This window comes from Coregonus lavaretus (assembly GCF_964263955.1).
Source record: "Coregonus lavaretus genome assembly, chromosome: 16".
NCBI lineage: Eukaryota > Metazoa > Chordata > Actinopteri > Salmoniformes > Salmonidae > Coregonus > Coregonus lavaretus.
Window position 1 is genome coordinate 15,015,752 of NC_140003.1, and position 69,639 is coordinate 15,085,390.

At 42.6% G+C, this 69,639-nt stretch overlaps 7 protein-coding genes and 1 pseudogene across 11 annotated transcripts; 6 read left to right on the plus strand and 2 right to left on the minus strand.

The window, feature by feature from the left end:
* Window positions 1-866: 866 nt before the first annotated feature.
* On the plus strand, window positions 867-6,415 carry LOC311143409 (BBSome complex member BBS5-like; the record flags this gene model as incomplete). Its single annotated transcript, XM_084179235.1, has 4 exons — window positions 867-935; window positions 5,636-5,770; window positions 5,922-6,005; window positions 6,233-6,415. 4 exons carry the CDS (start codon window positions 867-869, stop codon window positions 6,413-6,415), a joined length of 471 nt encoding a protein of 156 aa, XP_084035361.1.
* A 1,175-nt stretch (window positions 6,416-7,590) lies between these two features.
* LOC311143276 (kelch-like protein 41a) lies at window positions 7,591-10,080 on the plus strand (the record flags this gene model as incomplete). Its single annotated transcript, XM_084179104.1, has 6 exons — window positions 7,591-8,688; window positions 8,865-9,022; window positions 9,118-9,225; window positions 9,376-9,561; window positions 9,642-9,788; window positions 9,969-10,080. 6 exons carry the CDS (start codon window positions 7,591-7,593, stop codon window positions 10,078-10,080), a joined length of 1,809 nt encoding a protein of 602 aa, XP_084035230.1.
* A 1,691-nt stretch (window positions 10,081-11,771) lies between these two features.
* On the minus strand, window positions 11,772-16,919 carry LOC311143975 (FAST kinase domain-containing protein 1, mitochondrial-like). 2 transcript variants are annotated; one of them, XM_084179884.1, is made up of 15 exons: window positions 16,839-16,919; window positions 15,603-16,090; window positions 15,441-15,509; window positions 15,198-15,323; window positions 14,718-15,116; window positions 14,464-14,574; window positions 14,254-14,385; window positions 13,655-14,141; window positions 13,433-13,547; window positions 13,220-13,348; window positions 12,970-13,101; window positions 12,766-12,879; window positions 12,468-12,612; window positions 12,213-12,327; window positions 11,772-12,124 (listed from the first exon to the last, which is right to left on the minus strand). In XM_084179884.1, exons 2-15 carry the CDS (start codon window positions 15,947-15,949, stop codon window positions 12,032-12,034), a joined length of 2,514 nt encoding a protein of 837 aa, XP_084036010.1. In that variant the 5' UTR covers window positions 15,950-16,090; window positions 16,839-16,919; the 3' UTR covers window positions 11,772-12,031. The 2 variants fall into 2 exon arrangements, with proteins under 2 accessions (XP_084036010.1, XP_084036011.1); XM_084179885.1 differs by lacking the exon at window positions 15,441-15,509 and having other exon boundaries at window positions 15,586-16,090.
* A 3,867-nt stretch (window positions 16,920-20,786) lies between these two features.
* On the plus strand, window positions 20,787-25,865 carry LOC311143745 (peptidyl-prolyl cis-trans isomerase G-like). 2 transcript variants are annotated; one of them, XM_084179620.1, is made up of 13 exons: window positions 20,787-20,898; window positions 21,316-21,392; window positions 21,492-21,566; window positions 21,669-21,776; window positions 21,871-21,915; window positions 21,996-22,083; window positions 22,235-22,264; window positions 22,409-22,548; window positions 22,690-22,879; window positions 22,980-23,156; window positions 23,258-23,339; window positions 23,434-23,579; window positions 23,821-25,865. In XM_084179620.1, exons 2-13 carry the CDS (start codon window positions 21,332-21,334, stop codon window positions 24,845-24,847), a joined length of 2,169 nt encoding a protein of 722 aa, XP_084035746.1. In that variant the 5' UTR covers window positions 20,787-20,898; window positions 21,316-21,331; the 3' UTR covers window positions 24,848-25,865. The 2 variants fall into 2 exon arrangements, with proteins under 2 accessions (XP_084035746.1, XP_084035747.1); XM_084179621.1 differs by having other exon boundaries at window positions 20,789-20,902.
* Window positions 25,866-27,479: 1,614 nt separating this feature from the next.
* Window positions 27,480-30,387, minus strand: LOC311143480 (cilia- and flagella- associated protein 210-like; the record flags this gene model as incomplete). The annotated part of the gene is made up of 9 exons (XM_084179307.1): window positions 27,480-27,833; window positions 27,985-28,149; window positions 28,304-28,493; window positions 28,652-28,791; window positions 28,886-29,042; window positions 29,216-29,421; window positions 29,557-29,730; window positions 29,902-30,110; window positions 30,333-30,387. 9 exons carry the CDS (start codon window positions 30,385-30,387, stop codon window positions 27,480-27,482), a joined length of 1,650 nt encoding a protein of 549 aa, XP_084035433.1.
* Window positions 30,388-39,038: 8,651 nt separating this feature from the next.
* LOC311143577 (D-3-phosphoglycerate dehydrogenase-like) lies at window positions 39,039-46,324 on the plus strand. Its single transcript, XM_084179429.1, has 12 exons — window positions 39,039-39,305; window positions 39,987-40,138; window positions 40,260-40,325; window positions 41,777-41,831; window positions 42,007-42,105; window positions 42,201-42,333; window positions 42,419-42,567; window positions 42,675-42,827; window positions 43,225-43,363; window positions 45,166-45,293; window positions 45,429-45,645; window positions 45,936-46,324. The coding sequence occupies exons 1-12, from the start codon at window positions 39,168-39,170 to the stop codon at window positions 46,088-46,090; spliced, it is 1,584 nt and encodes a 527-aa protein (XP_084035555.1). The 5' UTR covers window positions 39,039-39,167; the 3' UTR covers window positions 46,091-46,324.
* A 587-nt stretch (window positions 46,325-46,911) lies between these two features.
* On the plus strand, window positions 46,912-49,931 carry LOC311143410 (kelch-like protein 23; annotated as a pseudogene). The gene is made up of 5 exons: window positions 46,912-46,936; window positions 47,555-48,750; window positions 49,066-49,219; window positions 49,307-49,609; window positions 49,924-49,931. The product of its transcript is annotated as a kelch-like protein 23 (transcript).
* Window positions 49,932-50,413: 482 nt separating this feature from the next.
* Window positions 50,414-54,682, plus strand: LOC311143277 (lupus La protein homolog B-like). Of its 2 annotated transcripts, none has more exons than XM_084179105.1 (12): window positions 50,414-50,507; window positions 51,867-51,930; window positions 52,057-52,160; window positions 52,286-52,460; window positions 52,543-52,650; window positions 52,740-52,843; window positions 52,937-53,008; window positions 53,091-53,133; window positions 53,368-53,505; window positions 53,599-53,785; window positions 53,871-53,990; window positions 54,133-54,682. In XM_084179105.1, exons 2-12 carry the CDS (start codon window positions 51,874-51,876, stop codon window positions 54,225-54,227), a joined length of 1,203 nt encoding a protein of 400 aa, XP_084035231.1. In that variant the 5' UTR covers window positions 50,414-50,507; window positions 51,867-51,873; the 3' UTR covers window positions 54,228-54,682. The 2 variants fall into 2 exon arrangements, with proteins under 2 accessions (XP_084035231.1, XP_084035232.1); XM_084179106.1 differs by having other exon boundaries at window positions 50,414-50,493.
* Window positions 54,683-69,639: the final 14,957 nt, after the last annotated feature.

Consider the following 69,639-nt stretch of genomic DNA (forward strand, 5'->3'; position numbering starts at 1 on the left):
GGCCGAGGGAGATTGACAGTTCTTTTGTGTTTCTTCCATTTGCGAATAATCGCACCAACTGTTGTCACCTTCTCACCAAGCTGCTTGCCGATGGTCTTGTAGCCCATTCCAGCCTTGTGTAGGTCTACAATCTTGTCCCTGACATCCTTGGAGAGCTCTTTGGTCTTGGCCATGGTGGAGAGTTTAGAATCTGATTGATTGATTGCTTCTGTGGACAGGTGTCTTTTATACAGGTAACAAGCTGACATTAGGAGCACTCCCTTTAAGAGTGTGCTCCTACTCTCAGCTCGTTACCTGTATAAAAGACACCTGGGAGCCAGAAATCTTTCTGATTGAGAGGGGGTCAAATACTTATTTCCCTCATTAAAATGCAAATCAATTCATAACATTTTTGACATGCGTTTGTCTGGATTTTTTTGTTGTTATTCTGTCTCTCACTGTTCAAATAAACCTACCATTAAAATGATAGACTGATCATTTCTTTGTCAGTGGGCAAACTTACAAAATCAGCAGGGGATCAAATACTTTTTTCCCTCACTGTATGCCATTGAATCTCAACAAGGAAACAGTTGTATTTTATTAAAAAGTATGGCTTTCAGCAAACAAAGAAAGGCACACTACAACAGAGGACAAACATAGGTACACGGTAATGGTTTAAGAATTTACATTTTTAAGTATCGACTGCATAGAGAGTAGTCTGCGCTCAACTCAATGGATAAATCATTGTTGAGTGGAGGTACTTGTCTAGGGCTACACCAGAGCCATACACTCTTTCTATGCCATTGGGTTTGGCCTTTTCCTTCTCCTCTCAAGAAGCCCTAGCTGAGAATTCTCAACTCCACGATACTCAATGGAGTTGGGTGGCGATGAGTTTTGGGGGAGTGTACCTCCGACTACACTACATCGAGTTGGTATCAGTCGATCCTAGGCCTGAGGTAAGAAAACTATGGATTGCAGCAGCCAAAGAAAAGAACGCCATTACAGAGGACAAACATATGTACAAGGAACGCATTAAATAACTTTTAAAGGATCAACTGATAGACACCGCCAAAACTCATCCCCCCTCTCAACTCCATTGAGTATCGTGGAGTTGAGAATTCTCAGCCACCCAAACCCCAATACGAACAAGTGAACACTAGCAACAAAGGCCTGAGAGATCACAGGGACTATCCAGCTACATTCCCACAAGAAAAAAATACTATAGGATACTATGGTATAAATACTATACTATTCACTGTAGTGTTTTTGTGGACTTAACTGTAAATACTACAGCAAATACTACAGTAAACTATAGTATGAATACTGTAGTAAAATAACTAGTATATACTATAGTAATTAATGTAGTGTTTTTGCGGACTGTAGTATACTGTAGTATTTACTGTAATGTTTTTGCGGACATTACGGTAGTATTTAGTGTTTTTGTTTTATTATCTTTGACATAGTAGTGGAGGCTTTATTATCTTTGACATAGTAGTGGAGGCTTTCTCCTTGAGGAAACCTATTGGAGAAATACTAAAAGAGCAAATGTTCCATAACCTGTAGGTAGGACTGGGGTCTGATCAGATAGTTCAGAGCTTCTGCTCTTTTCTATACCTTGTAGGGAACACAATACACAGTCTATGCTTGGCATGTAGGTTTCTCACTTATGTGTGGCACAAATTGGGATATGGGGGAGGGGTATATGCTAATAAAATACTGTAGTATTTACTATATTATACTACAAAATTATATAATAAGTACCACACATGATTGAGGGATACTACAGTGTATAGTATAGTATAGTATTATACAGTAAACTACAGACTTCTATAGTAAGTACTGTAGTATTTTTCTATGTGGGTTGACATCAATGTATTAATTGAGGGCGCAGAGTAAAGAGCCAGACTAGGTGGGACTTGAACCAGCGAACGTGTGGTTATGTGCACTAATATACAGTACTTACTCCTTACTTTCAGGGAGGCTCCTGGTAACAAACCTGAGGATCATCTGGCATTATTTGGCTCTGCCAAGAGTCAATTTGTATGAGTACACCTAGACCTAGCTAGCTACATATATCTATTTATCTTTCCTTGACATGGCTAGAGAAGCATCCACTCTGCAAAGGGACAACATTATTATTCTCATCTCAATGAATACGGCCCTCTTTTGGATTATGATGGTACCACAGTGGGCCACAAAGATAATCATTAGTAATAGCGAGTATCGTTTCCCCAAAATTGTTTAAATCAAACAACACTGAGTGACATTGATGTTCTTTATGTTTCATAGCAGTTGGATACAATTCTATCATTAACATCACAACAAGGACAGCTAACTCTGTACGTACAGTTGAAGTCGGAAGTTTACATACACTGAGGTTGGAGTCATTAAAACTTGTTTTTCAACCACTCCACAAATGTCTTGTTAACAAACTATAGTTTTGGCAAGTCGGTTAGGACATCTACTTTGTGCATGACACAAGTCATTTTTTCAACAATTGTTTACAGACAGATTATTTCACTTATAATTCACTGTATCACAATTCCAGTGGGTCAGAAGTTTACATACAGCTTGGAAAATTCCAGGAAATTATGTCATGGCTTTTACAAGCTACTGATAGGTTAGTTGACATAATTTGAGTCAATTGGAGGTGTACCTATAGATATATTTCAAGGCCTACCTTCAAACTCAGTGCCTCTTTGCTTGACATCATGGGAAAATCAAAAGAAATCAGCCAAGACCTCAGAAAAAAAATGGTAGACCTCCAGAAGTCTGGTTCATCCTTGGGAGCAATTTCCAAACGCCTGAAGGTACAACGTTCATCTGTACAAACAATAGTACGCAAGTATAAACACCATGGGACCACGCAGCTGTCATACCGCTCAGGAAGGAGACACGTTCTGTCTCCTAGAGATGAATGTACTTTGGTGCGAAAAGTGCAAATCAATCCCAGAACAACAGCAAAGGACCTTGTGAAGATGCTGGAGGAAACAGGTACAAAAGTATCTATATCCACAGTAAAAAGTCCTATATCGACATAACCTGAAAGGCCGCTCAGCAAGGAAGAAGCCACTGCTCCAAAACCGCCATAAAAAAGCCAGACTACGGTTTGCAACTTCACATGGGGACAAAGATCGTACTTTTTGGAGAAATGTCCTCTGGTCTGATGAAACAAAAATAGAACTGTTTGGCCATAATGACCATCGTTATGTTTGGAGGAAAAAGGGGGGCGCTTGCAAGCCGAAGAACACCATCCCAACCGTGAAGCACGGGGGTGGCAGCATCATGCTGTGGGGGTGCTTTGCTGCAGGAGGGACTGGTGCACTTCACAAAATAGATGGCATCATGAGGAAGGAAAATTATGTGGCTATATTGAAGCAACATCTCAAGACATCAGTCAGGAAGTTAAAGCTTGGTCGCAAATGGGTCTTCCAAATGGACAATGACCCCAAGCATACTTCCAAAGTTGTGACAAAATGGCTTAAGGACAACAAAGTCAAGGTATTGGAGTGGCCATCACAAAGCCCTGACCTCAATCCTATAGAAAATATGTGGGCAGAACTGGAAAAGTGTGTGCGAGCAAGGAGGCCTACAAACCTGACTCAGTTACACCAGCTCTGTCAGGAGGAATGGGCCAAAATTCACCCAACTTAATGTGGGAAGCTTGTGGAAGGCTACCCGAAACGTTTGACCCAAGTTAAACAATTTGAAGGCAATGCTACCAAATACTAATTGGGTGTATGTAAACTTCTGACCCACTGGGAATGTGATGAAAGAAATAAAAGCTGAAATAAATTATTCTCTCTACTATTATTCTGACATTTCACATTCTTAAAATAAAGTGGTGATCCTAACTGACCTACGACAGATAATTTTTACTAGGATTAAATGTCAGGAATTGTGAAAAACTGAGTTTAAATGTATTTGGCTAAGGTGTATGTTAACTCCGACTTCAACTGTATGTAGGTCTGTCTGTCTATCAATTTACTTTATGGGTAGACATGCCTAGATGTCACCACCACTACTACTTCTTTTTCAGAAATTGAGGCCAGACTGAAGCACTGTATATCTCGACAAAGTCTAACAATACAACATTTGAGTCGATTTTCACCAATGTGGTTCCGGGGAGTCAAAGACTATTTACATCTGTCATTGCTGTTCACAGGTATTTATACCTAGAAAACAAGAAATTACACTTGTGGAAGTTGACATTTTCCCAGGGGGTCAAAATCAAAAGTAACAGTCAGTATCTGGTGTGGCCACTAGCTGCATTAAGTACTGCAGTGCATCTCCTCCTCATGGACTGCACCAGATTTGCCAGTACTTGCTGTGAGATGTTACCCCACTCTTCCACCAAGGCACCTGCAAGTTCCCGGACATTTCTGGGGGGAGTGGCCCTAGCCCTCACCCTCCGATCCAACAGGTCCCAGACGTGCTCAATGGGATTGAGATCCGGGCTCTTCGCTGGCAGAACACTGACATTCCGGTCTTGCAGGAAATCACGCACAGAATGAGCAGTATGGCTGGTGACATTGTCATGCTGGAGGGTCATGTCAGGATGAGCCTGCAGGAAGGGTACCACATGAGGGAGGACATGAGGGAGGATGATGTCTTCCCTGTAACACACAGCGTTGAGATTGCCTGCAATGACAACAAGCTCAGTCCGATGATGCTGTGACACACCGCCCCAGACCAAGACGGACCCTCCACCTCCAAATCGATCCCGTTCCAGAGTACAGGCCTCGGTGTAACGCTCATTCCTTTGACGATAAATGCGAATCCGACAATCACCCCTGGTGAGACAAAACCGCGACTCATCAGTGAAGAGCACTTTTTGCCAGTCCTGTCTGGTCAAGCGACGGTGGGTTTGTGCCCATAGGCGACGTTGTTGCCGGTGATGTCTGGTGAGGACCTGCCTTACAACAGGCCTACAAGCCCTCAGTCCAGCCTCTCTCAGCCTATTGTGGACAGTCTGAGCACTGATGGAGGGATTGTGCATTCCTGGTGTAACTCGGGCAGGTGTGATGTTCGGATGTACCGATCCTGTGCAGGTGTTGTTACACGTGGTCTGCCACTGCGAGGACGATCAGCTGTCCGTCCTGTCTCCCTATAGCGCGGTCTTAGGCGTCTCACAGTATGGACATTGCAATTTATTGCCCAGGCCACATCTGCAGTCCTCATGCCTCCTTGCAGCATGCCTAAGGCACGTTCACGCAGATGAGCAGGGACCCTGGGCATCTTTCTTTTGGTGTTTTTCAGAGTCAGTAGAAAGGCCTCTTTAGTGTCCTAAGTTTTCATAACTGTGACCTTAATTGCCTACCGTCTGTAAGCTGTAAGTGTCTTAACGACCGTTCCACATGTGCATGTTCATTAATTGTTTATGGTTCATTGAACAAGCATGGGAAACAGTGTTTAAACCCTTTACAATGAAGATCTGTGAAGCTATTTGGATTTTTACGAATTATCTTTGAAAGACAGGGTCCTGAAAAAGGGACGTTTCTTTTTTTGCTGAGTTTAGTTTAATAGGATATATAGTATATTTTTGTAGTATCAGCTTTAAAAGACGACAGAAAATACAGAGAAAATAACTTGGCTTTTGCATGCCATTGACTGTTGTGGCATACTCCTGACTACATATTTCTTTCCTTGTTTGTAGACTGGAGGATATGTGCTTGGATTTAAGATCGACCCAATGGATAAGCTTCAAGATGCAGTTAAAGAGATCAACTCACTGTGCAAAGTGTACTCTGCCAACCCCATCTTTGGAGTGGACTATGAGATGGAGGAAAAGAAAAGCCTATATTATACTGTACCACACATTAAATATCACAATAAAAACTGTTCAATGCATTATCGCTTTGCCATGTTTTAAAAAGACAATGAATTAGGAATTGGTGTGGCGTGATTCTCCTTAAACTCTCCTCACCCAACAATGATTCCAGCCTCAGCCAATGGAGGAGCTGACGGTGGACCAGCCCCCTGATAATGTGGAAATTGAGCCCGATGAGCAGACTGATGCTTTCACTGTGAGTGTACTTAGACTGTCATCCCTCCTCTGGGAATCCATTTGTTTTCACACTCTGAAAATAGCAGGTTGCTAAGTCATGTTACACAACATACCGCAAACATGGCTTTATGTTGCCTAGTGCCTATCATGTTTATACAGACTGAGGTGTACTTTGTCAAATGGTTTGAACACATAACCTCCTATTAATGGCATTGTCATAACTGATTTCTATTGTTTGCTTCTAAGGCTTACTTTGCTGATGGCAATAAGCAACGATACCGGGAACCTGTGTTTTCCGAGGAGCTGGGAATTGCAGTTGAGAAGTTGGAGGGGTTCACACTTCAAGGACTGTGGGAAGTTATGGGCGGAAGCATGAATGTTGATAGGGTAGTTGTGAACATAGTTCCTCAAATCCACCCTTTCAAATGACACAATTGATACACTACAGTTGTTTATAACCATTTGTAAATCTACAAAATATTTGTCTATTTATTTATAGGTCTGATGTGTATATAGTAGCACAGCTGGTAAGGCACGGCGCTTGTAACGCCAGGGTAGTGGGTTCGATCCCCGGGACCACCCATACACAAAAATGTATGCACGCATGACTAAGTCGCTTTGGATAAAAGCGTCTGCTAAATGGCATATTAATATTAATGTATGGGCGACATAAGAAAAATTGTGCGCTAACAGTGCATTATAAATTAAAACAATTCTACATAAGCGTAGTGTTTGTGTACATGTTTATTTGTTCAATTGAACAGAAAATGTAAAAGAAAATAGTTGAATTGTGTTGAATTATTTAAGTATAGTAGGCAATTGTCTGACCGTTCTTAGTTTTGAGAATGTCTTAAATGGGTTTTTGAAATAAGTTGAAGACATCCAGTGGCATGTGGGGAAAACTGAGTCATTTGTTCTTTGGGCAATGATCTAAAGGCTATTTACAAACGTGCCAGAGGAGGTCAAGTATTTTACAAATGGTTCATGAGGACAGACTGTTGTATCTGCAGCTGCTCATTGACCCTGCCTATGAGGAAGGTCAGTCCTTCGGAAATATACTCACATTTAATTATAAAACATGCTCAATGAGTCGCACACAAATAAATCACCAAAGATTTTCAGGACTAAAAGGGATCATAGTAATTTATATAAATCACTATCTTTTTTTGAAGTCTTATATACAATTTTACTCTAATCATGACAATCACTGGTAAAACATAAATCATTTTGTAAGCGATAATGGGGAAAATCCTAATGATTCATACAGGATGTTGCACTTGTAATTGAGTTTGGGGATGTATGCTCCTCACTACACAGAACTGCACCAGTCACTTACAAATGCAATGTGTGTGAAGTAGTCATATAACAATCATTTTAGCCAACTACCACTGACAACGGTCCACAGTTGTTTCTTTCACTCTGTGACAGCTGTGTGATGCGGCCAACCTGAATTCTTCCTCAATGGGGTGGGTGGCTATATTTAGAGGGCCATAGTTATATTGAAGGGTCTTCAGACCTGGGGCTCTATACTGCTCAGTCCAGTCGGGACAGTGTGCTGAGAGCTGCATCCTCCACGTCCTTTGTCAAGTCGCGTTTTTTTCAGCATGGATCCGAAAGCTGTAAGGGAAGATTTGCGCCTGTTTCAGAGCACCCTGCTCCAGGATGGCCTGAAAGAGCTTCTGAATGAGAACAAGTTTATTGACTGCATTCTGAAAGTGGGAGACAGAAGCTTGCCCTGCCATAGACTTATTTTGGCAGCCTGTAGTCCTTATTTCCGAGAGTTTTACTTCTCAGGCGATGCTAAAGAAATGGATAAGGAGGTTGTTCTGGAGAATTTGGACCCCACAATCATGGAGATGATTGTGAATTACATGTATTCAGCAGAGATTGACATCACAGATGACAATGTGCAGGATATCTTTGCTGTGGCAAACCGTTTCCAGATCCCCTCAGTGTTCACAGTGTGTGCGAATTTCCTACAGAAGAAGCTGTCCCCGGGTAATTGTATGGCCATATTCAGAATGGCACTGGTGCTCAACTGCCCCAGACTGGCATTGGCAAGTCGAGAATACATTGCAGATCGTTTTGAAATCCTGGCCAAGGAGGACGACTTCTTAGAGCTTGCCTCTCATGAACTTTTTGCCGTCATAGGAGCAGACTCTCTCAATGTAGAAAAGGAGGAGGTTGTGTTTGAATCCCTGATGAAATGGATTCGAAAAGACAAGGAGAACCGTGTCAAGACTCTAGGTGAGGCCTTTGACTGTGTCCGTTTCCGTTTACTCCCAGAGAAGTACTTCAATGAGAAAGTGGAAAAGGATGACATCATCAAGGCTGACCCAGAGCTCCTCAAAAAAATCAAAGTTATCAAAGATGCCTTTGCTGGGAAACTCCCTGAGAAGACAGGAGAGCCAGGGAAGGATGCAGTCAACAGTAAAGAAGGAGAGGATTACAGGTTACCTGGTTACCTGAATGATATCAAGAGAGTTGGTATGTATGCCAAGGATCTTGTCTTGATGATCAACGACACTGCTGCAGTGGCCTATGATGGCGTTGAGAATGAATGCTTCCTTGCTGCAATGACTGAGCAGATCCCACGCAACCATGTCAGCCTGACATCAAAGAAGAATGATCTCTTTATCCTGGGAGGATTGTTTGTCGACGAAGAGGATAAAGATGCTCCATTACAATGCTATTTCTATCAGGTAATAAGCTTTGCTTTTGCACTTCCTAAGGACATTCAGCACAACTGATCTAACTTTAAATCAACACATTTTGTAACACCATGACTAAGCAAGGGAGGATCTCAAACCACCAAACTTTTCTGTTATCAGAAATAGCTTGATTACTGTAACCTTCTAATATCAGGGTATTTTTTCAGCTGGACATCCTTGCTGCTGATTGGATAGCTCTGCCCCCTATGCCCTCTCCCAGATGTCTGTTCAGTATGGGAGAATTTGACAATCTCATCTTTGCTGTAGCTGGTAAAGATCTACAGTCCAACGAATCTCTTGACTCTGTAATGTGCTATGATGTTGAGTAAGTAGGATGAGTTCATATTCTTATGCTTATTTCCAGTCACTACATGAGTAAGGAGCCTGAAACACATCTTATCCTTACCATCTGTTCCCCAGGAAGATGAAGTGGGCTGAGACCAAAAAGCTACCTCTGAAAATCCATGGTCATAGTATTGTTTCCCAGAATGGGTTGGTGTACTGTATCGGAGGGAAGACGGATGACAAGTAAGCTTGCTCTTTATACAAAACACACCTTGTTATTTCTAATTGTTTGATACTTATACAGTATAAGCATGCAATAGATGCAAGATGTAAAATAAATGAGTGGCATTTAATAATCCTCACTGTGATGTTCCATTCTTGTTTTTCTCAAAGCAAAGCCATCAATAAGATGTTTGCATACAACCACAAGAAATCAGAGTGGAAGGAGGTGGCTGCTATGAAAATGGCAAGATCCATGTTTGGGGCAGTCATTCACAATGGGAAGATTGTGGTGACTGGAGGGGTCAATGAAGATGGTCTCACCGCTGCATCTGAAGCATATGACTTTGAAACCAACAAGTATGTGCCTTGATGTTGAAGTCTGTATGATTAGCAACAATGTAACAGAGCCATTCAATTACCAATGATCCCCTTTTCAGGTGGGCGCCCTTCACAGATTTCCCCCAGGAGAGGAGCTCAGTAAACCTGGTCAGCAGTGGAGGATTGCTGTATGCAGTTGGAGGCTTTACCATTGTGGCGACGGAAGACGACAAAGTTGCCCCAACGGAAATCATTGACATCTGGCAGTAAGTAAACTAGTCCCCAAATGTAATCCAATCCCATGTACCCTGCTGCCGTCTTTAGAGAATGGTCTATATTAAAAGATCCTTGATGAGTTGATCATGTCTAATGGTAAAATGGTGCCACTGCCACTATTGCTCTCTGCCAAAGGCATAACGTCAAACTTATATTTTCTCCTGTGGCAGGTATGAAGAGGATAAGAAAGAGTGGACCGGGATGCTCAAAGCCATGCGTTATGCCGCAGGGGCCTCCTGTGTGTCTATGCGCCTCAATGCAGTCAAAATGCCCAAATTGTGAACAAGAACACAATAAGTGCTGTACTGTCTAGATGTAACAAGGAGGACTGCAAATACAATGTATTTAGAGTGACTTTCATCCGGATCCTTCATAATTGGAATGCACCATAATATACTGAACAAAAATATAAAATGCAACATGTAAGGTTTTGGTCCCATGTTTCATGAGCTGAAATAAAAGATCCCAGAAATGTTCCATTTGCACAAAAAGCTTATTTCTCAAATGTTGTGCACATATTTGTTTATCTCCCTGTTAGTGAGCATTTCTCCTTTGCCATATCAAGAAGCTGATTAAACAGCATGATCATTACACAGGTGCACCTTGTGCTGGGGACCATAAAAGGCCACACTAAAATGTGGCGTTGTGTCACAACACAATACCACAGATGTCTCAAGTTGAGGGAGCATGCAATTGGCATGGTGACTGCAGGAATGTCCACCAGAGCTGTTGCCAGAGAATTGAATGTTCATTTCTCCACCACAAGCCTCCTCCAACATCATTTTAGAGAATTTGCCAGTATGTCCAACTAATCCTCACAACCGCAGACCACGTGTAACCATGAAACTGTGGGTTTGCATAACCGAAGAATTTCTGCACAAACTGTATCAGGGAAGCTCAACTGCGTGCTCGTCGTCCTCACCAGGGTCGTAACCGACTTCAGTGGGGAAATGCTCACCGGCACACTGGAGAAGTGTGCTCTTCACAAATGAATCCTGGTTTCAACTGTACCGGGCAGATGGCAGACAGCGTGTATGGTGTCGTGTTGTCGAGCGGTTTGCTGATGTGAATGTTGTGAACCGAGTGCCCCATGGTGGTGGTGGGGTTATGGTATGGGCAGGCATAACGAACACAATTGCATTTTATCGATGGCAATCTGAATGCAGAGATACCGTGACGAGATCCTGAGACCCATTGTCACGCCATTCATCCGCCACCATCACCTCATGTTTCAGCATGATAATGCACAGCCCCATGTTGCAAGGATCTGTACACAAGTTCTAGAAGTTGAAAATGTCCCAGTTCTTCCATGGCCTGCATACTCACCAGACATGTCACCCATTGAGCAGGTTTGTGATGCACTGGATCAACTTGTACGACAGCATGTTCCATCTCCCGCAAATATCCAGCAACTTCGCACAGCCATTGAAGAGGAGTGGGACAACATTCCACAGGCCACAATCAACAGCCTGATCAACTCTATGCGAAGGAGATGTCGCACTGCATGAGGCAAATGTTGGTCACACCAGATACTGACTGGTTTTCTGATCCACACCCCTACCTTTTTTTTTTTTTAAGTATCTATGCATATCTGTATTCCAAGTCATGTGAAATCCATAGATTATGGCCTAATGAATTTACATGAACTGTAACTCAGTGAAATCTTTTAATCTGCCTGTCTTTGTAAAGAAAAAGTTTGCACCCTACAGTTTTCCTACGTACATTTCTTAAATAAATAAATAATATAATATGCCATTTAGCAGACGCTTTTATCCAAAGCGACTTACAGTCATGCGTGCATAAATTTTTTGTGTATGGGTGGTCCCGGGGATCGAACCCACTACCTTGGCGTTACAAGCGCCGTGCTCTACCAGCTGAGCTACAGAGGACCATATTTCTATTTCTTCCTGCTCAATGTATTTGATTTATGTGGGACAGATTAATTGGATGAATCAAAACCACAAAAACAATGCTATTTCTTATTACAAACATGTATTATTATTTGACAAACGTTACACTTCATATGATACAATCTCTCTTGGCAAGAGGTGACATAACGCCATGTCCACTCTAGGATTTGGAGAAGGCAATAAGGAGCACTTGATAAACAGCTGATGCTTAACATCAATTGTCAATGATCTGCCTGCAAATATACATTTCCAAAGGCAGACTTTTTCTCTCACATCAGTAGCAAAAGCAATATAACGCGTCATTGATTCAACATCTAGGTGCTTCAGGGAAGCTCAGTAATGATCTTCTTCCTAAGGTATTCCTTCCATGCATCCTGTGTGGAGAGCTCCATAGAGTTCCATTCAAAATGAGGGATCTGTTTAAATGACATTACCATTCATCAGTGATGTAGAATGTTATATACATTAATACCACTTTTGAGGACAGACATTTCACACACATACCTGGACAACATGATATCCCAGAATCTCCAGATGTCTCTTTCTCATCATGGCTTCCCCTTTCATGTGACGAGACTGTTTGCAGAAGGATTTGGAATCCAAGAAGTCCACAGCAACACTGAGTTAAGTGAAAAGGGGAAAAAAAAGTCCTTGTTCAGCACCTATGAAATCCCCTTCAATGTGTTTAACCATGATAACAGAACATCAGCAACACTTTTTCAACCAAAACTTCTGAAATCTACCAATCACATTTCCTACCGTTGTGCCCCTGGAGGGAACTCACTCCTCTCCTTCCCTACAGAGTCAGAACCCCAGCGGACCTTCCCATCGTCAGATATCTGTAGCTGGCTTAGCTCACTGTAGGCCACTGCCTGGTGTTGTCTGTCCAGAACACATTCAAAGTCTAGGGAGAAAAGAAGAAATACAGCTCAGAACTAGAACAACAGGTGACACATTTGATTAACTTTTGAGTGTAACACCAATCCACTTCCATAAGACATGGCCAGGAGCCTATTGCTGTCAAACATGTTGCAATCCAATCCTGTGTATTACCCACCTACTTTGTAGAAATAAGGAGTGAGCACTGCCACTCTGGCACAATTAATCTCTCCAAGAACCTCCCCAAGCATTTTGTGAATTTGTTGTTGTAAAGGACTGATAGAACCATTCCCTGAAAAAAGTAAGCATGAAATTAGACCCTCAACATTTACATTGTAGGGAGTAGGGACTTCCACAATTATGAATAAATGTATTGGCTCACTTTTCTTTTGCAACTGTTGGCAGTAACGCTCGTGGAACCAGGGTACCTGGAACTCTGGACACTCCAGACACACAGCCCGATTTAGCTCCATGAGACGCAGGCGGATCCGCATGTTTTGGGCGTCAGGCAGGGCTACCACATAACAGAGAGGTTATCTTATCCCATCAGCTTTATCTTAAAATGCAGTTTTCAGATAGTAGGGGATACAGGATGCTGGCTTTGTCTTCATTCTGATATTTCTATAACATACTTTCTAACTGGGAATCCAGCTTGGCAAGGAAATCCACGTTGAAGATTTCTCGAATCAGGTCCTCTGGGAAGCAATCAGCCACAGCCAGGGCGTATGCAAGAAGTACCAGCAGATGGGGGTCAAAGAAACCTGGAGGAAGAAGATCAATATATTTGTCTGGTCCTTTTGATGAGTTCCAAATACAAAAATGTAACATAAACCACAATCACTTACTGATATGAGGTATGAAGTGCTGAATGCAGATGTCAAACAGCTTATCCACCCTTGGTGGATTATAATTCAGTATAGCAAAGGGCAGCAAGGTGGCATAAGTTGCTGAGTAGTGAATCTTCAGGAAAGAGAGAAAAAAAATAGTTAATTCTATCCTATCTACATACATACAGGCAAAATAACAGTATTCCCTGATGTGAAATAAAATGTACTGTCTCAAAGTACCTTGTTGATGTGCTCCATGGTCACGCTAGCTATGCGGTCCATTAATGGCATACAGAGGTGATTAGTCCTGGTCAGGAAAAGGGCCATCTCAGGCACATTGGCCCAGGATATCTGATTCTCCAGCCTCTGGAGCGCAACCATGGTCTCCTCCAGCAGCATCTCCTCAAACCATTCCCCTGACATGTACTTGAGCTCCTCCAACACCAAGTCCAGGCGGTCAGCCTTGAGCAGACGCTCATGCCCACAGCGGTTTAGTGTCTGTAGCAGACGCACGTACTTGCTGGGCGTGTTGTGTCGGTAGGACGGGTCATTGCGCACCCACTTAGCGACGGCCATTGCAAAGGTGTTGAGGTCATTCAGATTACACTGGGGCAGCACTGCCTCCACCCGTGAAATGACGCCTTCGTCGAGTTGAGGTGAAGGTAGCATGGACAGAACACGAGTCAGCATGGTCACTTCATATGGGTAGACACTGTCCTGCAAGAAGCTGTGAGAAAGAATTGTATTAGCTTACTCATACTTTGTATAGTATGCAATAAGAGTAAACTGTCATAAAGGATCATAGTGGGCAGAGGTAGGTCTTTAGAATAACCACTCACTGAACTAGGATGTTCCTTAATTTAGTGAAGAGCTCTGGACTCTGGTACTGCAGCAGGATCAGGGCTTGTGTGATCCTGGCTATCTCAATGGGCTTGTAGACATGCAGGTTCTTATGGACTACTGATACAATCCTGTAAAGAGATAACTTGCCTTAGTTGTATTGTCTACAAGCAACTTTCAAACAAAGCTGTAACAGAGAATGAACTTACTTTTGGATCAGATGCAGGTTTCTACACTGAATCTCCTCCAGTGTCTCTGCCACAACCAGGGCCTGCTGGGCATTAAACTCCTCTGCCAAAAGCAGTGTTGTACTCTCCAGCCTGAAAGATAAGTACTTATCAATGAGTTGTAAAATGGTGTGTGAATTGAACTTGCATCAGGATGAAATGTTGTTTAATAGTTGTAAAACTATACAGTTATTGAAACAGGTAATGGTTTCAGCATACTAAAATGTTCACTCTACCTCTCTTTGGTGTCCTGCCCTGCCATAGGCCCAAGAGCAACAAACAGCTTAGTGAAGGAGAATGGGTCTGTGCTCGAGTCCACTAGTTCCATTAGCCTCTGTTTTGCAGCCAGGCGGAAGTCACAGTTGTTGAACTGCAGCGACTGGTAGAGCCCCATGATGATGCTAATGTTCTCTGCATCCAGGTGGGGAATATTGCGCAGGAGAATATGGTTGCACTTCTCCAGCAGGGGACGGTAACTATACTTAATGTTGCGCAGAAACTGCACCACCCTCCTGGGGTTGTTGTAGTGGGAGGGATCCATGGTGTCCAGGAGACTATCTGCCTTTACAATGAGTGCATCCCGCAGATGAGGAGACACCAAAGGTGACACGCTGACCATCAGGGTTGTCAGGATCCTGCAGATACATGTCCAGAAAAAAATAGAAATGGTAATATCAAGGATTTACAGATTACTGGTAGTGATCTTTTTTGTGTACCTTGCATCATCAATTGCGGAGAGTTTTTGATTCAAAACGTCAGTGATCTGACCCATCAGAGGACTGTGCTGCAGACGTTGATCACTTAGGCAGACAGCAAACTTGGACAGTGATGGCATCGGAAATCTGCAAAACAGTGAATTCACATCTGTACACCAGCTCAGTCCCCCATGTTAAAAGATAATGGTTCTGCTGTTAGTATGTATTATTCAATGGCAAAATAAAACAATTTTATCGATTTACCTGTATAATCTAAGCCAAGCCTCTGAGACCAAATGCTGAACAAGAGAATCATATGGTTCCACATTGAGCCTTCAAATTAGAAGATACAAGTTTGATGTGAAAACATAAACAAACATTTCAGGACTGATTATATATGCTTACCCACCTAGCCAACATCTGTACCTGAGAACATTGTAGAGTATGTCCACCAATGTGAAATCCTCCATGAGCTCAATTTTGTTCTCAGCCAGCACCCGGAGAGTCAGGAACTCTGGGTGGCTTTTGATGAACTCAACCGTTCTCAGCATCTGTGGCTTTTCTCTCTGGAACTGCCAGAGCATGCCCATGGCACAGCCAACATGGTTCACAGTCAGTTTGGCCTTGTTCTTGCCCACCACCTCCAACACTTGGTCTTCACCAGAGCAGATACCAAGCTGCTCCAGAACCTGGTCCCAGTTCGCTGCCCCCCCATGCAGAAACCTGCGAAAGTAGAAGCTCCCAGTCACAGCTCGGAGCCGAAACATGGCCATGGAAGACCCGGCCTAGTTCAAGTGAGAATGGAATGCCACATCTTCAGAAGGTAACCACTGCCAAAATCAGGCCCATATAATTTAGAATCCACAGGGAAGGAGAGCTGCCTGCATATTCCTTTGGATCCTTTGGTGAAACATCTGTAGAAAGAGAGCATCATCAAAAATATAGCAAAGATAAATACATATCTCCACAAAACGAATAATGTGAAATTAGGTACATACCGAAACCATTCATTAATGCATGCATCCACCAACGTCACCAACACAGCTGACTGACAGCGATGGTGTCCATATTTATATCTAACCAGCATGCCTATACAGTATAATTATAATATCACAAAATAATATATTTGGCAAATTCTTATCCCTCATCATTGGAAAATCATGGACTTGACTTTCAAGCCTTAGCATAGCCGATTAAACGCAATTCCACGATTTACGATGGATTTGTGTGGGCATACTAGAGCTCCGACGTCACTTCAAATTACGTTTTTATCTAAACCTACTGATTTCAACACCCAACGAATAGCCCGAAATTAAACACGACATTGTTCTACTTGCGTGCTACTCTTTCGGTGCTGAAATCAGTAGTTATTGATTTAAAAATAACTTTATTTAATATGACGTCGGAGCTCCAATTCGCCCACACTATTCGCTCATCAACTCCATCGTATATCATATAGTTGAGTTTAGTCGGCTAGCTTTGGCAGTGACAATTATAAAGGCGTGTCCCACTATTCACGTGGGGACAGGACAATGCCAAAGTCCGTCTCGTTCCCAACACATCTTGCCGTTTAAGCGTTAACAGGTGTAAATCTATTTTCGTTTCAGTTTGATTAAATAATGAATTAGAGCTAAATCTACCTAACAAACTCGTTTTCTTTACCTGTTTCACTTCTCCAGTTTAGCTGGCTACATCAGGTTTTGACTTTTGTCTTTTGGCTGTGGTAGGCTACCGTACTTCAAAATACTGTACCAAAGATTTGCATAACTAAACCACGATAGGCCACAGCCCGTCGTTTCTTCTTCTTCTTCTTCTTCTTCTTCTTCAGTGGGGTTTATCAGCGGTTGGCATCCAACGTTATGGTGCATTACCGCCACCTACCGTACTGGAGTGTGGGCCAGAGACAGGGATAAACTAAATCCTACCTGCCAACACCGTTTCTCTTAAAAAAGATAACAAAATATTTGAGACTATATCTAATGATGCTCTACTCAATATACTCTTTAAACTAATTTCTTGTATCCCCTTCTCCCTCATACTAAATCTCATCCTCTCTCTCTCGCAATCTCTCTCTCGCAATACATGCTCCAAAGTCTCTATTTCCTGACAATAATCACACTTTCCTGATGGATACTTTCCTATCACGTTTAATGTCTTATTCAACTGGCTGTGTCCCACCCTTAATCTTGTAAAAATAGCCTCCTCTCTTCTGTCCCTTCCTGCTGTCCTCCCCTCCCCGACTTTCCTCTGTACTTGAAATAAATGCCTTCCCTTATTATTTATATTCCACTGCTCCTGCCATCTCTGCACCATCACTGTATATATCAGTCTTTTTGCCTCTGCCTTGCTCATTGACACTTCAACATCAACATCCCCACTACTAAGTGCTTGTTTAGCCTGTTCATCTACCGCCTCGTTCCCCTCCACCCCCACATGGGCTGGATCCCAAGTAAATCTTATCTGAATACCCATCTGTTTAATCCTGCCATGGGTTTGTAGCACCTCATAAAGCAGGTCTTGTCTGCTACGTGAGCTAAAGGACTGGAGACTCATTAACACTGCACTTGAATCTGAGCAAATAACTACTCTGTCTGGCTTAACTTTCTCCACCCACTGCAAGGCCAACAGTATGGCCATCAGCTCCGCCGTATATACAGCCAGATGATCTGTAATATGTTTCCTGACTTCCACCCCACATTCCTGCACTACAAATGCTGACCCAGTACGTCCTGTCCTTGGATCTTTTGAACCATCTGTGTAAATGGCCACAAAATCCTGATACACAGTTTCCAGACGTCTCTTAAAGAAATCAGCTGGATCAACACCCTCCCTATCTTTCTGTAGTCTCTCCAACACTTCCAGATCAACTACTGGAGACGGGAGTAGCCATGGTGGATTTACAGGAATAACTACCGTTGGACTAAACTCCCTTCCATACAGTCCCATCTCCTTCGCCTGGGTATTACCCACCCACCCAAAGCTCGTGTTCGGTCTTCGCTCATGTTCCCAGCATGCCTGTAAAATCCCTTTCACAGGATGAGACACCCCATGTCCTTGTAGGTTGACCCAGTAATTCATTGCCAGCTGCTGTCTCCTAATCTGCAATGGCATATCCCCCATCTCCACCTGTAATGCAGCCACTGGGGACGTCCGAAACGCCCCACTACATATTCTGAGTCCTTGCCCCTGTATGACATCTAGCCTTTCCAGTGAGGTCCGGGCTGCCGAACCATATGCTATACTTCCATAGTCTATTACAGATCGGATCAATGCAACATACATGGTCTTCAATGAGGAATGCCCAGCCCCCCACTCCTTCCCCGTCAGACAGCGCATCACATTTAGCACCTTCTTACACTTTCTCAATGTGTTCTGCCCAGGTCAGTCTAGTATCAAAGTATACCCCAAGGAACCTGAAGGCCCCCACCCTCTCCAAGTTTCTCCCATATAACCTCAAGCATACGTCATTTCCCACCTTCCTCCTGGTAAAGAACACTGTTTGAGTTTTCTCTACAGAGAACCTGAATCCCCACATTAATGCCCACCGCTCTACCTCATCAATTGCTTCCTGTACCTTCCTGACTATGTATGGCACATATCTTCCCCTCTTCCATAAGGCACCATCATTTGCAAATAACGACCTCCCTATATCCGGCTGTACCTGAGAGTAAACATCATTGATCATGATTGAGATCAACAGAGGACTAATCACACTCCCCTGCGGTGTACCATTATCCACCAAGTAGCTGCCTGATAAAGACTTCCCTACCCTCACCTGGATAGACCTTCCAAACAGGAAATCCTTTATCCAGTTGTACATTCTTCCTCCTACCCCCACAATATCAAGCTTGATTAACAACCCCTCCTTCCACATCATATCATACGCCTTCTCCACATCAAAAAAAACAGCTACAACAGTCTCCTTGTTCACCTGAGCCTTCCTGACCTCGGCTTCTAAGCAGAGCACTGGATCCATAGTTCCGCTACCCTTCCTGAACCCACTCTGATGTGGCGTTACTAGCCCTCTGCTCTCCAGAAAGTAAGTTAGCCTCTCCGTAATCATATGTTCCATAATCTTACATACATTTGATGTTAAAGCTATTGGCTGATAGCTTGTTGGCTTCGTTGGATTCTTCCCGGGCTTCCGGATTGGTACCACTACTGCCTCCTTCCAACTGCCTGGTAGTTTCCCCTCCTCCCACAGTCTGTTGTACAACACCAATACCTTATCCAGTGCCTCATCACTAAGATGGGCCAACATAACATAGCACACCTCATCTTTCCCAGGTGAAGTTAACCCACCCTTACCTATTGCTCTTTTCACCTCTGCCCTGGTAAATGGTGCACTCAACGCTTCATTTACATCCTCCCTCCCTTCCAGCACTCCAGGATGCTCCTCTCTCGTATTCTCTCTCTCCCCATCTGCCCCTCCTCTGACAGATTTGCAGAGCTATGCACTTGGACAAATGCTTTGGCCATCATCTCTGCTTTCTCCTCATCTGTTACTGCCACATCCTCCCCACTCGTCAACACTGGATAATCCCACTCCCTTCTGATCCCACTCATCCTCTTAATCATCCCCCACACTTCTCCCACAGGTGTCGCCCTTCCAATGGTGTCACAGAACCGATGCCAACATGACGTCTTTGCCTGACGGATAGTTCTCGTCACCATGGCCTGGGCCTGCTTATACTGAATCAGATGTTGGAAGTTATGCATCCTTTTCAGTACTCTAAATGCCCTGTTCCTAATCCTCACATTGCCCCACATTCCTCCATCCACCATGGGACTGCTTTCCTCCTCCTCCTCCTCCTCCCTGAACTCTTAGGTATAGCCTCAGTAGCTGCCCCATCTAACGCTGTTCTCACCCAGTTATTCATACTATCTACATCCCCTCTCATATCCACCCAAGCCGCCCGTCGTTCCAAATGGGAACAAATTAGTTATAGTGGGCAGAACAAGCAAAGAGGTGGGCAGAGCCAAGCACGAGCTAGCGAGATCCTATTGGTGCGTTCTAGCAACATTTGCATATTTCCGTTAGGGAACGCCTACTATGTGAAATGCGCGTGTGCAATAACTAAATTCGCCTTTGCACTCCTTCTAAACAACGCAATTTAAAAAAAGACTTTGACAAAGAGTAAAGACTGCAAAACTTAGTCCACTCCGTTCGTAACAGATTCTAGTTTTGGGAACAGAAAACTGTATTGAGATCAAAGGTTCCATCTTCTCCCACTGCCGGCTACTGGGCTTCTCACTACCATGTGGTAGTGAGTGGAAACGCCAAACGAAAGCTTCACATTTATGCATTCGGTGAAATATCCGTCTCATTGTTCTATCTGTGACCCTCATATAGTCCCTCATATAAATAACATGTAATAATTTTGTCCCCTAGTAGTCTATATTGTATGTACGCTACACAAGCAGCAGGTAAACAAAACTGTAGGAAAATATATGTTATACGTTTTTAGTGTTTGCATTATGAGCAATCATCACAACACCCAAAACCAGCCAGATGTACCAGTGGACTGTCAGCAGGTGTGAAAGGTTGTCTTCTGCGCGCTGACTGGCGCATCTTTTTACCCAAAATGCCCTGACTTTTCCCGTCGCGCCATCTTTAGAAAACATTGTGGAAGAAGCGGTAGCTAAGTGAAGCTCGATTTCACCTTGTTGAGAATAACTACCGTGAAATATTGGCCTCAGTTGGCCAACTGAGCTAATTTGTGTAGGTAAACTCTATAATGTGTACGCTATTGTAAATTATGTCAATTTTAAATAACATTGATTGAAAAGGAAGACGGAGATCTATCATTGCTATGAGTAACCAGCTAATAACGTTAGCGAGCTAGCTAGCAGGCCACAATCCGCATGAGCACAAGTCATTACCTAGCAAGCTAGCTAGTTAGCGTGGACATTTCAGTTTGCATTGTTTACTCAACTAAATATTGACGTTATTCATTCATGTTGATAAAGCTAGCTAGTTTTTAAACTCCGTTATCTAGCCAAGATTTTGTGCAGCATGGGTTTTTCGCCAATTAATTGACTAATACGATATATTAGCCTGTAGAGGTGGGTACTATGGTTGTATTTGTAAACAACTAGCGGCCTACGCTAACTAACAGCAAAAAAAAACTTGTTTCAGCTATAAAAGTTTGATCATGGGAATCAAGGTTCAGCGTCCACGCTGCTTCTTTGACATTGGCATCAGTAACGTGCTGGGTAAGAAGGCTTAGGTTTTCCATTGGTCTTACCGTCCCGTTTATCATATCTGAAATGTAACTAAAATGTGCACTAACATGAACATGGTTTCTCTTTCAGTTGGCAGAGTTGTGGTAGAATTGTTTTCTGATGTCTGTCCCAAAACATGTGAGAACTTTCGATGCCTCTGCACAGGTAATTGACTTTCTCTTGCCTTGGTCTGACATTAGTGTACCATCTTTAAATTATGCACATATTGTCATCTCTGTTTTGATTTAAACATTACTTTCTGTGTAGGCGAGAAAGGAATTGGAAAAGGTACACAAAAACCTCTGCATTACAAAGGATGCCTATTCCACAGAATTGTGAAGGACTTCATGATTCAAGGAGGAGACTTCAGTGAAGGTATATGAAATACTTCTTAGCCTTAACCAAAGACAACAGTGGAAATGTTTTTATTTTATGAAATTCTAATATCTATATTCCTTCTGTAAATCAGGCAATGGAAAGGGAGGGGAATCTATCTATGGAGGATTCTTTGAAGGTAGGACTCTTTACAGATACTTGTGTTAAATATTCTAATCAAAACCAACCTCAAGGACTAATGTCATGTCTGTATCTCAGATGAAAGCTTCTCTGTCAAACATAACAAGGAGTACCTCCTGTCAATGGCAAACAGGGGCAAAGATACCAATGGATCACAGTTTTTCATGTAAGTCTATTGATGTTTTAATTTTTAAAAGGCCTTGCTATTATCAGTTGGTCATTCACACATCTAGCATCTTGAGTGAACCTAACCTACAAAAATATGTTTTACTCTCATTCTAATCTTCTGCTCCATTTTTTTTTATCCTGGTCTACAGAACAACAAAACCCACACCACATTTGGATGGGTAAGTATAATATTTGGACAAGCATTGCAACTTAGTTTGACCATCTGTATCTGATTGAATTGTCTTTTGATAAGAGCATGTTAGATCAATAGTGATCTGTTCTTCATTGTTATCACCTGTTATAACTTGCTGATTTTATTCTAGTGTCCATGTGGTTTTTGGCCAAGTGATCTCTGGACAAGAGGTTGTTCAGACAATGGAGAGTCAAAAGACAGATGCTGGCAGTAGACCATACTCTGAAGTGAAAGTTATGAACTGTGGAGAGCTCATTCCAAAATCGAAAGGTTTGTAGGATTATCAACATTTGGCAAGTTGTTTTAAGCTTGTCATTGCTTTAGATTGTAGATCTTGGACTCTCTTATCGTCATGATCAAAGCTTGTAAAGGTATCCTTAGCACTGGTGTTGTGTCTTCTACTATTTACAGCAAGAAAAGAAGAGAAGAAAAGACAAAAGGCCGTCTCCAGTGGCAGCGACAGCTCTAGTGACTCTGACAGTTCTGACGTCTCTTCTGAATCTGAGGGTGACTCTGATAAAGAATCCAAGAAACGGAAGAAGAGGCACAAGAAAGAGTCCAAGAAGAAGGACAAGAAACAGAAGAAGAAAGATAAGAAAGGGTTTGTACCGAAACTGTTTTAATGTGCTTCATAGCATGATAACTCCCACAACAGCCTTCATGAAAGCATAGGTTTGAAGTCTGGTCTGTAATGTCTGTAGGTCTGAGCTCGGCAGTGGTGATGAGAAAGAGGAAGAGGTTACGTCTACGGTACGACCAGAGGAAATCCCTCCTATCCCAGAAAATAAGTTCCTTATGAGGAGAAGTCCTCAGCAGCAAAAAGAAGAGTCTGGAAAGGAGAAGGAAAAAAAGAGTGAGAGGGAAAAGCCTAGGGAGAGGTGAGTACATGGACAAGACGGAACAACATTCCAGTTCATTCTGAACCTTTACAACTGGGAGCTATATTCATTTAGATACATTTTTGTTTGTTTTGTTGCAGAATGTTTAATTGTCAGTCAGCACATAAGAGGAAACTTCTGATGACAAGATCAGGCAGGACGATTAAAGGCAGAGGTCCAAGAGTAAGTGCACTGTCAAACAAGTACAGTACTATCATACAGTTTCTGAAAAACAAGGATCTAGAAAGTTCATGTTAATTGAATCTTTTACTTGCAGCGGTACCGAACTCCGTCACATTCCAGGTCAAGGTCAAGGGATCGTTTCCGGCGCAGCGAGACTCCTCCACACTGGCGCCAGGAGATGCAGCGTGCACAAAGGGCACCAAGAGCATCCAGTGGAGACCGCTGGATCAAGGGTGACAAGTAAGAGTCTTAACTTTTTATTGTTAATATTTGAACTGTCAGTGCTAGACTGATCAGGGTGTTAAAGTGAAAATCAGCTTATTATTATCAAATTACCTGGCTTCTCAAGTATTGCCTAATTTCTCCTATTGCCAAAAGTGATCATCAGCCAAGGGCCAGTTATTTAAGTTTTATTCAAATAGTCTTAACTTGGATTCTGTGTTTGCTGTGGGGGTGACTTCTCTCTCTATTTATGTTGTAGGGGTGACATGACAGAGGGCAGGGATGAGAGTGGCAAAGCTCCAAGAGGACGAGGGAGGAAGACTTCTGAAACCAAGCATGAAAACGCTGTTGAAAACCCCAATCAAAACAAAGAGAAGGAGAAGAAAGGTCGCTCCCATAGATCCAAGAGCAAAGAAAAGGACCCTTCTAAAACTGAAGACAAGCACAACAAACACAAGGCAAAGAAGGCCAAATCTCGAAGCCGCAGTAAGAGCAAAGAGAAAAGTGGTAGGTCCAAAAGCAGAGCGAGGGATCAGAAACATGGCAAAGGTGATGATAAGAGGGGCCGCTCAAGAAGCAAGGACAGACACCTCAATAAAGAGTCTGGAACTCAAGACCGTGATAAAAGTAAAGAACAAGCTAAACCCACTGAGGCTGACGTTAAGAACAGAAAGGAGACAAAAGGAAGAAATGGTGAGAAGCTGAGGACAAAGTCTAGAAGCAAGGAGAGGAACTCTGGAAAGGACCGAAACCGATCTAACAGCAGAAGCAGGGACAGGGGGAGACGTGCCACATCTCGAGACAAAGAGCAAGCACGGGACAGAGAGCGAGGTAGGGAGCGCAGTAAGAGTATTGAAAGACAGCACCACAGAGAGAGGGAGGACAAGAGGAGAGGTAGATCCAAGAGCAGAGAGCGGACAAGGAGTCCAGACAAGAATAAGAGCAGGGACTCGCGTAGAGGCAGGCGCTCCAGGAGTAAGAGCAATAATAGAGACCATAGCAAAGACGGTTCATCTCATCAGAGGAAGAACAAAGACAGTGAAGACACTCACAGACGAAGGAGGTCCAAGAGCAGCAACTCGGAGAATAAAGGGAAGGACAGAAGTAGAAAGAGCCCCGTCTCCAAGAAGAAAAGGGACGGCAGCACAGAAAAGGAGTCCTCTCACAAGTCCAAAGATACAGGGAAAAGCCCTGAGCGGAATCAAAAGGCAAAGAGCCAAGAGAAGGATAAAAACCACAGCAAGAAAAAGAAGTACAGCTCCAGCTCAAGTTCTGATAGTGATTAGTCCACTAAATGTTCATTCTTGTCCCATCCTTGAACATAAAAATGAATGCGCTGATGCCTAATAATATGTGAGGTTCTGCTGTAGACCTATTTTAGACACTTGTTAGATATCACAATATATCCAATTCTGGAATATTTGTACAAATTAAGATTTCATAAGATTTGACAGCGGCTAAAAGCCATTTTATGTTTGTTTATTTTTTATTCGCTGTCACACTAATGACAAATGTTGGTAATGTAATGTGCATTAATGGTCTGGAGTAAGGAAGTGACTGAACAGGTCAGTGTTGGAAGGAACATTTGTCAGGTTTTATTCAAAAAATTATCTTTCAGTCTGGTCTCGTACTGAGGGGACGTGATTCCATTGTGATAATTATAATGGAAGGGATGAGTTTGATGTCTTTCTGGCCTTTATGCCTGACTCAAGTACTATTACATGGATACATCACCAGTATGACTAATCATATGGTTATCTTCAACATTTTGATGGTTCGAATTACCAAGTCTCATTATGTCACAGAACATACTGTAAGTGCAACATATAAAATGGTTTTGTAAAAATTCTTATCTTCACCTTTTAGTATTTTCACTGAAATTTAAGTGGAGATGTCAGGAGAGAAGGCTCAATTTGACTTGAAAGGCTGATAAGAGCACAGACATTTTGTGAAATGATTGGGGTGTTAGATGCGTATACCGTTTAAATATTTTTTTACCTGTTTCAGGGAACCAGAACTTTTTTCCTGACCTCAGTCTCAAATGAGTTTTGTATAATTGTATGCATTTTTGTTAGTATTTTATGTTCAGATTTTCCCCCATTACATCTTTCAAATTGTTTAAAATTCCTCACCAGGGTAATGTGTAAATACATTGCTGTGAAGTTCCACCATGTTAGTTCATACTAGGTGTTGCATTCCTGGCATGACTTTCGTTTAAACTATAAATGAAAACCACTGGCTTTGTAAAAACTGGCCAAATTCAATATTCCCTAATGAAACATGTTTTAAAATAAAAGGATATGGTTAAAATGTTTGTTTTATTGGCTATAGATTGTTTATCATAATGTTTCACAGAGGGGTGACAACTGATATAGAGATAACATTGACACATCACATTTTAATCTGGGTGAATCATATATGTATTAAAATGAAACCGTTGAACTACACTACCAGTTTTAGAACACCTACTCAAGGGTTTTTCTTTATTTTTTACTATTTTCTACATTGTAGAATAATAGTGAAGACATCAAAACTATGAAATAACACATGGAATCATGTAGTAACCAAAAAAGTGTTAAATGAATCAAAATATATTTTATATTTGAGATTCTTCAAATAGTCACCCTTTGCCTTGATGACAGCTTTGCATTCTCTCAACCAGCTTCATGAGGTAGTCACCTGGAATGCATTTCAATTAACAGGTGTGCCTTCTTAAAAGTTAATTTGTGGAATTTCTTTCCTTAATGTGTTTGACAAGGTGGGGGGCGGGTATACAGAAGATAGCCCTATCTGGTAAAAGACAAAGTCCATATTATGGCAAGAACAGCTCAAATAAGCAAAGAGAAATGACAGTCCATCATTACTTTAAGACATGAAGGTCAGTCAATATGGAAAATTTCAAGAACTTTGAATGTTTCTTCAAGTGCAGTTGCAAAAACCATCAAGCGCTATGATGAAACTGGCTCTCATGAGGACCGCCACAGGAATGGAAGACCCAGAGTTACCTCTGCTGCAGAGGATACATTCATTAGAGTTACCAGCCTCAGAAATTGCAGCCCAAATAAATGCTTCACAGAGTTCAAGTAACAGACATCTCAACATCAACTGTTCAGAGGAGACTGTGTGAATCAGGCCTTCATGGTCGAATTGCTGCAAAGAAACCACTACTAAAGGACACCAATAAGAAGAAGAGACTTGCCTGGGCCAAGAAACACAAGCAATGGACATTAGACCGGTGGAAATGTGTCCTTTGGTCTGGAGTCCAAATTGGAGATTTTTGGTTCCAACCGCCGTGTCTTTGTGAGACGCGGTGTGAGTGAATGGATGATCTCCGCATGTGTATTTCCCACCGTAAAGCATGGAGGAGGAGGTGTTATGGTATGGGGGTGCTTTGCTGGTGACACTGTCTGTGATTTATTTAGAATTCAAGGCACACTTAACCAGCATGGCTACCACAGCATTCTGCAGCAATCTGGTTTGGGCTTAGTGGGACTATCATTTGTTTTTCAACAGGACACCTCCAGGCTGTGTATGTGCTATTTTACCAAGAAGGAGAGTGATGGAGTGCTGCATCAGATGACCTGGCCTCCACAATCCCCCGACCTCAACCAAATTGAGATGGTTTGGGATGAGTCGGAAAAGGAAAAGCAGCCAACAAGTGCTCAGCATATGTGGGAACTCCTTCAAAACTGTTAGAAAAGCATTCCAGGTGAAGTTTTGATGTCTTCACTATTGGCGCACTGAAAAGACCACAATCATCCCTCTCGGTCAGTCAAGAACTTGTGACTTTTTTGTGTGTGAAATAAATGACAAAATGGGGGTATATCATTAATGCTTAGGAAATTATAATGAATTCCATTGGTTTATTGTTTTTCTAATCATGCTTTACCTGACCATGTTGCTCTTTTCAACAGATGTTTACCATGTGAATCCAAGTCTTTTCTTGGAATGCTGAATATCACATGTCTCATTCAGCTCTTTGACGTCCTGAGATCTACTGCCGACGTAATTGGGCATCTGGACACCAGTGTTATCTTGAACCAAGTAACTTGGTCTCACTCCTCCAAAGATGGGGCCAAGACCACCTCCAATTCCCTCCCTGGCAGCTTTGCGGAGTGGGTAAGTATTTCTCTTGGCCTCAGTGGCTGTATCGATCACATTCTTTGCATACTGCTGGAACTGCTTCTCCTCCACAGCAATGAGCTCTGCATTTTTGGTCTCGAAGTCCTGTTGTTGTTTTCTTATGTGCTGTTCCTTGGCACGTTTTTCAGCCTGAACAGCAAGATTTGATAAATGAAATCTGATGTTGCTTCATTAAAAGTATAGCTGTTGCTGACACATTCCACTACATGTGTCAATAGCTGACATATCAACAATTATCAAGAAATGTAATCATGGAAAGGCTAATCAAATCCAAGCTCACCATTTGATGAATGTAGACGTCTTGTAAAGTTCTTCCATCCTCTTTCATTTTCTGTGCCTTCAGGTGTTGTTTTTCAATAAATATTCTGTCCGCTTCTTTCTTGGCATAAAGCATGTCAAGGGCTTTCTCGTGGTGTTCTCTTTCCTTCTGCTCCTGTTCTTGTTTCTGAAAAAACGAAGCCAGTGTCATTGTGATAATAGAACACGTTTTTTGTAACATATAGGCCGGCATATTCATTGATAAATAGTTTAATTTTGTGAGAATAATATTTTGAGCTCCCGATTGTCCCCTTGCTTGTGGTAGGGTGCACATGCCATACCATGGCTTCTCTGTGTGAGGCAATGGAGTCCAGCATAGCCATCCTCTTGTCATCTTTCTCCTTCTGCTGCTGTGCCTGTCTGGCATCCCGTTGAGCAATAGCCTTGGCGATGAGTTCCTCATTGTCCGTCTGCTCCTGCTGTTGTGCAGCCAGTTTATTCATGATCCTCTCCCTGTGCATTTGGACCTCTCTTAGGAGGGAAAATAGGCTTAGAAGATCTATGTCCATGAGACTTCCAGAATTGTAAGACCACTGTTGACTAGTGATGCCACAGCTATGCCAATTTCTTATTGTGGGACTTCAAATGTTTTCTCGAACTGTTTACTTTCTCCTAATAGGTCTACTCACCTGAACAGCTCTTCCTCTTTGTCTTTCCTCAACTTCACCATTTTCTGTTTTGCATTTGCAAAAAGCCCCCTGCGCTCCTCCTCCATCTCTTGCTTTTGTGCCTCTATTGCTCTAATGATATCTCTGTTAGAGAGATGCTCCTTTAAATACGAATGCAGGATTAATTAATACACCCACATGAATCTTGTGTAATATTGCTCTAGTGAGCGAGACATCTGAACATTGATACCTTACCATGTGAGCTGTCATGATGTTTCTCTTCTGCTCCTCTTTCTTTTGCTCCTGCATGCCTTGCTCCCACAGAAACATATCTTTTAGTCGCTGGAGTTCCTCTGCCTCTTTCTTGTCTTCCAGCTTCTCCCGTTCTCTATCCATCTCATGTTCCTTTGCCCTAATAGGGGGAAGAGACCATTCATCATACTAAACCGTTGAGAGCATTCAGTCTATTCTATATGGACTACATTTTAAATTCATTTGACTCCATGTTAGAGTATATGGTAGTCTATGATATAGATATTCAATTCGATAACTGCTGCCAGGTTGTTAGGCTTCAGTGAGACTTACTGCTGTTTTAAGTCCTCTGCTGTGGCCTGGCTGTCAAGCTTCCTCTGCAAAGCTTTCTGCTGCTCCTTTTGCAAGGCTTCTTCCTCTCTACGCTTACTGATAGCCATGATTTTCTTGTCCACATCTTTGGAGGTATCCTGCTTTCTCTGCTTCAGTTCTATCTGGGCCTCTCTTTCCTTCAGGACCTCTGTCAGCAAGAGTGCACTCTGGAAGAAATAACAATATTGCATTTATTCAATTTAACTCAGAAATCCACATTATAAAGAACACAGCACGTCTTCAGATGAAAAAAATCATTGCAGAATACTATTTTAAGTTATAACATAATAAGAAATACAAACATGAAATCCTTTCACACGATCAGTCTCGTAGTACTGTTGAGTTTTGGCCTTTTCAATAGCTTCTTTCCTCTTTTGCGCCTGATATTTAGCCTCCTCAATATCCATCTGTTTCCTCTCCTCTTCTTCTAATTCCTCCCGAATCTTCTTTGCCTCCAGTTTCTGTTGTCTTTGTCCCTATAAAGTGAATAGCACATTTTACTCAAGTAGGTTGTGTATTGTTTTTAGCCTAATGTTTTGTATGAGACTGTGATCCTGAGGCTGCCTGTGGGCACATGCACATATTAAGAAATGTATAACAGGTACCATTATGCATTATGGTAAAAACAAACAAACAAAGATACTTACAGCTATTGTGTTAGACCAGAATTTCACCACCTCCTTGGACCTCAGGTGCATAGCCTCTCGTTGTTTGGACGCCTCCTTTAGACTCTCGTTGTATTTATTCCCTTGATTCAAACTACCTTGAATTCGGAGCCATTCGACTTTGGGCAAAACAGTGACTTGTCGAAGATCTGGTGGTTGCCTTGCTTCATTTTTTTCCTCAACTGCTTGCACTGATAATAGGAGAAACGAAAGGAAAAAACAACAATGGTATGGTTATGGTATAACAATGTTGTTATGCTGTGGTAGGCTATGCATAGATATTGCTTAAACATTTTTACCATGAGCAAAATATTCAATATTATCTACAGTAACGTTACAAACCCATACATGCGTCAAGAGAGCAAGGAAACGAATAGGCTACGCAAGTAGCTAAAGTAGCTAGTCAAACACACTTTTTTTGCTGGACCCACTCCTTCGACCATACTGGACAACAGACGCAGTTGCCATTTGTTCTGAATGTATCTTGGTTTCAATCGTATGAACAAAAAGAGCATTCAGAGCACACAGAAAGTTGCATGGCAATTTTCTTGTTGTCTCTAGACAGTTTTACAACTTCGTTGTGTAAAAATTCGGATTTGACGGAATGTTTTCTGTAGGATTGTATCCAGTAACGATGGACACATTTGTTGCAATGTATCCTAGCAACGCTTTGCTGCCAGAGACCAGTTGCGGAGAGCTGAGACCTAGGAACATACAGAGACCAATCAGAACACGAGTGATCGAAGAACCGCTGTCACACGTCACAAAGTAACGAGTAACAAAAAGTGAAATTCCACTGTTTTTTACATTTTATTTATTTATTTTAATTATTAACAACAAATCAATACAAAAAGTACATGGGGAACACAAGTATACACCACCGGTCAAAAGTTTGGACACACCTACTCATTCAAGGGTTTTTCTTTATTTGTACAATTTTTTACATTGTAGAATAATAGTGAAGACATCAAAACTATGAAATAACACATATGGAATCATGTAGTAAACAAACAAGCGTTAAACAAATCAAAGTATATTTTATATTTGAGAATGTTCAAAATAGCCACCCTTTGCCTTGATGACAGCTTTGCACACTCTAGGCATTCTCTCAACCAGCTTCACTTGGAATGCTTTTCCAACAGTCTTGTAGGAGTTCCCACATATGCTGAGCACTTGTTGGCTGCTTTTCCTTCACTCTGCTGTCCGACTCATCCCAAACCATCTCAGTTGGGTTGAGGTCGGGGGATTGTGGAGGCCAGGTCATCTGATGCAGCACTCCATCACTCTCCTTCTTGGTAAAATAGCCCTTACACAGCCTGGAGGTGTGTTGGGTCATTGTCCTGTTGAAAAACAAATGATAGTCCCACTAAGCCCAAACCAGATGGGATGGCGTATCACTGTAGAATGCTGTGGTAGCCATGCTGGTTAAGTGTGCCTTGAATTCTAAATAAATCACAGACAGTGTCACCAGCAAAGCACCCCCACATCATAACACCTCCTCCTCCATGCTTTACGGTGGGAAATACACACACAGAGATCATCCGTTCACCCACACCGCGTCTCACAAAGACACGGCAGTTGGAACCAAAAATCTCAAATTTGGACTCCAGACCAAAGGACACATTTCCACCAGTCTAATGTCCATTGCTAGTGTTTCTTGGCCCAAGCAGGTCTTTTTTTTATTGGTGTCCTTTAGTAGTGGTTTCTTTGCAGCAATTCGACCATGAAGGCCTGATTCACACAGTCCCCTCTGAACAGTTGATGTTGAGATGTGTCTGTTACTTGAACTCTGTGAGGCATTTATTTGGGCTGCAATTTCTGAGGCTGGTAACTCTAATGAACATATCCTCTGCAGCAGAGTTAACTCTGGGTCTTCCATTCCTGTGGCGGTCCTGATGAGAGCCAGTTTCATCATAGCCCTTGATGGTTTTTGCAACTGCACTTGAAGAAACTTTAAAAGTTATTGAAATCTAAAGTAATGATGGACTGTCGTTTCTCTTTGCTTATTTGAGCTGTTCTTGCCATAATATGGACTTGGTATTTTACCAAATATGTCTGTCTTCTGTATACCACCCCTACCTTGTACCAACACAACTGATTGGCTCAAACGAATTAAGAAGGAAAGAAATTCCACAAATTAACTTTCAAGAAGGCACACCTGTTATTTGAAATGCATTCCAGGTGACTACCTCATGACGCTGGTTGAGAGAATGCCAAGAGTGTGCAAAGCTGTCATCAAGGCAAAGAGTGGCAATTTGAAGAATCTCAAATATGATTTGTTTAACCCTTTTTTGGTTACTACATGATTCCATATGTGTTATTTCGTAGTTTTGATGTCTTCACTATTATTCTACAATGTAGAAAATAGTAAAAATAAAGAAAAACCCTGGAATGAGTAGGTGTGTCCAAACTTCTGACTGGTACTGTATATATAAAGAATATACAAAGGATATTTGGGCTAGGGGGTACAATATCACATTACACAAGGACCTTAAGGGACATACACACATTTATAATTCTAACAGATTTTTGTTGGCAGAATATTTAATTGTCTTAAAATATAGTTCCATTTCTTTTTGCAAGGTAAGAAAATTTGGTGTTTTGTTTGTAAATGTACATTTGTGAATATGAAATTTGGCAAAAAGAATAATGAAATGAATTACATAAAATTGTTTCAACTTATTTATATTGTAAGTAATGAATCCAAGCAGTCATCTCTCCATAATAGTGTAAAATCTTCATAAATGTGTTCAATTATAAATATACTGATGTCTTGCCACAGATTCCTTACATGAAAACAATGCCAAAAAAGATGCAACACTGTTTCTGTGGTTGTCATTACAAAAGGTACAATTTGAATTTGTTATTTTTTTACTTCTTCATATAGTTGTTGGCAGGATAATATTTATGAATAATTTTTTTTAAAAACGTCCTTAACTTTGTTAATAAGTAGGTATGTGTGTGGCAACATCCAAACTTTTTTCCAACAGATATTATCAGTAAAACCATTCCTGTACGAAAGACTATTGAGAGTAAATATTAGTTCATCATAGGAGAGCTGTAGCGCCGCCCACTGGTGATGTGGAGCAGAGCATGCTGGGCGATGTCTGAGGAGAAGGAAGTAACTAGAGAAAGTACACAAGCCGTGATAAGTTCCAGCCATCTGCTGCGATTACCTTTAGTTAGCATTCTTTGTTTTAGCCAAGGCAAGTGTGCATCCTTCAGAAATAACCACACACTCTTGGTTAACTCAATTGTCAAGCCATACACTGTGCTGTGCCGTTACTGCTGTGAATCATCGTCATTAAACAACATCAACTGGAATTCCACCGGTCTGTCATCTGTGCCCTTACAAGCACCTGGGAGAGAACACATAGTGCTAAGTAAAACCTAAACCTACAGAATATACAGTCCACCAAGTCCTCAACTCAATTCCAATAAGGCATGACATATAACATCCTGTTGAAACAAGGCTGGTATAGCTCTATTGTTGTTGAATGGACTAAAAGAAAAACTAATCTTTCTTACGGTCAACAGGGTTAATTGTAGATATGTTCTGAGGGTCAGGTCTTGACAGGTTCCTGAATAATAAAGCAACTCCTGAGGGAATGGCATCTAAAACAATTGCAAAATCTTTAGGTGTTACAGGGATCTTGTAAAGTGATAAGAATTCCTTATAATTAAGTAAAAGACCCTCTGCATTTACAAGTTGGCTCACCAATAGGATATTATTTCGGAACCAATATTCTAAAAACAAATAAGTATTTTTATACAATATGTCCCGATTATTCCACATATATCTGTGTGGAGAAAAATTATGCTTATAAATTAAGGACCATGACAAGAAAACCTGCCGATGAAAAGCAGAGAGTGTCACTGGAACTTTGCAAACCAACATTCTACATGGGAAAATACAGCAAAGATTGTCTGGACGCAATACAGATGTAAAATGAATGGCTATGGATTCTGAATTGTAGCCTACTCAGATGTGATTTGGTGTAATGTTATTCAGTTTGATTATTATTTCTTGGCTTTTGCAAATGTTTTTCATTAAACATATTTTTATGGAGAAATTTGTCATCAATGTGGCCTGTGATATTCCTAGATTAATTAAGTTGTTTTACATTTCACAAATTTCTGTACATATATTAACGTGCTCTATTTTATCTGCTGATGGTTACATTGTATTTCATATGCTTGCCTACATGTATTGACAATTCAAATAGCTAGATATGTATTCAAGATAATACACAGACCACTTATTTATTTTATTTCACCTTTATTTAACCAGGTAAGCCAGTTGAGAACAAGTTCTCATTTACAACTGAGACCTGGCCAAGATAAAGCAAAGCAGTGCGATAAAAAAAACAGAGTTACATATGGGGTAAACAAAACATAGTCAAAAATACATATACAGTGTGTGCGAATGTAGAAAATTATGGAGGTAAGGCAATAAATAGGCCATAGTGCAAAATAGTTACAATTTTGTATTAACACTGGAATGATAGATGTGCAAATAGAGATAATGGGGTGCAAATTAGCAAAATAAATAACTATATGGGGATGAGGTAGTTGGACGGGCTAATTATAGATGGGCTGTGTACAGGTGCAGTGATCGGTAAGCTGCTCTGACAACTGACGCCTAACGTTAGTGAGGGAGATAAGAGTCTCCAGCTTCAGAGATTTTTGCAGTTCGTTCCAGTCATTGGCAGCAGAGAACTGGAAGGAATGGCGGCCAAAGGAGGTGTTGGCTTTGGGGATGACCAGTGAGATATACCTGCTGGAGCGCAGACTACGGGTGGGTGTTGCTATGGTGACCAGTGAGCTAAGATAAGACAGGGATTTGCCTAGCAGTGATTTATAGATGACCTGGAACCAGTGAGTTTGGCGACGAATATTTAGTGAGGGCCAGCCAACAAGAGCGTACAGGTCACAGTGGTGGGTAGTATATGGGGCTTTGGTGACAAAACGGATGGCACTGTGATAGACTACATCCAATTTGCTGAGTAGAGTGTTGGAGGCTATTTTGTAAATGACATCGCTGAAGTCAAGGATCGGTAGGATAGTCAGTTTTACGAGGGCATGTTTGGCAGCATGAGTGAAGGAGGCTTTGTTGCGAAATAGGAAGCTGAATCTAGATGTAACTTTGTATTGGAGATGCTTAATGTGAGTCTGGAAGGAGAGTTTACGGTCTAGCCAGACACCTAGGTATTTGTAGTTGTCCACATACTCTAGGTCAGACCCGCCGAGAGTAGTGATTCTAGTCGGGTGGGCGGGTGCAAGCAGCGTTCGGTTGAAGAGCATGCATTTAGTTTTACTAGTGTTTAAGAGCAGTTGGAGGCTACGGAAGGAGTGTTGTATGGCGTTGAAGCTTGTTTGGAGGTTTGTTAACACAGTGTCCAATGAAGGGCCAGATGTATACAAAATGGTGTCGTCCGCATAGAGGTGGATCCGAGCGTCACCAGCAGCAAGAGCAACATCATTGATATACACAGAGAATAGAGTAGGCCCGAGAATTGAACCCTGTGGCACCCCCATATAGAATCCCAGAGGTCCAGACAACAGGCCCTCCGATTTGACACATTGAACTCTATCTGAGAAGTAGTTGGTGAACCAGGCGAGGCAGTCATTTGAGAAAAAAGGCTATTTAGTCTGCCAATAAGAATGCGGTGGTTGACAGTCGAAAGCCTTGGCCAGATCGATGCAGACAGCTGCGCAGTACTGTCTATTATCGATCGCGGTTATAATATCGTTTAGGACCTTGAGCGTGGCTGAGGTGCACCCATGACCAGCTCGGAAAAAACGGATTGCATAGCGGAGAAGGTACGGTGGGATTCGAAATGGTCGGTGATCTGTTTGTTAACTTGGCTTTCAAATACTTTCGAAAGGCAGGGCAGGTGGCTTAGTGGGTAAGAGCGTTGTGCCAGTAACCGAAAGGTCGCTGGTTCTAATCCCCGAGCCGACTAGGTTGAAAAAATCTGTCGCTCTGGATAAGAGCGTCTGCTAAATGACAAAATAAAAAAAGGATGGATATAGGTCTGTAACAGTTTAGATCTAGAGTGTCACCCCCTTTGAAGAGGGGGATGACCGCGGCAGCTTTCCAATCTCTGGGGATCTCAGACGTTACGAAAGAGAGGTTGAACAGGCTAGTAATAGGGGTTGCGACAATTTCGGCAGCTAATTTTAGAAAGAAAGGGTCCAGATTGTCTAGCCCAGCTGATTTGTAGGGGTCCAGATTTTTCAGCTCTTTCAGAACATCAGCTGTCTGAATTTGTGTAAAGGAGCGGCGGGGGGGGCATGTTGCAGCGGAGGGTGCAGAGCTGGTGGCCGGGGTAGTGGTAGCCAGGTGGAAAGCATGGCCAGCCGTAGCAAAATGCTTGTTGAAATACTCGATTATTGTAGATTTATTGGTGGTGACAGTGTTTCCTAGCCTCAGTGCAGTGGGCAGTTGGGAGGAGGTGCACTTATTCTCCATGGACTTTACAGTGTCCCAAAACTTTTTAGAGTTAGTGCTACAGGATGCAAATTTCTGTTTTAAAAAGCTTTTTCTTTCCTAACTGATTTTGTATATTGGTTCCTGACTTCCCTGAAAAGTTGCATATCGCGGGGGCTGTTCGATGCTAATGCAGTACGCCACAGGATGTTTTTGTGCTGGTCAAGGGCTGTCAAGTCTGAGGAGAACCAGTGGCTATATCTGTTCTTAGTTCTGAATTTTTTGAATGGGGCATGCTTATTTAAGATTGAAAATGTAGTTGGGGTTGGACATTTCTGGTGGCCTTCCTAAGCCAGGATTCAGACACTGCTAGAACATCAGAGTTGGCGGAGTGTGCTAACGCAGTGTATAACTCAAACTTAGGGAGGAGGCTTCGGATGTTAACGTGCAAGAAACCAAGGCTTTTACGGTTACAGAAGTCAACAAATGATAATGCCTGGGGAGTAGGAGTGATACTGTGGGCTACAGGGCCTGGGTTAACCTCTACATCACCAGAGGAGGAGTAGAATAAGGATACGGCTAAAGGCTTTAAGAACTGGTCTTCTAGTGCGTTGGGTACAGAGAAGAAAAAAAAGGGGCAGATTTCCGGGCGTTGTAGAATAGATTCAGGGCATTATGTACAGACAAGGATATGAGTACAGTGGAGGTAAACCTAAGCGTTGGGTAACGATGAAAGAGATAGCATCACTGGAGGCACCGATTGAGTCGGTCTCCGCGTGTATGGGGGGTGGGACAAAGGAGCTGTCTACGGCAGGTTGAGCTGGGCTGGGGGCTCTACAGTGAAATAGTACAATAAGAAATAACCGAAACAGCAATAAGCAAGGCATATTGACATGGGTTAGAGACATAAAGCAATCACAGGTGTTATTCGAGAGAGCTAAGACAACAGCTGGTAATGGCGACAAAGTTTGGGCTGAGGCTAAACATAAACAGCATGCGGTACTGTATAAAGGAACAGTCCAGCAGGCATCAGCTGTATAGCTGAGTTATCATAAGGTCCGGTGAACAGCAATAGGAGAGTTCGGAGGTAGTTTGGGGGCTGCTACAGCACTGGCGAGCAAGAGGCCCGGCTTGCGTGTGCTAGCGGGCCGGGGATAGCAGATGGATCTTTGTGGTCGACGTGGTAACGGGAAGCCTGTTGAAACCAGATCAGACGATTTCATCGGCAAACAAGTCGTGTTGGATCGGCGGGGCTCCGTGTCAACACTAGGAGGTCCCGTCCAGTTGACAGAGAGGTAGATAGCCGGGAGATGGACCTGGCTCGAGGCTAGCTCAAGGCTAACTGGTGCTTGCTAAGGGGCAATGGTAATTAGCCAACAACAACAGCCATTTGGTTGCAGCTAGCTGGTTGCGATGATCCAGCGCTAGGGTCCAGTAATTCCGCCAGAAAATCTAATATGCAGGCCACGGACAATGGTGAAGACAAGAACAGTGGCTAATAGCAAGTAGCCATTCGGTTGCAGCTAGACTTGTTTCAGCTTAAGGTTCTTGATAAAAGTTATAAAGAAATAATATAATCCTTTCCACGTTGGGTGAGGCGGGTTGCAGGAAAGTATATTTAGTTAAAGAATGAAAAGTAAAAATTTTGAAATATATACCCAAAAAAATATTTTTTTAATGGCTTGCGTGTGCTAGCAGGCCGGGGATAGCAGATGGACACAGAAAAAAACACGACCGCACTGCTACGCCATCTAGATAAATAATTTCAGCTAAGTAATGTAAGTGCATAGATCAGCTACGTGCATAGATCAACAAACTGCATAGCCATAGAATGACTGGGTAAAGCAGGGTTTCCCAAACTCGGTCCCCAAGGCGTGCACGTTTTGGTTTTTGACCTAGAACTACTCAGCTGATTCAAATAATCAACTAATCATCAAGCTTTGATCATTTGAATCAGCTGTGTAGAGTTAGGGCAAAACTCAAAACGTGCTCCCCTTGGGGTCCCGAGGACCGAGTTTGGGAAACGCTGGGGTAAAATTAGGCATGATGTTTCACACTAGAGCTCTATTCCAAGTAATGAACAGAGAAGGGCCTGTCATGTGATAGTCTAATTGAGGCGCTTGAGTCAGGTGCTTGACTGTGTCTGATAAATTAGGAAACCTATCACAGACTTTGAAAGCTGGCTCATTAAATTTGAACTAATATTCTTGAGAAATCAATTACAATTATATTATGTTTAGGAAGGGGGGGGGCTTGCACATAAATTAAAATGTTCTTCAGTTTTAAAAAATATTTTCATTTTAAACACATAGTCAGCAGAATTGTATCACTACTGTACACCATTGCCAGGTGATGATTGCATAGTATTTCTGGTCCAACAAGTTATAGCAAAGTCATTTCTGTGGTTATAGCAAAGACGGGAGATGAAGTGAGACATTTCACTCGCTGTTTTTTTCTGGTTCATATACATGAACGAAGTAGACCAGATGCTAATGCGGTGGTGCCACCCTTTAAGCAGACCGGAACTGTGACAATTTTCTTCAATGGTAAACGGCCTGAGTGGGACATCTTAATTTATTCACCATTGCTGTAGCCTATCTATGCTTCTCTATCTATGGCCTCTCCTTATTGTTCCAGCATCCACGTCAGAAAACTGGAGATGAGAAGAGGCGGGTTTACTTTGAATGGGGCAGTCCTTATCCAATCATTCAAAACCAACTGAACTGAGATCCTTTCAGTGTCTGTCCACCATCAGTTTACGTAAAGGTACTCATTAATCTGTGAAATTGTCCGCAACTGTTGAGAGAACAGCAAAATGGCCCCAATATCCATCAAAAGCATTTTAATCAGTGAAAGTGTTGATCCTTGTTGTAAGAAGATCCTGCAAGAAAATGGAATCCAAGTTACGGAGAAGCAAAACATGAGTAAGGATGACTTGATTGCGGAGATCAAGGTAAGGGTTTACATATTTTCCTAATTTTGGATGCATTCCTCGTATTAAACATTTCAGGCATGACATGCATTTTTGTTGCACGATGTATTTCTATAAAAGTATTTCTAAAATGTGCAACCATTTCACAGTTGGTATCAAATTTATAATACGGAAATGTATATCGCGTTTGGTTGAATAACCTCATCAAAAGTGTCTCTGAAGTAACATGCAATGATTTCCGCGTTTCATACAACAGATTATTATTTGAATCCGTTGCAGTTTAGTTGATAAAAGCAAGGTCTTGCTTGTGCGTTCCTGTCCTGTGGTGTCCCTCACTAGTACCGCCTTCTTGGGAATCTGATGCAACTGCGCCAGAGATTTACAGGTTTCCCTCGTTTGGCCGACTATTAAAAACACTAGGATCACATTTAGACCGGGGTTTTCTATCTGTTTTACCTAGTACTTTCAACATTTTGGGCTATACATCAATTACACCAGCTCAAAGGCTGCTAATATTTGGCTTGCCTTCCTCATGATACCATGTGATGCCCAAATCAATCATTTCAATGTGTTTGATGCATGCACAAATTACAACTATAAGGTCATTCCTAACCTCTTCAAACTACTCCAATGAACAACAGATAATTCTGCCATGCAATGTCACTATGCAAGTCATATTTTTTCTGTTAATTCACTCTCCAGGACTATGATGGCCTTGTAGTTAGATCTGCAACAAAGGTGACAACTGATGTCATCAATGCTGCTAGTAACCTCAAAATCGTTGGAAGAGCTGGGACAGGTGTTGACAACGTGGATGTAGATGCTGCCACCAAAAAGGGCATCATTGTCATGAAGTACGTTTTCAAAATAAGTGTAATTCAAAATAAGTTTTAATGCAGCGCCTATGTCTAAATCAAATCACCACAGATCTGGCTTTTCCCTAAACATTAGACTATTGTGTAAATTCTCTTCTAGCACACCAAGTGGCAACACTATCAGTGCTGCAGAGCTGACATGTACCCTTTTGATGAGCCTCTCAAGGTAAGACACTACAACAGATACAGAATACCTCTCTGCATATTTCATGGTTAGACATTGCTTTGCACTATACAGTGCACTCGGAAAGTATTCAGAACCCTTGACCTTTTCCACATTTTGTTACGTTACAGCCTTATTCTAAAATTGATTACATTAAATTTTCCTCATCAATCTACACACAATACCCCATAATGACAGTAAAAACAGGTTTAGAATTTTTCAAATTTATATTTAAAAAATATATACAGTACCAGTCAGAAGTTTGGACACACCTACTCATTAAAGGGTTTTTCTTTATTTTTTACATTGTAGAATAATAGTGAAGACATCAAAATTATGAAATAACACATATGGAATCATGTAGTAACCAAAAAAGTGTTAAACAAATCTAAATATATTTGAGATTGTTCAAAAAGCCACCCTTTGCCTTGATGACATCTTTGCATTCTCTCAACCAGCTTCACCTGGACTGCTTTTCCAACAGTCTTGAAGGAGTTCCCACATATGCTGAACACTCTCATCCCAAACCATCTCAATTGGGTTGAGGTCGGGGGATTTGTGGAGTTCAGGTCATCTGATGCAGCACTCATCTACCTTGTCACAACACAACTGATTGGCTCAAACGCATTAAGAAGGAAATCAATACCACAAATTAACTTTTAACAACGCACACCTGTTAATTGAAATACATTCCAGGTGACTACCTCATGAAGCTGGTTGAGAGAATCCCAAGAGTGTGCAAAGCTGTCATCAAGGCAAAGGGTGGCTATAAAATATATTTTGATTTGTATAACCTTTTTTCTTTTTGGTTCCATATGTGTTATTTCATAAACTCAGCAAAAAAAGAAACGTCCTCTCACTGTCAACTGCGTTTATTTTCAGCAAACTTAACATGTGTAAATATTTGTATGAACATAACAAGATTCAACAACTGAGACATAAACTGAACAAGTTCCACAGACATGTGGCCACCAGCTGCATTAAGTACTGCAGTGCATCTCCTCATGGACTGCACCAGATTTGCCAGTTCTTGCTGTGAGATGTTACCCCACTCTTCCACCAAGGCAAGTTCCCAGACATTTCTGGGGGGAATTGCTCTAGCCCTCACCCTCCGATCCAACAGGTCCCAGCCGTGCTCAGTGGGATTGAGATCCGGGATCTTCGCTGGCCATGGCAGAACACTGACATTCCTGTCTTGCAGGAAATCACGCACAGAACGAGCTGTGTGGCTGGTGGCATTGTCATGCTGGAGGGACATGTCAGGATGAGCCTGCTTTGTCATTATGGGGTATTGTGTGTAGATTGAGGGATTTTTAAATATTTTTTGTATCCATAAGACTGTAACGTAACAATGTGGAAAAAGTCAAGGGGTCTGAATACTTTCCGAATGCATTGTCCTTCTCATACTTTTACAGAAAAGTTTGATTTAACATTCAAAATCATTATCTTCCTAGACATGTGCCACAAGCAGCCATGTCCATGAAAGCAGGGAACTGGGATCGTAAAAAGGTAGAGTATTTTGGCTTCCCTCATTAGGAGTTTCATTTTGACACACAAAGCAATTACTGTCGCGTGGTCTAACCCAGTGTTCAACCAGTCATCACTAATCAAATCTGATCTTTAAATCTGTGGAGTCTCACGCTCATCAGAGACCTGGATCAAAGTTGTGTTAATGATTTCGCAGTTCATGGGTGCAGAGATGTACGGCAAAATACTTGGAATAGTTGGACTTGGAAGAATTGGAAAGGAAGTTGCCACCAGAATGCAGTCCTTTGGCATGAAGGTCGGTTCAAAATCCTGTGAAAAGCAAAAACGATCTTTCAAAGCTGCCTACTGTAGTATTTAGACAATAATACTAACTGAATTTGCTTTCGACAGACCATCGGCTATGATCCAATCACTCCTCCTGAGGTGACTGCTACCTGGGGGGTGGAGCAGATGTCCCTGGAACAGCTGTGGCCCCAGTGTGATTACATCACCGTCCACACGCCCCTCATGCCTTCTACGGCTGGTGAGTTTTACGGAAGTGTCATGTTTGTTTTACTGGAGGGAGAACATTGCTTTTCCACGTGAGGTATAGTTATTGTTTCTTCTAGGACTACTGAATGACACCTCATTTGCTAAGTGCAAGAAAGGTGTAAAGGTTGTGAACTGCGCACGCGGGGGCATCATCGACGAGGATGCTCTCCTCAGAGCTTTGGAGTCTGGACAGTGTGGAGGGGCTGGCCTCGATGTTTTTGTTGAGGCAAGAATACCACATTTAAACCACAAATATATTCAGTTCCATTTGATATTACTTGTCTTCCCGTCGATTGACGCTCACTTACATCATGGTATTCCATTCTTTCCCAGGAACCCCCAAAGAACCGTGCTCTGGTGAACCATCCCAATGTGATTAGCTGTCCTCATCTGGGTGCCAGTACAAAGGAGGCCCAGGCACGCTGTGGACAGGACATCGCTCTGCAGATCGTGGACATGGTGATGGGCAAGGGCCTGGTTGGAGCAGTGAGTTCTACTCTCTTCTATTACAGTCAAGCAAAGGCCTATTGGTGACTGATTCTAATGGGTTCTTTCTTTTGGTTTCAGTGTTGCAATAGCGAAACTCTGCTTTCAGACCTTGAAAACAATGTAACCCTCAATTGTTCACGAAGTATTCTAATGATACAGTTTCATTGCAAGAATGTATATTCAACATTGAGTCATACTTGGGAATACAATTAGTTAGTCTTCCACATGAAGTGTAGTGAAACCGGTTGACTTAATTGTGAAATTTCATGGGCAAAAACAATGCAGCCCAATTCAATAGATCTTCTTGATTATCTTTCTGAGTCCCTCATTCCAAAATGAAGCACAAACCACATTTAATAGATCACATTACATGTGTTATTGTGTGTGTGCGCAGGTGAATGCCCAGGTTTTGGCAAGCACATTCTCCCCCGAGTCTCACCGGTGGATCAAACTTGGAGAGGCCATAGGAGTAGTGCTGAAATCATGCACCACCTCTAAACAGCCCTTCAGCCAAGTGCAAATCACAACTCAAGGTAAGCACTGCAAGGCATTAGACTGTCCTAATATCCTTCAATTGCTTAATTTTCTCTGAAACTGCTGATCAGGCTTGATAAACTCAGCAAAAAAAGAAACGTCCCTTTTTCAGGACCCTGTCTTTCAAAGATAATTCGTAAAAATCTAAATAACTTCACAGATCTTCATTGTAAAGGGTTTAAACACTGTTTCCCATGCTTGTTCAATGAACCATAAACAATGAATGAACATGCACCTGTGGAACGGTCGTTAAGACACTAACAGCTTACAGACGGTAGGCAATTAAGGGCACAGTTATGAAAACTTAGGACACTAAAGAGGCCTTTCTACGGACTCCGAAAAACAACAAAAGAAAGATGCCCATGGTCCCTGCTCATCTGCAGGAACATGCCTTAGGCATGCTGCAAGGAGGCATGAAGACTGCAGATGTGGCCAGGGCAATAAATTGCAATGTCCGTACTGTGAGACGCCTAAGACAGCGCTACAGGGAGACAAGACGGACAGCTGATCGTCCTCGCAGTGACAGACCACGTGTAACAACACCTGCACAGGATCGGTACATACGAACATCACACCTGCGGGACAGGTACAGGATAGCAACAACAACTGCCCGAGTTACACCAGGAACGCACAATCCCTCCATCAGTGCTCAGACTGTCCGCAATGGGCTGAGAGAGGCTGGACTGAGGGCTTGTAGGCCTGTTGTCTGGTGAGGTCCTGCCTTACATCACTGGCAACAACGTCGCCTATGGGCACAAACCCACCGTCGCTTGACCAGACAGGACTGGCAAAAAGTGCTCTTCACTGACGAGTCGCGGTTTTGTCTCACCAGGGGGGATGGTCGGATTGACGTTTATCGTCGAAGGAATGAGCGTTACACCGAGGCCTGTACTCTGGAGCGGGATCGATTTGGAGGTGGAGGGTCCGTCATGGTCTGGGGCGGTGTGTCACAGCATCATCGGACTGAGCTTGTTGTCATTGCAGGCAATCTCAACGCTGTGTGTTACAGGGAAGACATCCTCCTCCCTCATGTGGTACCCTTCCTGCAGGCTCATCCTGACATGACCCTCCAGCAAGACAATGCCATACTGCTCGTTCTGTGCGTGATTTCCTGCAAGACCGGAATGTCAGTGTTCTGCCATGGCCAGCGAAGAGCCTGGATCTCAATCCCACTGAGCACGTCTGGGACCTGTTGGATCGGCTAGGCCCCCCCCCCCCAGAAATGTCCGGAAACTTGCAGGTGCCTTGGTGGAAGAGTGCGGTAACATCTCACATCAATAACTGGCAAATCTGGTGCAGTCCATGAGGAGGAGATGCACTGCAGTACTTAATGCAGCTGGTGGCCACACCAGATACTGACTGTTACTTTTGACCCGCCCCTCCCTCCCCCCCATTGTTCAGGGACACATTATTCAATTTCTGTTAGTCACATGTCTGTGGAACTTGTTCAGTTTGTCTCAGTTGTTGAATCTTGTTATGTTCAAACAAATATTTACACATGTTAAATTTGCTGGAAAGAAACGCAGTTGACAGTGAGAGGATGTTTCTTTTTTTGCTGAGTTTAGATGAAAAGATTAAGCGGAAAGCCTGTGTCAACATTACATAACCAGTCTTCTCAGATCAGTGATCATAAGGGAAAGGAGACAATGGATGCCATTCAAGCACACAGGTATTAGAGGAAGATGGTGTTGTGCTCTTTGGTTTGTCTCTCCCTGGTGGTATAATTGTGTGTCATGAGAGTGGGCTGTCTGGAAATGCAAACTGAACATGGTTTATTTTTGTTTTTATTCTCACGAACTAGGAGACTGCTTGAAAGGATCCTCTGGTTACATGACTCCAGCAGTAATGGTTGGATTACTTACTGATGGGTCCAAGAGTTGCCCCAATCTGGTCAATTCACTGACCCTGGCCAAGGAATCTGGAATCACGGTAAAATGGCCCCCATTGACCCTTGGCTAAAGGTCATATTCTGTTAATGACCTATCTTGTGTAATGTATTAATGTTGTCTTGTGTAACATAAATAAATCTTATCTGAGATTGATGACTTTGTTTTTAAATCTCAGGTAACCAGAAACCACAGTAAGGGTCTGACTCAAGGTGCATGTGAGGTGGAGATCTCTTTCAATGGCTCCAGCTACAGAGCTACTGGTTGTGTCCAGGGAGGAGTACCAGTCTTGTTGGAGCTGAACCGCAGCGTGTTCCGACAGCCTGTCTCTCTCACTGGCAATCTGCTGTTCTTCAAGGCCTCTGCTTCTCCTCAGCTCCTGCCCGCTGTGACCGGTGAGAAAAACATTTTTCACATTGTAACCTCATGATTGAATAATCAAGATCATAGGGTCATCTTTCATCTATGCAGCACGAGGTAAGCCATGTATAGCCCTTTTCTTTTCTACTTGAATGATTTCTTTTTTCAGTATGCTGTCTTAACCCATACTTTTTCTGCCTTTTCCCATCAGGATGTGTTTACACTGAACTAGCACTTGACAGCAAGCTACTCTCTGGCTGTAAATGTCAGATGACCAGGATAACTTCACTTATTTTAAACTGACTGTCTCCCACTCTTTCCTCAGGTTTGCTGGCCACGGTAGGAGTGGAAATGGAGTCATTCAGTGCCCCTGCAGATCGTAGTGGAGATCAGTGGTATTGTGTGGGGTTATCCTCTCTCTTGGGTGACCTTGGTGCTTTAAAACCTTTAGTGAAAGAAGCAGGCCAGCTCTCTGTGTAAATAACAGTGAGATAGCATTGTTACAATGCTGAGAGTCCAGTAGAGCATTCCAATGTCAAAAAATCTAACCACTGATTATCTAAGTCATCTAAATGGTTTATCTTGGCTTTTTAGCATTGCAATACTTGGTTTACAATACGAACACATAGAAGTTACTAAAAATGCACTTCTGTCATTTCAATTGTAGAGATGCTGGCTATACTTAGCATTTAATAAACATCTGTTACATTATTACACTTGTTTTATATTTTGTTGTATTCTCTATTTGGCCGTTTTTGCTGAATGTTCTCAATGTCGACACACCAGGAAGAGGGTAGCTGAAATGGCGAAACAAAAAAACAACCCGTCTAAACTGACCAATAAACTCCTATGCATTTGCTGTGCACCCTAGGTTTCTATGATGACTAACCTATTACTAGTATTTGGTATTCCCTTGGGTGCAATAAAGATGAAATCTGTGTGTAAAAGACTACCAGCCTCTTAGGACTTTATATTTGTTTTATAATTAATACGTTTCAACAGTGACGCCTCAAGTCAAATTCCATCACTTGGATGATTTTACTTTGCAGTAAACCACAATCAGTGTTAGTCATAAAGTTTGACGTCGGGCTTGTTCATGGCACCGCACTACAATCTCGTGTTAGACTATTCAATCTTAATCCCTATTAGGCTAAAACTGCCATGGCAACGAAAGAGACTGAATGGGAAGTGGCTCTTTGCAGTGGGGGAATTTCTCAATCAAATTAAAATGGGCTACCAGCCATACAGTTTATTTTTTATTTATTCACTTGTGGTATTGGAGAGTCTCCGTGGGCGTATCGATGCTGTCTATGCTCATTCTCCGTGGTAGGAGAATGAGTGTCCAGTGAATAACGGGAATGGTGATTAACAGGGCTGGTTTGTAGCCTATTATCTGGGAAGCTGGCTGGAGTATATGGAGCAGGATGACAGACAGCGACTCCAACTATACACAGAGAAAAAATATAGGACAGCCGTGTGCTGCCACCGTCCTGAGCTAATTTAAGGTTAACTCTGCGAGTCTGTGCTCAGAGCGCTCAAACAAAAGCACTGCGAGGGCCTGTTTAGTACACAAAGTGCCATTATATGGTGGAAAGGTAAGCGTGAATGAGGGAATGTTGCTTTGAAGATGAATGATTGGAATCCAGTGATTTAGGAATAGAAAGTTGTGTGCTGCTGATTACGACATGAGATCCTTAATTTCCCGTCAGATCGTAGCCTACTCATGCGTGGATAGACACAAAGAGCCCTAATGTTGTTGTAGCCTATGTTATAATAGTGTGACGATACAGATTTAAAACCAATATCTAAAGAAAAGCTGTTTAACCTTAATGCTATAAGACTAGTTATTTTTCAAATGTTCTCCTCAGGCCTGTTGTAGATTAAATGGGACACCAGAAATAAACACCCCCAAAGTAAATGCTAAACATTCTCTTCATTTTCTAGCCGTGTCTGACAAAGGAAAAGAAAGTTACATTTATGACTTTTGTGACATCGCCCCATCCAAATGAGCTATTGGATGCGCTGAGAGAATTCTACTTAGGTAACATCTTCACAGATACCACCCTACAATGTGACAAAGGACAAGTCTTTCACTGTCACAAGGCAGCTTGGTTAGCTCGCAGCTCTTATTTTAGTCATGTTCACAGCCGACATCAAGGATCAGTCAAACAACCTCATCAAACTGACTGGGATTGATTATGAAGTTCTGTGTGCTCTGGTGAACTACCTATACACTTCCAGGGTGAGCATCACCTGAGACAAATGTACAGAGCCTGCTGGAGGCAGCAGACTTCCTACAGTTCAACTCCGTGAAGAATGACTTCCTTATACGCTTCCTGGATGTGGACGACTGCCTGGGTATGCACTATTTTGCTATGCTGCACATCTGCCCTGAGCTGAAGTGGGAGGCACGAAGGGTAATGCTCAGCAGGTTCCAGGAGCTCATACAACAGTTCTTAGAGGTGGACTACGACAAGCAGAGTTCAACCATGTCTGCTAAGAACCTCAACATATGGAAGGATGAAGTTCTCTTGGATGCTGTGGTCAAATGGGTCACCCATGACTTTCTTAACCGTGTTGATCACATTCAGGACCTACTCTGTTTTATCCATCTTGAGCTGGATGAGATGCACTTCAAGACTGCCCTGGATGTACAGAGACGATGCTTACTGGGCAATGAGGGGAAAGTAAGGTAATTTATTATCCACGCTTTGAAGACCAACTGCAAAGAGACTTCAGCAAGCAGGAAAAAAACTGTCCTCAAGCATGTATGTTATTGGAGGGTACTCTGTGAAGTCCACATATGGGATCCATTAAGCAACATATGGGTGTAAGGAAAATATATGCTTGACCAGACAAGAGAAACAATAGTGTATCTTTACTGGGGTCAAATATTTATGTGACTGGGGGTTATAAAACAGACTATTGAAGCCCTGGACACAGTTTGGCTTTATAATGGTGATTTTGATGAGTGGACAGAGGGATGCCCCATGATCACTGCCAGATACTACCACTGTTCTGTGGCTTTACATGGCTGTATCTATGCTTTAGAAGGGTACAGAGGGAGAGCTATACAATTTGAGACTGAATTATATGACCCCTTAAAAAATAAATGGTTCCCTACAGCCAACATGATTCAAGTATGAAAACATAAATAGAACAACTATATAGAAAGGAGTTTGTTACAATGAGAAGACTCCTAGGCAAACACTTAAGCCTGTGTTTCTCTATTGCACTGTCCTTGTTAACCCACTCTTGAATTTGTCAGTCTTACATGGTTGGGGCAAAAGCTATCTGGGCCACTGATTGTCAGCCATTGACCTGTAAAGAATAATTTAAGTTATTCTGCATATTCAAATAACATGAAAAATATTTCACTGAGTACTAATGAAATCATTATTGTTGTCATGTGTTCAGCTGTTCACTCTTCTTGATAAAAGGCTTCCTCTTTCAAAGGTGCCATTCATGCCACTGCTTGTGTCATGAATGGCACAATATATGTGACCGGGGGCCACTATGGATCTAGAGGAAGCAGCACCTAAGAAAAAATGCAGGCCTACAGGCCGGACATCAATGAGTGGATCATTGTCACAATAAATCTTCATCCAGGTATGACACATTTCAAAGGAAGTGGGCATTTATTTTAATTTGTATGGAATATATTTAGTCATGAAATCATTGTCTTTATGCTTTCAGAGTATGGCCTGTGCTCTGTTTCTCTGAACAACAAGCTGTACTTGGTGGGAGGACAGACTAAGATCACAGACTGCTAAGATCCAGAGAGAGATGAGTGGAGGCAGTTGTCAATGATGAAGGAGAGGAGGATGGAGTGTGACACTGTAGTGATAAATGGCTGCATCTATGTGACTGGGGGATATTCCTATTCAAAAGGGACGTATCTGCAGAGCATTGAGAAGTATGACCCTGAGCTGGGCACCTGGGAGGTTGTGGGAAGCCTCCCCAGCCCAACAAGAACACACTGCTGCGTTTGTATTTACAGTGTGCAGTGTCTTTCAATGTACTTTTACAACAAACCTCAACTAAATCCTGTGGATGCAGTTCCTTTGTGCCATACTGATCATGAGTGGCAGGTGCTATACATTTGTGACAGGTGCTAAGAATCTTTTTACAAAAAGTGACATTATTTAGAGTATCTTTATAACCATTTGGCCAAAAACAAATGTTCAGTGACAAATGACTGCTGCTGGTTTAATATTACAAAAAAAGCACATCGTTTTCAATCCACTTAAATTGAATGGCTTCTAACACACTGGTTCTCATGCACTTTAACATTACCATTTGTGTACTTTTAGACTGGTAAACCTGATAAAGCACTGATATGCACAAATGCACACAGTTTTTAGACAAATCTCTACACTTGAAGCACAAATGTCAACAGGTGGGTATCAACCTTACATCTGAATCTTAGGGTTTGGGGTATGCACAATTAATCAGGTTTCCTATGTGGAGACCTCGGATTCTGAAAATAATGAACTAAAACAACTATACTGTGGCTGATTGATGCAGTTCATGCACCAGATTTTACTTGTTGATAAATGTAACGTCCATCTACAAGATGGTGCGCATAGATGTGGTGGTTGTATGTTCATTGATTTCGTAGAGTGTGATGTGTGAATTCTGCCTACTGTCCAAATATTATTTTCTGATAAATCAATTAACACGTGTAAATAAAAATACAATATTTACCTAAACCTTTGACCGTAAGCTACTTCAGCAGCAGTTAGGTGACGCTGTAGCCTAGGCTGCAGTGCAGAAAGCAATTTGTTTTGGCCCTCAACGGGCTCCGTAGAACGTGGCTTGCTTGCCAACTTCATTTAGCAGAGTGTGGTATAAAGTCTTCTGAACAACCAGCATCTCTGCAGGTAAATTTATAACAGTAAGTAAATCTGTTACAATTTAACAGCGTTTGATATTAATATACAATGCATTTTATTTGGTAAAGAACAGTCCTATCTTGTATTTTAGAGGCCCGTGGAGAAAGAAACAGTTGCTCGCTAGTAAGCTAACAATTTAGCACACAGTTCATGTAGCCAGAGAAGAAGAGGCGAAGCGAGAGGATTTACTCCGCCCAAAATCTGTCCACGAAAATAAGACAACGAAGTGAGGAATTTTTGTGTGGAGGTCTATGAGTGTCGAATTTAGTCAACAACAAATTGAATTATTTACTACGTGAGGCATATTTGATCAAATATAAGTTTCACTGATCTTTGTGGACGCACGTGGCATTTCGGCATCTTTGAAAAACTACTTTATATCGGAGTTCTGCCTGTTGTTCACACGCCTATCTGCCCTCGTTGGCTAGAATGGACCCACCTGATCTCGCCTCTTGCCTGTCTCCCATATTTGAGGACATGTATTTTATTAGGGATTTATTATTCTTCTAAACTGATAGGATGACTAACTTAGAAAGAATGCATTCTTGACTGGGCTAATGTAGGCTGTGACACCTGGCAAGGCTGTGATTGATGTGAAGAGAAGATAAGGATTGTGTCTTCAAATACAAGACTATAATGGTTCATTGTGATCTATGAGTCTTCCTTTGACATGGGAATGATGTCTAAGGGAGCTGGCTCTTCTCACTATGACAGGTTGTTATGATAATCTTGTGTCTGGCTGGAGTGTGTAACAAAGGGCGCCAAAGAGATGAGACCAACCCCCTGCATCAACGGATTGGCTGAGATAGTTTAAACTGCTCAAGTCTTTACTCTAATTGGCCAGCAGAGAAGTGGGAAACTTCCTCTGTCAGAGTATTTGGGTATTGTTTCTAGAGCAATGTGTTAGTTGTCTGGAATGTCCTGCGAGGCATATCAGAGAACCCGTATATACGAAACGTCATATTTACCATTGAAGGTTTTTGCATTAATTAAAATAACTAGTATACCTTAGAAGTAGTGTTGACCTCTTTTGTTCCTGATACCAGATTTGAATTGACGCGACTTTGACAATTTCCATTGTAATAATAGAACATCTTTGATGCAATTACGTCCTGGCCTCACTGTAAACTGCATCATGGTGTGAACTGCCCTTTTAGGTCATGTACTCGTTTGAATTTAGAGGCCAGGAGTGAAAACGGGGGTATACAAAAGCTTTTCTCAGTGCATACCTCATGCAGGTCCGTTGTGTAATTAGCTGGCATGGCTAGTGCTTGTATCTAAAGCGTTTCCCATTTGGTTAGTGTTGATTATTGATTTGTCACATTTTGATCTAATAATTGTATTTGACTTATTATTTTCAGACACATCATGGCAGAAAATCAAGCAACGTCTGAACTTGAGAAGAAGGTGGCACAACAGATTGAGGTATTTTGTGTCATAGCTAACTGTATTCTACTGTAGCTGTATAACCAAAGATGGTGGCATATTCTGACAGCTAACCTGGATAATGCTGGTCAGCCCTGATTGACACGTTTTTCTTTATCTTCAAAGTACTACTTCGGTGATCACAACCTTCCAAGAGACAAGTTCCTCAAAGAACAGTTGCAGCTCGATGATGGCTGGGTGACCCTGGAAACCATGCTAAAGTTTAACAGGTTTGTGATATTTACTTTTATTTGCTCAATTGGAATTTGGGACTTGATTCGGCCTACAATGTTTTTTTTAGATGAATTGCTCGCTTATAACATGATTCCTAAATCTTCCCTCTAATTATTTTCAGACTGAAATGCTTGACAACCGATCACAACATAATTGTTGAGTCTCTGAAAAAATCCAAGACTGGCCTTCTGGAAATGAGTGAGGATAAAACAAAAATCAGGAGAATTTCAAGCAAGCCTTTACCAGAACTGAACGACGAGTACAAAGATGCCCTCAAACACAAATCTGTCTACATTGTAAGTTGGATTTTCCAAGATTTGAGATTTACAGCTGTTTGGAGCCCTGTCTGTATGTTAAACATTTTCTATGATCTTCCAGAAAGGTTTTCCATTGGAGACAACGCTTGATGAAATTGAGGGGTGGCTGAAAGGGAAAGGCGTCATAGAAAACATTCAGATGAGACGAAACTTGCAAAAGAACTTCAAGGTAATGTGGCCGGAGATATTTTTTTCTCCGGTTAATTAAGAATTAACTGTTTGTAATACAAAACACACAGCATCTCCATCCATTTTCAGGGCTCAGTGTTCCTGACTTTCGACACTGAAGAAGCATCAAAGCAGTTCCTTGGACGCACAGACACCAAATCATTCAAAGAAAATGAAATGATTGTACTGTCAAGGTAGGTGGATGCTTAGCTATCATTACCAAGTCTCTAAGATGACCTATTGATACTGGTGAAAAGGATATATATTAACTCTGCTCTTGTTTTCAGAGAGGACTACCATGCAAAGAAAGCGGAGGTTAAAAAACAGTTCAAAGCAGAGGCAAAGGCTAAAGCTAAACAGTGAGCACATTACTGACACTTAATCATGTTTATTTTGTATTTTTATGGTAAAGTAAATTGTTCAAAATTAACTGGTTTCTAGTGACAAGGACGAAAAGCAAAAACATGCAGAGGAAGAGGAAATGGTAAGAGCTCTGGAAGTGCTATCACAAATCCTTATATGTTTGAAGGGGGTTGTCTTCATTAGGACTAAACATTTTGAAACTGGCATCTGTTCTTATTGGGCTAGTTCGTGTAGCACCCTCTCCGATTCAAGATGATTTTCTCCTGTTTGCTCCTTTTGTGTATTGTTTTTCTTCCCAAAACAGGGAGGTTTAAAGTTGCTCACCAGTGGTCCTCTGCTTTATTTTGCATTGTAGAAATCTCTGGACGAGCAGACTGGATGCCTGCTGAAGTTCTCAGGCAATCTTGACAGTGTTTCAAGAGAGGACTTTCACGAGGTGTTCTCAGGTCATGGTCAAATCAAATGGATTGATTTCATCAGGGGTGCCAAAGAGGCAAGAATTGCAGTGTAATTAACTATTTTAACCACCCTTCAATTACAAAAATGAAATTGTCATAGGAAATAATGATCATTTATTATCTTAAAGGGTACCATCCTCTTCAGAGTGAGTGCTAAGGAAGCTCTTGATAAGGCCAAGGAAGCAAATGGAGGAAACTTGAAAATTAAAGACAAAGATGTTACGTGGGAGGTGGTGGAGGGAGATGCAGAGAGGGAAACTCTGAAAAAGATAATCGAAGACCAACAAGAATCTCTCAACAAACATAGAGGCAGAGGTAACTGCGATTTCAAGGCAAAAAATAATAATGTCATATTTCCTGTCTGATCTGATGGAGCATTTCCTCCTTTCTCTCTTTACAGGTGGCCGAAAATCAGGTGGGAGAGGGGGGAGAGGAGGAAGAAGGGACAGGGGTGGACGTGATGGCAAATCACACTACCAAGGCAGAAAGACCAAATTTGATGATAGTGATAATGATGACGGTAAGTGCAGTTATGTTAATCACGCAATATCATGATAGGATTCTGGTGAGACAAATGACTCTGCCAATCTTCAATGAGAAAGTAAACTTTGGAACAATTGAGTATCTAATATTTTCCTTTTTAACTTCCATTTCTCCAATAGCACCTCCTAGTCCAAAGAAGCGAGCACTGGAAGGAGCAGGCAAAGATGTTGATGCTCCAGCTGCAAAGGTGGTCAAAACTCAAAATGGTTCTTAGAAATTATATGTACTGCACATCTCAATGAAACATTATTTGAAAAGAAACTAACTGAAAACATAGAACAACTTTATTCCATTCCAGTGGAGGCTTCATGAGAACCGTAGAAATTCCACCTTGATGTCAACCTAGAAAACAATTGATAATGTAAGACTGGAAACAGTACATTTCTACCCTGAACATAATTTTTTTATGGGATTGTCTTATTTAATATGGATTTCATTTGTTGTGTTGACTGCGTCTGAACATAACATTTAATTTCAACAGGAGCATATTATGCCTGTTAGTCGCCTACATACAAAGACGTGCATGTCAATAGAAACTTGTTAATCAGTGCCATTTTATTTTTCCTCAATTATTTTAAATGTGTATACGGTTGAGTCCTAAAGCACAGATCTTGTTCCTTCTCAATTTAGTTTTGTGAATAGCCAATAAAGTTTGATTTTTAAAAGTTAGATTCTCAGAAGCATATTTTCAAAGCACTTGGTGAAACAAACTAATTTAACTTTTACATTTGAAGTGAGAACTTGCCTTGGTTGTGTTTGGTGCCAAACGGAGGATTCATCAGTGTCAAATTCCTTGGCATATGCATGGGATCTCAGGAAACACATGTTACACTGGATCAGGTCTGTTGGTCAGTTCAAATTCCTCAATGTCAAACCCAACACACAAACTGTAATTACAAGGCAAGTCGTTAGATAATACTCCAGTATAACTTTTCTTCAGACAGTTTTATTTTCTTACCCTGCAGCAAGCATTGCAGCACCAATGCTAAGAACTCAGCATCCCAAATCTGCAACCAATTTGCCCTTGATGTCATCAAATGTGTTGTGGATTGTATAAAGCATACATGCTTAAAGGAGAAGTGTAAATGACTAAAGAGACTCAGCAATTTCAATTCCAACAAAATTCCAATCTAAGAATTGGCATGTAAATTGGGAAGAGCCAGTAGTGGAGGTTCTGGCAGATCTAAACTTAACGCCGATATGGATGCCTACGCTAATGGGAAAACGCTGTTATACAGTGGATTGGGAAAGTATTCAGACCCCTTTTTCCACATTTTGTTACAGCCTTATTTTTAAATGGATTAGTGTTTTTTCCCCCCTCAATCTACACACAATACCCCATAATAACAAAGCAAAAACAGGCATTTATTACAAATAAAAAACCTAAATATCACATTTACATAAGTATTCAAACCCTTTACTCAATACGTTGTTGAAGCACCTTTGACATCGATTACAGTCTCAAGTCTTCTTGAGGCTGTAACAAGCTTGGCACACCTGTATTTGGGGAGTTTCTCTCATTCTGTCAGGTTGGATGGGGAGCATCGCTGCACAGCTATTTTCAGGTCTCTCCAGAGATGTTCGATCAGTTTCAAGTCCGGGCTCTGGCTGGGCCACTCAAGGACATTCAGAGACTTGTCCCGAAGCCACTCCTGCGTTGTCTGGCTGTGTGCTTCGGGTCATTGTCCTGTTGGAAGTTGAACCTTCGGCCCAGTCTGAGGTCCTGAGCGCTCTGGAGCAGGTTTTCATCAAGGATCTCTGTACTTTGCTCCGTTCATCTTTCCCCCCGATCCTGACTAGTCTCCCAGTCCCTGCTGCTGGAAAACATCCCCACAACAAGATTATGTCACCACCATGCTTCACGTAGGGATGGTGCCAGGTTTCCTCCAGATGTGACGCTTGGCATTCAGGCCAAAGAGTTAAATCTTGGTTTCATCAGACCAGAGAATCTTGTTTCTCATGGTCTGAGAGTCCTTTAGGTGCCTTTTGGCAAACTCCAAACGGGCTGTCTTGCCTTTTACTGAGGAGTGGCTTCTGTCTGACCACTCTACCTTAAAGGCCAGAGGAACTCTGGAGCTCTGTCAGAGTGACCATCGGGTTCTTGGTCACCTCCCTGACCAAGGCCCTTCTCCCCCGATTGCTCAGTTTGGCTGGGCGGCCAGCTCTAGGAAGAGTCTTGGTGGTTCCAAACTTCTTCTATTTAAGAATGATGGAGGCCACTGTTCTTGGGGACCTTTAATGATGCAAACATTTTTTGGGACCCTTCCTCAGATCTGTGCCTCGACACGATCCTGTCTCTGAGCTCTACGGACGATTCCTTCGACCTCATGGTTTGGTCTTTGCTCTGACAAGCACTGTCAACTGTGGGACCTTATATAGACAGGTGTGTGCCTTTCCAAATCATGTCGAATCAATTGAATATACCACAGGTGGATTCCAATCAAGTTGTAGAAACATCTCAAGGATGATCAATGGAAGACTCATAGCAAAGGGTCTGAATACTTATGTAAATAAGATATTTGTTTTGTATTTTTAATTAATTTGCGAAAATGTCTATACCTGTTTTCGCTTTGTGTGTGTGAGAATTTTTATTTATTTAATCCATTTTAGAATAAGGCTAACGTAACAATGTGAAAAAGGTCAAGGGGTCTGAATACTCCCGAATGCACTGTATATTTTTCAACTAATCTGGGTCTTATTTTCTTTGTCCTCGATTGGGGGGAAAAAAACATCTTAAATGTCTGTGTCCTGTTGCAGGTGGTTTAATCTCAAATTGGCAGATTGTATGAAGACTGATAATCTGCCAGGACTGAATGGGATGTGAGAGATCCGTGCAGCATTAGTTCCGTTTTGGGGGTTTTCATCACTGGTTATATGGACATATATCAGGGCAAAGGCGGTGATTTAAACTTCTTTGCGTGTGTGCCAACACGGATTTCTAACACAGAAGTTAATCACGCAGCTGACCAAATTACGTGAGATTTTAGAATTCAGATAGATTAAATACACGTTTTGTATCGAGTGAGAAATGCCTCTTGCATGTGTGTAGACAAAAGAAAGCGAGCGAGAGGTTTTACTCAGCCCAAAATCAGTCCACGAAAATGAGACCAAAAAGTGAGGAACTTTTGTATGGAGGTAAATAGCTAGATTTCCATCCAATTGGAGACAGATTTCCAAGTGAATATTCCAAAATCTGCATTAAAAGGTCCTGAACTGTGAAAATCATGTTTTTCATCAAATTGGATGTTATTTGGATGAAACCAGTTCATAGTAGGTTGACCCAAGTATGAAAAATGACTTGCTGGTACATTGGCATAGTTGATCATAAAGTTACTGGTCCCCTCCCCCTGGTTAAGAGCATTGGGCCAGTAACCGAAAGGTTGCTGATTCAAATCCCCAAGCCGACTAGGTGAAATCTGTCTGTGCCCTTGAGCAAGGCACTTAACCCTAGTTGCTCTGGATAAGAGCGTCTGCTAAATGACTAAAATGTAATGTAAATGCTTGGATTCAGGAAGCAGGCACTACTTCTGGCTTTATGCAATGTCACATAAAGCCGGACATTTAATACACCAATGGTAGCGTCTTATAAGCTTAACTACACAGAACAAAAATATAAACGTAACATGTAAAGTGTTGGTCCCATGTTTCATGAGCTGAAATAAAAGATCCTACATTTTCCATACACACAAAAAGCTTCTCAAATTTTGTGCACAAATTTGTTTACATCCCTGTAAGTGAGCATTTCTCCTTTGCCAAGACAATCGATCCACCTGACAGGTGTGGCATATCAAGAAGCTGATTAAACAGCATGATCATTACACAGGTGCACCTTGTGCTGGGGACAATAAAAGATCACTAAAATGTTCAGTTATCACAAAACACAATGCCACAGATGTCTCAAGTTGAGGGAGCGTGCAATTGGCATTCTCTACCATAAGCTGCCTTCAACGTCCTTTTAGAGAATTTGGCAGTACGTCCAACCAGCCTCACAACCGCAGACCATGTGTATGGCGTCATGTGGGTGAGCGGTTTGCTGATGCCCATGGTGGCGGTGGGGTTATGGTATGGGCAGGTATAAGCTACGGACAACGAACACAGTTGCATTTTATCGATGGCAATTTGAATGCACAGAGATACCGTGACGAGATTGCAATACTGGACTATTTTGTATCAAGTCTGCCCAAATGTGCCAAATTGGTCAATTGATGCATTTTCAAGTACATAACTATAGAGAACATACAAAATTCTATGGTAATACAAAATGTAAGTTTACACACAGGAATGTCATACATGATGGATCATTAGCTTATACACTATCTTTCACACATCTAGATGGCCGGGCGGGGTGGGTGTGGAGCCAGAGACAGCAGGGGTTCAAACTGTAGAACCCAGTTCCTACATTTGAATATAAAAATGGATTTTATCAAACAAAACTATGCTACATTTTATCTCTGGGACCCTTAGGATGACAAATCAGAGCAATATTACTGAATGTAAGTACATTATTTACCTTCAGAGGTGAATGTAAAACCAGTTGCCGTGATAAGTTTGTTGTTGTTGTGCACTCTTCTCAAACAATAGCATGGTATTTTGTCACTGTAATAGCTACTGTAAATTGGACAGTGCATTTAGATTAACAATAATTCAATATTTCTGCCCATATACAGTGGGGAAAAAAAGTATTTAGTCAGCCACCAATTGTGCAAGTTCTCCCACTTAAAAAGATGAGAGAGGCCTGTAATTTTCATCATAGGTACACGTCAACTATGACAGACAAAATGAGAAAAAAATATCCAGAAAATCACATTGTAGGATTTTTAATGAATTTATTTGCAAATTATGGTGGAAAATAAGTATTTGGTCAATAACAAAAGTTTCTCAATACTTTGTTATATACCCTTTGTTGGCAATGACACAGGTCAAACGTTTTCTGTAAGTCTTCACAAGGTTTTCACACACTGTTGCTGGTATTTTGGCCCATTCCTCCATGCAGATCTCCTCTATGCAGTGATGTTTTGGGGCTGTCGCTGGGCAACACAGACTTTCAACTCCCTCCAAAGATTTTCTATGGGGTTGAGATCTGGAGACTGGCTAGGCCACTCCAGGACCTTGAAATGCTTCTTACGAAGCCACTCCTTCGTTGCCCGGGCGGTGTGTTTGGGATCATTGTCATGCTGAAAGACCCAGCCACGTTTCATCTTCAATGCCCTTGCTGATGGAAGGAGGTTTTCACTCAAAATCTCACAATACATGGCCCCATTCATTCTTTCCTTTACACGGATCAGTCGTCCTGGTCCCTTTGCAGAAAAACAGCCCCAAAGCATGATGTTTCCACCCCCATGCTTCACAGTAGGTATGGTGTTCTTTGGATGCAACTCAGCATTCTTTGTCCTCCAAACACGACGACTTGAGTTTTTACCAAAAAAGTTATATTTTGGTTTCATCTGACCATATGACATTCTCCCAATCCTCTTCTGGATCATCCAAATGCACTCTAGCAAACTTCAGACGGGCCTGGACATGTACTGGCTTAAGCAGGGGGACACGTCTGGCACTGCAGGATTTGAGTCCCTGGCGGCGTAATGTGTTACTGATGGTAGGCTTTATTACTTTGGTCCCAGCTCTCTGCAGGTCATTCACTAGGTCCCCCTGTGTGGTTCTGGGATTTTTGCTCACCGTTCCTGTGATAATTTTGACCCCACGGGGTGAGATCTTGCGTGGAGCCCCAGATCGAGGGAGATTATCAGTGGTCTTGTATGTCTTCCATTTCCTAATAATTGCTCCCACAGTTGATTTCTTCAAACCAAGCTGCTTACCTATTGCAGATTCAGTCTTCCCAGCCTGGTGCAGGTCTACAATGTTGTTTCTGGTGTCCTTTGACAGCTCTTTGGTCTCGGCCATAGTGGAGTTTGGAGTGTGACTGTTTGAGGTTGTGGACAGGTGTCTTTTATACTGATAACAAATTCAAACAGGTGCCATTAATACAGGTAACGAGTGGAGGACAGAGGAGCCTCTTAAAGAAGAAGTTACAGGTCTGTGAGAGCCAGAAATCTTGCTTGTTTGTAGGTGACCAAATACTTATTTTCCACCATAATTTGCAAATAAATTCATTAAAAATCCTACAATGTGATTTTCAGGATTTTTTTTCTCAATTTGTCTGTCATAGTTGACGTGTACCTATGATGAAAATTACAGGCCTCTCTCATCTTTTTAAGTGGGAGAACTTGCACAATTGGTGGCTGACTAAATACTTTTTTTCCCCACTGTAAGACATGGCTATGTCCTGGAAAGTTTACTGTTACTTACAACAGTCATGCTAATCACATTAGCGCACGTTAGCTCAACCGTCCCGTATACGGGACACCGATCCCGTAGAGGTTAATTTAACGTTACACTATTTTCCGAAGCAGTGGCTGCTTTTTATTTCGGGTGGACTGTCTGCACTGAAAATTACTAACATGTCATGCGTGTGCACTGCACATTTCAAGCCGAAGTTGCTTTATCAATTGGGGAAAACATTCGATGGGTCTTGTCAGGAAGCTATCCTGAAGACGGATGCTGTACCATCATTGACAGTGGATCAGTGGATCTTGCAAGCGTTGACCATAATGTAAGTATCAGTTTGATGAGTCTGACACAGTGGCTGTTGCTGTGGCTTCTTTGCTTTGTGAACTGTATATTTTCTGTAACACCTGATAGTTACTATTTGGCTTTTGTACTTCCATCCCTAAGCCCCCTACATTGAGTCTGAGAACTGCCAACACACAGCTGACACGAAGGAATGTTGTCCACAAAAGGAGTTGCAGTGTGTATAGTATTTGTAATTTACCCATGGAAATCATATTTTGCCATTCCATTGTGTGGGTTGTTGTCTAACTGTTGCTGTAGCTTGTGTCATTGGGGATAATTATTATTTCACTTTCCATCTCCTTTTGTCTTTCCACTATCATCAAGCTGTGTAATGATAGACCTTTTAGGAAATTCTACATCTACTCTGTCTACACAGCTTCCCAGGCAACCACTGCAGCAGGAATGCTGTGATACAAAATCAGCTTTCTCAAGGTAAAGGAGGGGGAGATATGCTGTGAAGCCTGCGAAGACAGACCCAACATACTGTAGGTCATAGTTATTCATTTCAGGCACACAAATTCCAATGAAACATTTTTCACAAAACGGTGCATGACCAAATATTGCATATTTCAAATGGAGTACTTCAAAAACACCAGAAAACACATTGTAGAATGAGTAGATCACTACATCAACAAATTGATAGCATCATAACTCAGAACAGTAAACAAAAGGAAATTAAATTCACTACCCATTTAAAACATTTCCCTTTTCAAAAACATTACAGGCTACATAGACAGGCTCCTGGATCTCCTCTTCAACGAGGTCACCCTTGATCCAGCGCCGTATGTAGGGAAGCTGTGTGAGCTGTCCATCCCAGGACTCCTGTCTGCCCATTGTGAGAGGCCTGACAAGGAGGAGGCCATAGCTGGATTTGTCTCCCGCTTCAATCTTGGCGGTGACTGAAGCCAAGTTGGTGACTGAAGTCTGCTTGATTGAAGTGGGGTAAATGGGTCCGCCTCCTCTCCCTCTCCCCATCAATCTCTGTAGTTGGTTGCATTTCCTAAAGCCTAGGTAATTAACTTTTACTTGATATGATATCGATTTTTTCAAGCATTCGGACGGGAGATGAATGCAATTGTGTATTGCTGCTGTTTGTCTGATATCCAACAGTCCATGATCATCTCTGTTGACCATGAGAGCATTTTGCAGAGAAAATGGGGTGAGGCATACTATTTAGGCTCAGAATGATATCTGGCCCATTGTTTACTTTGTTACCTGGCAACGACCACAAGGGCATTTCAAAGAGCTGTCAGTCAAGGCATGCTCATGAATATAAATTACCCACCAACTCAGCCTGTTCTTTCAGGCTTCCTGATAGTTAGACATGAGAAAAGGTACAATTTCTTCAATTCTGAGCATTTTAATAGTGTAAACATATTATGGGTTATGTTTTGGTCATTTAAAAGCTATTTTTACTTGGGAAACAGGATGACTGTGCGGGACCTTTAAAAACAATATGCCCATTTTCCCACAACAGATGTTTACATCAAATGGACCTGTTGCGGATAAAAGGCAGTGCATGATGAGTAGTGCACATAAAAATAACTTTTGCCGTTAAATTCCAATGTACCGAATAAAACATTCAAGTTAAATGGGTTTCCATAGCATTTTGAACTCTACTGATGGTTTTGTCCACAATTTTTTTTGTTGCGTTATAGCGAATGTGGTCTTGGCAAGTGCGCTCTGCCAACAGCTCGCAGATATAGTGCAGGTAGGATAGCCTACATCAGGGTTCTTCAATTCCGGTCCTGGAGGGCCGAAACACCTCTGTTTTTCATCCTCTCCTTCTAATCAGGGGCGAATTCAGACCCGGGACACCAGGTGAGTGCAATTAACTACCAGTTAGAAATAAAAAAACAGAAGTGTTTCGGCCCTCCACGACCGGAATTGAAGAACCCTGGCCTACATGATGAGATTATTATGGACAAAAGAGCGAGATTATTTTTATTTGTCAAACAGCAGCCAAGCATCGATCATCATGTCTGCAGAATAAGACCCTTTATATTTATTGGAAAGGAGCATCAATCGCATGCACTTTCACCACCTTGTGAAGTTCATAACTTATTTTAATAAACTGCATGCTTTCCCTAGTGGTAGTGGGAGGACCGCACAACATACCATTGCGTGACTCCAAGTTTACTTCGATATGATGTTTATTATATCAATATTTGCGCATAAAGGCGTTTCCATCGCCATTTCTCACATAGCTAATTTTACTGACAAAAATATCCTACCTTGTGTAGCATATTTTGTTTTGTCGACATTTGGAAAGTTTACCGACAAAATTTGATGTTTCCATCAGGCCTGTCATTACTTTTTTTGTTATCCGACATGTACTTTACTTGCATAAAACAACAACAAAATACTTAAATACATGTCATTTTGTCCTTGAAACAATTAAATTAAATACTGTAGAATTCCAATTATTCCTATGGAGGACTGCTTTTCTGAGGAGTGCCAATATGGCTGACCGGTGGCTTCAAAGCCTGTCATTGGCCAATACTTAGCATCAGCAATCCAGGGTTTATATATAATTGATTAAAATGCCAGCTCATGTGGGGGATTTATGTAGATTTATGGCGCTTTCAATACAACTGGTGCCGCGTTCAAAACAACTGGGAACGCTGAAAAATATGAGGTGAAATCATGACATCAGGTCGGAAAGTCGGAGCTCTAGAAAGAGGCCCGAGTTGGATTTCCGAGGTGGATGACCATTCAAATAAAAATTTTCCAGTCACAGCTCGTTTTTTCCATGTTCCCAGTTGTCTTGAACGCGGCAATAGCATGCGCAATTTGAGCTACTCCAGGAAATTACGTTGATGTGATGTCATTAAACCTGGCTGAGTCTACCTTTTAACTTTAACAAACACACATTTGTAATGGCACTATTTTTACAAGATTAAGGGTGGGACACAGCCAGTTGAATAAGACATTAAATGTGATAGGAAAGCATCCAACAGGAAAGTGTGATTATTGTCAGGAAACAGAGACCGTGGAGCATGTATTGCTACAGTGTAGGCCAGGGTTCTTCAATTCCGGTCCTGGAGGGCCGAAACACCTCTGTTTTTCATCCTCTCCTTCTAATCAGGGGCTTATTCAGACCTGGGACACCAGGTGGGTGCAATTAACTACCAGGTAGAAATAAAAAACAGAAGTGTTTCGGCCCTCTAGGACCGGAATTGAAGAACCTTGGTGTAGGCAGTATGAGAGGGAAAGAGAGAGGATGAGATCTAGTATGAGGGAAAAGGGAAATTAGTTTAAAGAGTATATTGAGTAGAACGTCATTAGATATAGTCTCAAATATGTTAACTTTTTTAAGAGCAACGGGGCTGGCAGGTAGGATTTAGTTTCTCCCAGTCTCTGGCCCACACTCCAGTACAGTAGGTGGCGGTAATGCACCAAAACGTTGGATGCCAACCGCCGATAAACCCCACTGAAGAAGAAGATTTGTACGGCATAGCTTTAGAGGGCCACCTGTATTGATTAATGTGGTGGGAGGGTGTTGATCCATCTGATTTCTTTAAGAGACGTCTGGAAACTGTGTATCAGGGTTTTGTGGCCATTTACACAGATGGTTCAAAAGATCCAAGGACAGGACGTACTGGGTCAGCATTTGTAGTGCAGGAATGTGGGGTGAAAGTCAGGAAACGTATTACAGATAATCTGGCTGTATATACGGCGGAGCTGATGGCCATACTGTTGGCCTTGCAGTGGGTGGAGGAAGTCAAACCAGACAGAGTAGTTATTTGCTCAGATTCAAGTGCAGTGTTAATGAGTCTCCAGTCCTTTAGCTCACGTAGCAGACAATACATGCTTTATGAGGTGCTACAAACCCATGGCAGGATTAAACACATCTCCCGAGTGGCGCAGTGGTCTAAGGCACTGTGCATCGCAGTGCTAGCTGTGCCACTAGAGATCCTGGTTCGAATCCAGGCTCTGTCGTAGCCGGCCGCGACCGGGAGACCCATGGGGCGGCGCACAATTGGCCCAGCGTCGTCCAGGGTAGGGGAGGGAATGGCCGGCAGGGGTGTTGGTAGAGCACGGCGTTTGCAACGCCAGGGTTGTGGGTTCGATTCCCACGGGGGGCCAGCACTAACTGTAAGTCGCACTGGATAAGAGCGTCTGCTAAATTACTAAAATGTAATGTAAATGTATACAGATACGTTTTTTTTCTTTTCAGCTTAATCAGCTTAATATTGCAGATAGATTGTAACTTCCATCAATGTAATTGTCTGCATCACTTCCAATCCCCCATGTTATATATATACATACACATAGATATACATATACATATACATATATATATATATATATACATATATATACACACATACACACACACACATACATACACACATACATACATACATACATATCCTATACATATCCTTTAAAAAAAATATATTCCCCTTTATTACTTTCCAACCCCGCCACCCTTTCCCTAATTTGAGTAAACTAGTGAACAACAATGCTTAGGTCTCTACTTCCATCTTATACTTACTATCTACATTTTATGGACACAGTCAATTTTACAATAATTATATTTTGTTTGTTTTTTCTCCTGAACTTCTTCTACTCTCAACCTCTCCGATCATTTTCATGATGTCCATCCGGTTTGCTTCTATATGCCATATCTTTCTAACTGTGCTCTTTCACAAAAGCTCCCAACCTACAACCTATATACTTATTATGGACACAGTATGCTTACATTATTAGTTATCTTGTTATTATTTGTTGTTAGTTGTTATTAGTCCCATCCTTCAATTCCATTCAACACCTCCCATCTATCTCTTAACACCATCCATATAGCATTTCTATTTGCCATATATATTTCAACTGTACTGTGATGTCTTTCAAAAGTTCTGAACCTTTCTATTATCATTGTTTCTACAGATTGTGAATTGAAAATAAACGTTTTTGCTAAAAGTATTATTATATTATTGATCGATTGACTATGACTTTTCAGATCACCCAGTAATGCTATCTGCAAGGTTAGCTCCAGGTAAATATTGCAATCCTTGAACCATTCCTGGACCTGTGTCCAAAAACAAGCTACAAATGGACAGTACCAAAACAAATGATCTAATGATTCTGTCTCTTCGCAGCAAAATCTGCAGAGCTGGGAAGATTGTATCCCCCATATAAATAACATTATATTTGTAGCATGAATTTTATATAATAATTTAAATTTAAAGATTCTAAGTTTTGAATCCGGTGTCGTTTTGTGTATCAGTTCATAAACACTGCCATTGGATCGGTACGTCAAAAATCTCTTCCCAACTATTTTGCAATCTATATGGGACGGCTGTCAATCCTTTGGTCCTTAAATGAAACTGATTTATTTATTATTTATCACAGTTTTCCTTAACCAATCATGTTCTTTAATGCAAGGCCGACAGACAAGTTCCTTACTTTCTCCCCCTTCCACTTTCCTCTTCCATTTTTGCAGTAAGGCTGCAATTATTTGGTTGTAATTTTGGGTAGAGCAGACATTTCCATATGTTTTTGTTAGCTGCATGTGCGACATAACTCCACCAGTCCTACCGATTATTGTCAAGGCTGAGGTGTATGTGGTGTGGGAGTCAGGCGCAGGACACCGAAGCTTAGTCCAACAAAGTTTACTTGTGAAAACCACAAGGCAAAGATACAATGAACGGCCTCAAAACAAAACAGAGGCGAGCAATTACGCAACTAAGCGTGAGACAACACGTAATCAGACACAAACGGACACAGGTGTAATAGACAGACAAAAGCAATCAAACATAGAGACATTCAACGGTGGCAGCTAGTATTCCGGGGACGACGAACGCCGAAGCCTGCCCGAACTAGGAGGAGGAGCAGCCTCGGCAGAATCCGTGACAGTACCCCCCCCCCTTGGCCTCGGGGACGGCCAGGAGGACGCGGACCCGGGCGCGTGGGATGCCCACGGTGGAACTCAGTCAGGAGGGATGGATCTAGGATGTCCCTCCTAGGCACCCAGCACCGTTCCTCCGGACCGTACCCCTCCCACTCCACGAGATACTGGAGACCACTCATCCGGCGCCTCGAGTCCAAGATGGTCCGGACCCTGTACGCCGGGGCCCCCTCGATGTCCAAAGGGGGCGGAGGGGTCTCTCCTATCTCATCTTCTTGGAGTGGGCCAGCTACCACCGGCCTGAGAAGAGACACATGGAACGAGGGGTTAATATTCTTGTACTCAATAGGCAGTTGTAACCTGTAACACACCTCGTTCAATCTTCTCAGGACTTTAAAGGGCCCCACAAACCGCCGACCCAGCTTCCGGCAGGGCAGGCGAAGGGGCAGGTTTCGAGTCGAGAGCCAGACTCGATCTCCCGGTGCGTACACCGGTCCCTCACTGCGGTGGCGATCGGCGCTCGCCTTTTGTTGACGGATGGCCCGCTGCAGATGGACATGGGCAGCGTCCCACGTCTCCTCTGAGCGCCGAATCCACTCATCCACCGCAGGGGCCTCGATCTGGCTCTCGTGCCATGGTGCCAGGACCGGCTGATACCCTAAAACACACTGGAAAGGTGTTAAATTGGTGGAGGAGTGGCGGAGAGAGTTCTGGGCCATCTCTGCCCAGGGGATATACCTAGACCACTCCCCCGGCCGGCCCTGGCAATACGACCTCAGAAACCTACCCACATCCTGGTTGACTCGTTCAACCTGCCCATTGCTCTCTGGGTGGTACCCCGAGGTAAGGCTCACCGAGACCCCCAAGCGTTCCATGAACGCCCCCCAGACTCTGGAGGTGAACTGGGGACCTCGGTCAGACACAATATCCTCGGGGACCCCATAGTGCCGGAACACGTGGGTAAATAGGGCCTCAGTGGTCTGTAGGGAAGTAGGGAGACCCGGCATTGGAAGGAGACGACAGGCCTTGGAAAACCGATCCACAACGACCAAAATGGTGGTATTCCCCTGGGAGGGGGGTAGGTCGGTCACAAAATCCACCGAGAGGTGGGACCATGGTCGTTGTGGAACGGGCAGGGGATGTAACTTTCCCCTGGGCAAATGTCTAGGTGCCTTACACTGGGCGCACACCGAGCAGGAGGAGACATAAGCCCTCACATCCTTAGCTAACGTTGGCCACCAGTATTTCACGCTAAGGCAGTGCACTGTCCGGCCAATACCTGGATGTCCAGAGGAGGGAGATGTATGAGCCCAATAAATAAGGCGATCACGAACCTCGAGCGGAACGTGCGTCCGCCCCACAGGACACTCGGGGGGAGTAGGGTCGGTACGCAGTGCCCGCTCGATCTCCGCATCGACCTCCCACACCACCGGAGCCACCAGACAAGACTCCGGCAGTATGGGAGTAGGCTCAATGGACCTCTACTCTGTGTCATACCGCCGGGACAGGGCGTCTGCCTTACCGTTCTGGGACCCTGGGATGTATGTGATCTTAAAAACAAACCGGGTCAGGAACATGTTCCACCTAGCCTGACGAGGGTTCAATCTCCTAGCTGCCCGGATGTACTCCAGGTTACGGTGGTCAGTCAGAATGAGGAAAGGGTGTTGAGCCCCCTCAAGCCAATGCCTCCACACCTTTAGGGCCTGGACTACAGCTAACAGCTCCCTGTCCCCTACGTCATAATTACGCTCCGCCGAGCTGAGCTTCTTAGAATAGAACGCACAGGGGCGGAGCTTAGGTGGTGTGCCGGACCGTTGCGACAGGACTGCCCCAATACCGGCCTCGGACGCGTCTACCTCTACTTGGAATGGTAAAGAGGGATCCGGATGCGCCAGCACCGGAGCCGAGGTGAACAGGTTTTTCAGTTTGGTAAATGCCCTGTCCGCCTCAGCTGACCACTGCAAGCGAACTGGACCTCCCTTTAGCAGGGACGTAATGGGAGCTGCAACCTGTCCAAAGCCCCGGATAAACCTCCGGTAGTAATTAGCAAAACCCAAAAACTGCTGCACCTCTTTTACAGTGGTTGGAGTTTGCCAATTACGCACGGCCGACACACGGTCAACCTCTATCTTCACACCAGACGCGGACAACCGATAACCCAAAAAGGAGACGGACTCCTGGAAGAACAAGCATTTCTACACGGCTCCGCGGAAGTGCCGCTCCTGTTTGGAGATTTATCGCACAATCCCCCTGTCTATGAGGTGGTAGCCGTGTTGCCCTCGTTTTGCTGAACACAAGTGCTAAATCCTCATATTCAGGGGGAATGCGCATTGCGGGCACTTGGTTCGGACTCTCTACCGAGGTCGCCCCTAAGGAAACACCTAGACATCTCCCTACACACTGGGCAGACCACTCCATAAGAGCCCTCTGTTGCCACGCAATGGTAGGATCATGGGCGCTTAACCAGGGAAGCCCCAGCACCACGGGATACGCAGGAGAGTCAATCAGATAAAACTGAATGATCTCCTCATGACCCCCCTGCGTCGTCATCTTAAGTGGTGCTGTGACTTCTCTGATCAACCCCAACGGCCGGCTGTCTAGGGCATGAACAGGAAAGGGGGCTTCTACCGGCCGAAGGGGAATTCCTAACCTATAACAAAATGCTTGATCAACAAAATTCCCAGCTGCGCCTGAATCTACTAGCGCCTTATGCTGGGAATGAGGTGCCACCTGTGGAAATCTCACAGGTATATACATGTGACCAACAGAGAGCTCTGGGTAAGTGGGGCGCCTACTCACCTGAAATGACTCCCCAGTGCGTGACCTGTTGTCCCCTCTCCCAGGAGACCCTCCCCAGCACCTGGCCGCGGTGTGCCCTCCACGGCCACAGTTGGTGCAGGGGATGGCCCCCCTCGGGTTCTCTCTCCTCCTCTCTCTAGCGCCAGCACCTCCGAGCTCCATGGGAATCGGCTCGGAGGTGCTGGAGGGTGGAATGGACGACCCCCACTCGGGACGTCCGCGGGTAGCCAGCAGTGTGTCTAGACGGATGGAGATGTCCACCAACTGGTCGAAGGTTAGGTTGGTGTCCCTGCAGGCCAGCTCACGACGAATGTCCTCTCGTAGGCTACACCGGTAATGGTCG

Excerpts from the sequence above, each read along its gene's own strand:
- LOC311143975 (XM_084179884.1), bottom strand. The coding sequence starts at position 15,949 with ATGGCCATGTTTCGGCTCCGAGCTGTGACTGGGAGCTTCTACTTTCGC. Across the intron at positions 15,510-15,602 it reads ATACTCTACAATGTTCTCAG|GCTCAATGTGGAACCATATG; the intron begins GTACAGATGTTG and ends TCTAATTTGAAG. Across the intron at positions 14,142-14,253 it reads TTAAGGAACATCCTAGTTCA|CTTCTTGCAGGACAGTGTCT; the intron begins GTGAGTGGTTAT and ends TCTTTCTCACAG.
- LOC311143577 (XM_084179429.1), top strand. The coding sequence starts at position 39,168 with ATGGCCCCAATATCCATCAAAAGCATTTTAATCAGTGAAAGTGTTGAT. Across the intron at positions 40,326-41,776 it reads CTTTTGATGAGCCTCTCAAG|ACATGTGCCACAAGCAGCCA; the intron begins GTAAGACACTAC and ends TTATCTTCCTAG. Across the intron at positions 41,832-42,006 it reads GGAACTGGGATCGTAAAAAG|TTCATGGGTGCAGAGATGTA; the intron begins GTAGAGTATTTT and ends ATGATTTCGCAG.
- LOC311143745 (XM_084179620.1), top strand. The coding sequence starts at position 21,332 with ATGGGAATCAAGGTTCAGCGTCCACGCTGCTTCTTTGACATTGGCATC. Across the intron at positions 21,393-21,491 it reads TGGCATCAGTAACGTGCTGG|TTGGCAGAGTTGTGGTAGAA; the intron begins GTAAGAAGGCTT and ends TTTCTCTTTCAG. Across the intron at positions 22,084-22,234 it reads AATGGATCACAGTTTTTCAT|AACAACAAAACCCACACCAC; the intron begins GTAAGTCTATTG and ends CCTGGTCTACAG.
- LOC311143277 (XM_084179105.1), top strand. The coding sequence starts at position 51,874 with ATGGCAGAAAATCAAGCAACGTCTGAACTTGAGAAGAAGGTGGCACAA. Across the intron at positions 53,506-53,598 it reads TCATCAGGGGTGCCAAAGAG|GGTACCATCCTCTTCAGAGT; the intron begins GCAAGAATTGCA and ends ATTATCTTAAAG. Across the intron at positions 53,786-53,870 it reads CAACAAACATAGAGGCAGAG|GTGGCCGAAAATCAGGTGGG; the intron begins GTAACTGCGATT and ends CTCTCTTTACAG.